We start from the raw sequence: 67,653 nt of genomic DNA, 5'->3' as shown, positions 1-67,653 counted from the left end.
TTAACACAGATGCCGCAGATATCTTTATAATCGCACGGTCTCTTTTTACACGGCAGTTCCCGGTTGAACTCGTAACACACTCCCGAATCTTCTTCTAGTTTTCTTCTTTAAATTTCGCCGGTTTACTTTTAACGACAGGGACAGTTTGCTTGTTACCCGCACAACAGGATTCAGTTTTTCGGCACAACCGGCATTTACGCGCAAAAACAACGGCTGTTCAGACATACATACACCGGGTTTATTGAATAATGTATCGCCGAATGAAAATAGCGACGTAAATATTGTAAGCGGCTTGTAGTCGTCAAGCCGTATTTCTAAATGAAACTACGAGTAGGCTTATTGAAAATAATTTAGCTGGTAGACCGACTATTCGTACCAGAATTAAGATCTTAATCTAAAAACGATTCTATTCTTCCGTGCTACGTATGACGCCGGTTCGACGTTGTAGCAAAGACTGAAATAGTGTCCATTAATGGACACAGTGTCCATCATTGAAAATAGTTTGTCCATCACTGCTGCCAAAGGTGTCCATTTTTGTAAAATTCAAATAAATTATAAAATTAAAATGGGGGTCTTTCAATTTTAAATTAAATTCCTCGATAATTTGGTTTTCTTTGTTCTAGCTGTTTAATCAGTTGAAATAATTTGTTCCATGCATATCTAAGCTCATACTCGTAAGTCGTAATACGATACTGTCAGATCACCTTGTCGTTGTTCGCTACCTTGCCCGTCAAGGTGTATTTCGGCAGCCAGCTAGCAGTCGATCGGCCTGTCTTCTCAAGTACTAAACACATAGAGTACAATTACATACCTATTTCTTCACGCAAAATCGCAACTGTTTAGTGGCCAACGTTTGCGGGAGTGAATGTAAGATAAAAAAAGCGGTGGGAATTGCGGTTATAGAAAGATATGATGGGAATGAGTAACAAATAAGGCGGGTGATAATTTAATATTTTTTGACCAGAAACACGCGAAACTGCACCATTTAAGCACCAAAAAATTAATCTTTGCGCGCTCCGCGCGATTTTAAAACAGCATTATGTCGGTTTTAATAAAACCCGGAAACTGGGTTTGCCCAATGCGCTATCTTGTACGCGTAAAGGTTGGCCGGCTACAGTCCTCATGCAGATCAAGACATTTGCGTCCATCATTAAGCCCGTTAGCTTGCACAACTGTTAACTTGCACAAACTAGCGGTGAGTTTCAAAAATAGGGTAAGAATGAGACCGCAGAGGTGAGATGGGCTGAAGATTAAACTAGGTAGCTGGGATTACAGCCAGTGTTGTATTTACTATTGCCCCAAAACCTTACTTACTTTTTACTTTTCGTCTGGCTATTGACTTTACTATTTACTTTACTATTTACTTTTCATAATCTTTCTTCCTTACTTTTACTTACTTTTTACTTTTTTTATCGTAACCTTACTTACTTTTACTAACTTAGTCATCACTAGTAAACTAGTATTTACTATTCGTGTTTTGCGAAAAATCGCAGTACGCAACAAAAGTTTTCAATTTTGCCACAATTATTCATTTCTTAAGCATATTAAGTATCTAAAACAAAAATAACTGCTTGTACAGGTTGTACTATGCGACAGTGTGCACACCGATTACTTTCAGTTTGTGCTCAGAAATTTGTTTCAATAAAGAATTCGGTTCTGTGTAAAATTACAGTACTTATTTTTTTAACCAAAATTATCAAAAGTCATTACATCGTATCCGTTGCAGTGAAGCAGCACTAGCTAATACGCCTGGCAGTCACGTAAGTCGCCCACCTTAACCGCTGAAGGCGTCTGCAGTGCAGAAATTTTAGCGCTTCAGAAGAAAACCTGTACTGCCAAACGTAACTTCTATGGAAAAAAGCATGTTCAGCAGAATTCTGATGATGCCCGTCACTTTTATCTGTTGCGGACGTTTAGTAAAAAGACTACTTTACTAATTAAACTATTTCCGTTTCGCGCCTCTTTCTTTTACTTACTATTTACTTCTGAAGCCTCGGCTGCTCTTACTTTTACTTTTCCGTTTTGCTGCTTACTTACTTTTTACTTAATTAGTAAAAGGCAAAAACGGCTTACTAAGTATGGTTTACTATTTACTTTTACTAAGTAAAGCAACACTGATTACAGCGTGATTTGTAGATACACCTACTTCTTTTTACCGGCTTCTTTCCTTATCTCCAGCCAGCTCCCAGCTTCCCTATACCACAGCTTGCAAAAAAGAGATATCTATAGCATTTTTTATCGAATTTCTAGCAGTTAGCCCCGTCAGTCTGTCCGCTGGCTTCGCGCTTCGCGCGAATGGATTCCCGGTGGAATTTAACAGTTGTGTATAAAGATGTCGTTTCCTCAAACAACTTCTACAAAACGTCCCCTCGAAGCAGCCATTCAGAAATCCATCAAAATTTAAGTATTTTAATTCGTACAAAAGGTCAAACATGTTTAGACTTCCCCCCCCCCCGGGGGGGGGGGTTCGCAAAGCGTCCCCCCAGGGGGCGTCCATTATTGATTTTTCGCTATTTCAGTCCCTGCGTTGTAGGCTGCAGTCGTCCCATGTGTAGCTGATGATATGCCCGTTAATGTGCGCCCGCAGTGATCCTTGTCTTGCCTCCTGGACGTTTCGGCATATATACGCTGTAGATATATATGGTTTTATCCTTTACAAAACTTTAGTCTGGCAGGCTGGCACTAATGTTCAGGAAAACTGCAGACAGTTTTATTACCGGATTGTTAAGTTTTATTGATTGCAAGAACCAGGTATAAAGGTGTAAACTACTGAATTTAACAGCGACATTTCGTGAAACCTCGGCCAATGCAATCTTCAGCTGATTATAGACAATACATCTTACGAATGCCGGTAAAGGGTTTCTTACAAGGCAACCACGGTTTCTTACTTGCGCATCACAACTTCATGTTGTTATCCACCACCCTAACCAGAAACTGAATGGATTGTAAAACTTGAATTATGATTTTACGTCCTGCCGTCCTGGTACTAACTTGTACAATTAAAGTACGTCTTGCGCTGACACGGTGTAGCGCGGCTCATAATATTGTTATGAGCTCCTTATAAAATCAGACTGTACGTGATATCTATTACTGCAGTGGCTTCGTCTGGGCGGTAAAATTAGCTCATTTAAGCATAATTAGTTCGTTGTTAGTTAATATTGTATCCCATGATTCGGCGAAATACTTTTTCATCTTTGCTGTTGACTGTAGCGTAGTGATTATGTTGTTAGTGGTTTTGGTTCTACTACCGTTTGCGTTTGGCCAAACGTCCGACGATAACGGCAAAACTGCAGACCATATCAAAGCTGTCAATCCTCTTGGAAATCCCTATCCAAATGATACGAGACTCCACCTACTCAGCAGGGATCCGTGTACGTATTCTCCAAACTTTCTAAGTGTAAAATACCACTACTTAGTGATTTTCAACTGAATCCGGCTGAGAACCAATCGTTTCTGCAGGGGAGAACGAAACATTTGACGGGTCAATGAGCCTCTGCTCCAATTGGTCAAGTGATGAGCTATTTAACTTTACCGTCGCCGCCGGTAACGGCACTGTTCTACAAAAGTACCAGATGCCGCGCCGTGTGCAGATTGCAGCTCTACGCGGCTACAAAAATTTATTGTTCTATGCACGCGCTAAGGACTTTACCATTCTGAACTTCAAGAACTTCCTGGAGTTTCCAAAATTTATGGGCGTTCACCGTATCGCACTGCCGCAAACCAACCGCAGCGCCACTGAACTAGAAGATGCTCTGGCGTATGCATGGGCGCCCAGTTTTGGTACTCCCGTGTGAAATACAATTATTTTCGATAATGTTTCCCATTTCGCACATTTTCGCAATACCGAATTCGCCTACCGGGCACCAGACACACGGTATTCTCCGCGTCGCTCCCCATGACAAAATATTTTAAAAATTGATTTAGATAGTTATCGCTTATATATTTGTATAACCTTGTACACGATATTTATAAAACATCATCAGATTTTCTAATGCGGAACACCACAACCCCTTCCCTGGTGAACGGTACGCGAATCCACATTGTGAAAATGTGTCGAAGTTTGCTATAATGCAGCGAATTAACTGGCATTTCTCGAATTCGCAGCTTTTCATTATTTTTAACTGGAGCTAACCATTATCATTTGCATACTAGAGGACATGTGTTAGTTAAAAATTGAAAATACTACTTAAAAACGAAAAATACTCTTTTCCTAGAAAATCGTTCCATGAGTCCGAGGCGTGTTCAGATCGTCAGGCTGGGACAAACCTGGGACTGGTTTTCCAGTAAAGGGTAAATTAATATTAACTCGATCTTGATCATGAAGCAATACCGTTCGTTATCCCACGAAGGTCACCTCTAGTATCGATTGTCTACATTCTACCGTTGGACGAGCTGTCTACACCCCGGAACTGTACGCGGTCATGTATGCCGGCTCGGACCATATCATTCCGCGAGCTGCCAAAACTCGCTCCGCCTTCCGCTGAAATTTTCTGGCAGCGACTGGGAGAAAAGGGCTTTATACAACCCCCTGGAAATATCTTTGGTAGTGCTGCACCGCAAAGTGACTTTTACTCGTCCTACTATCTGGCAGAAAATCAGTTCTCGCCTGGTTCTTTCGATACCGACCAGTTACCGTCCGATCTATTGGCTACGATTCTGGAAGACCGAAAGTGGAAAAATTGTAGCGAGGACGGAACAGCCAATGTAAAAATTCACTTGGCGGCTTTCGAGCCGGCTGTGGTCACTAACAGAGCTAATGGTTCCTTTTCCGGGTAAGTACTAAGTATTGGTCGGTTAGTGCGCTTAGTCTTTTTTAATTTTCTTAGAAACTCATTTTTATGAGTAATTATTATTCTCGGGCTGTTCTCAGAATGACCGTTCTACCGTTTTCCTTCGTGCCGACCATCAAGGAGAAAGTTTACGTAAGAAAATTGGCCTTGCCCGGACTGCGAAATGTCTCAGGACGCTATTATAAATATGACCCGCGCTTCCGCGATATCTTTGGAGAAGAAACTGGTATTAAGTCGCTGCGATCGCGTCCGCTGAATCGGGCTTATTCCTTTCGTATGTACCTGGACCGACCGATGTCCATACAGCTCATGCCGGAACTGGAAAGGCTAATGCAAAAGCGTCTTAATGCCAATACAACAGAGAACAGCACAAGTATATTCATTCAGTTAATTTATTTGTCTAAAGATTGTACGTGGCAAAATGTAGAACGGTCTAAAAAAGTTGACATTGTTCGCTGATTTCCCGCAGGTCCGTCCGTCTGTGGAACTTGGACCCGGACGGACTGAGTATCAGTTTTTTCGTCTATTTTAATCGCTTTGTATGGGATGCTGTGGCTCAACTCGATGGTCGATTATCATACGCGCAAGCTATTTATAATAAACTCAACGGGCTCACTTTGGATATGAGACGATCTGATGCCGATTAAGTGATGAATGTCTTCACGCTGGGCCGAGAAGCTCCGCTGGATCGTGCGCAGCTGAAAGCGTCTATTCTGCGTGCTTGCCAAGAAGCGTCCTCTATGATTCCGCCATCACACTGTCCCGTAACAGAAGCATTTGTTTTGTATGTTCAGTCGACGATGGAAGATGTCATGCGTGTCCGACTGCTAGCCGAAGATGATGGATATTCCGAAAAAACTTTGGTAAGTTCTGTCAATGTTCCAGTTAGAAAAATTAATGTAGTTAACATTAATGGAGTTCTGAACTAGTTCGGAATAGTAAAAGATGAATTACCGAATTTGGCTTTTACATGCAGAATTCCAACCAAATAGTAGACGCGGTACAACAGGCGTTTGCAGAAGCCAATCCCATAACGATGGATAATATTACACTGACCATTACTTTAAGTGGACGCGATGACGACATGCAGACAGTTGATGGGTGAGTCAAGCTGCAGCCGACCGTTTTACCTGAAGCTATAAATTCTCGCTCTACGCTGCACTCGTGTGTTATCGTTTCAGGAACGACGTGTCCAAATTCAATTTCTCCTTGTCGTACCCCAAAATGGACACCGCGATTTACTGGAAATTGTGGCGCTATCCGACCAAGGATGTCATCAACAAGTTCCTTCAGACAGCCGATGCTAGGATCGCTGAGACGTGGACAGTGCCGATGCCTGTCAATTACTTTTGAGAATATTTATTTACTGTAGCTTTAGAAGGATAGTTGCGCTAAATAAATCTGCCAAACCTTAAATGCAACGTTAGCCTATCCTAACGATGCAGCTGCTTTTTTTAATAACAAAGGAGGTAAAGTTGTCAAGGGACAAGGGACAATCCCTTTATGGGCAACAATAAATCTTATAATTTCACCCTGGCGACAAACAAGCAAGTAGGCAAGCAGGTTCGGATATTAATGATAAAGTATTTAAAATGTGTAATCTGATGTTGATCGAATTTGGACTACTGTTAAAGTCGGCTAGGTTGACAATCAATAACGCTTCACGCATTTTTCCGTGTTTACGAAAGCCTTCTTAAAAATGTTCTATAGAACATCTGTAAGCATAAATCAAAAAGTTTAAATATTACGCTAATACCGAAGGAAAAAACCGCGCTTGATAAGAATTTACCGCTCGTCTGTTAAAGAGAAAAAGCAAAAAATAGTTTGATTGTTATTGTCAGTATCGGCGGTGCTGCAGAGCCGTGTGCAACTGGCCACAGATGCCGCACAGATGTTTATAAGCACAAGGACTCCTTTTACACGGCAGTTCCCTGTTGAACTCATAGCACACTCCCGGAATATTCTTCCAGTTCTCTTCTTTCGGTTTTGCCGGTTTACTTTTAACGACCGGGACAGTTTTCTTGTTGCATGTGGGCTCCGCATGATTCAGTTTCCCACACAGCCGGCATTTATGCGCAAATTGACAGCTGCTGTTTAGACATCCTCCGAGTCCATTGAAATACTTGCAGGGTGCATCGGCGCCTTGACTGATGGCTGTGGTGGAGGTTCCCGGTTTCGACGGCGTTCCAAGGGAGCGGTTCGCTGTTGTTTGTGGCACTCGATCGCGGCACTGCAGGGCGTTATGGTTGTCCCTTGCGCAATAACCGCAAATGTGTGGAAACTTGCAGTCTGTAGCTCGGCAGCCGCTCGGGCGGTTGTGGTATCGACAGGCACCCGGAAGCAGCTGTAAAGCGTGCGAAGCCGCAACTGCAGCTGACTGCATAGCGCGGCACTGTAGCGCCGTGTGGTTGCTTTGGCCGCAGTTGGAGCAAATATGCTCAAAATAGCAGTTCTTAAACGCACATCCAGAAGGATGATTGTGATGTCTGCATGCGAGTTGGCTTAATTTAGTGCTGCCGATGGAGAATCGGGAACTGGCGTTCAAAGTGGCAGGGTCTGGTTGCGCATACCGCATCCCACCTTCGCTGCGATTTAAGCTGTAGCTTCTACCTTGGCGCCCTGTGTTGTTGTTATACTGGCCGTGGCCGGCACGTGATTGTGCTAAACCTACAAAAAAAAGGTTTGAAAAGCACTGAATTATGCGTCCCCGGGACCTCAAACGAGTTTTCATAGGACACCGTTTTGCTCATACCAGAATCAAAGTCCTCATAATAACCGTCGCAATCCTGTTGACTGTGGTGCCGATTCGAAGTAGCTGGTTGCAGTCGTCGCACAACGTCTTCGATAGCCCGAATCATCTTATCCGCTTCCTGGCGCGCTTTCACGGACCGTAAAGTCCGGGCATTTTGCTGCAACGCCACCAGCACCGCGTTCATCTCATCCGCGAAATTGAATGCACTACAGATGCGCTGCAGCTCCCAACAGCAGCTTTCGATCTGCGCCTGTTTCTCCAGCAGCGTTTGCTCCAGCAGCTTAAGGTCATCCCTTAACTTGGTCACTTTATCGTGGGATTCGCGAAAGCGTACCGCAGCGTTATCATGCTGGCGTTTTACATCGTCTAGGATCTTCTCAACGGTTTTCTTTCCCCGAGCCAGTTTCTTGCGAGCGTGATAGTGCGTCTCATGCCCACACTGACATTCTTGACAGCGCACACCCCCGTTCATGCAGGCGCACTTTACATGGACGCCGGTGTTGGTTTGTGGCGTTTCCGGTAATCGACAATGATCATGGCAGACACGGTCAGTACTGTGGATTATACACATGGTGCTGTAGTAGTCGGCATCCACCAAGTATGAGTACTCCACTTCCTGGGTCTGCTTGAAGTTACTGTACCGGTTGGAGTCTTGCATGGCCGCCTGACGCTGATTCTGTGCGTTCTCCAGCTCGTCCTGAGTTTGCTGTAGCTTATTGATTTCCAGTAGGATTTTGTGCATTTCTTCTTTGATTTTTTCTCGATTGTCGCGCAGGTCTTTGAAGACACCTGTTGACTTTTCATCCAGATCTGTGATGCGGTAGACCATCTTCTGGATCTCATCCATGGACGTGTTCCAAGCCTTCTGTATCCCTACAACGTGCATGACAGTTATAAGATTTCGTGGTCATTAATTTGTCCAGTTCAGTCTTTTTTTTTAATGTTTTATATTTGTTACCGTTCATGAGATGTGAATTACGTTGCCAATCTGATGGATCGCGGCTGAGAGCCGAATTGTCCATGATAAACACATTCTGAGATTTGATCTTCCAAGGCAGAAGCGATTTAAAATCGAAGTTGTAAGTCCCGAGAGCGCAATTGGTTAGCACCACAATTAAATTGTCTATCAGTACATCCGGCAGATTTCCCCGTAGTCTTGCCATGGTGTTGGACAAGTTGACGGTCGCTCTGGACACGGTGCCGTTGATGATGAGGATCACGGCCGTTAACGCGCCGGCTTTCTCAGCGGCCTCCAGAATACAGGCCACATTCTGATCGTCTTGCTGTACTCCGCCTGTGTCGCTTAATCCCGGCGAATCGATGAAACGGAAGTCCTTGCCTTCCAGATTGAATTCATACGTGGAGCTATAAATTAAAGATAAATCAATACACCTGCGGAAAGTACAGCTTTTAACAATCAAAAATATGGTCGAGTTCGCGTAGCAATTAAAATCACATTCAAAAATTATTAATCGCCATGCGATAACGACAATTAAGGGAAAGAAGCCAGCTACAGTATTAGTCACAAAGTAAACAGGTTTACCATTTGGCCGTTTTGCTTTTGCTTTGATCCCCGATGGACTTCTCGCTGTGAGTATAGGCTTCCGTAGAACGATAATAGCGGTTCGGTACGGCTATTTTCGGCTGTAATAAATCGCCGCCTTGAAAAAAATTAGTGAGGTAGTTTATTAATGTCGACTTTCCCGATCCGGTTTCGCCTAGTAACAGCACAATATACGGTTGGTGGTGGCGATGATGACTGCGCCGCGGCACAAATTTGTACCAGATGGACGCCATTGTACGCTGCTTGGACGGAATTACGGCTTCGGTATTATTTCTGGATGAATCTTAACTTCAACTATCAGAAGCAAAGCAAAGGTTTTTAATACGAGACGTAGCCACTATTGCCGTAAATGCGCACTGTGCTTTGCTGAACCGTTTGATTGTTGACAAATGAATCGGCTGTTAGCGACAGGTCAGCGAATATTAGTGAACTGCATAGTGCATACCGAGACTCTTCATCCTAACAGCTTCGCGCCTCGTCAAAACAGCGGCAACTATTATCACAATGCCAGTGGCAGGCGAAATTGAACACCCGTTCAACGACACGTTCAGCCTACCTGTGTGGATATTCAGCCGTCATAAGCAAAAAACTAGTTCACTTCACTCAAGCTGCATCTAACAACTGTACAGCCTGTACTGGGTTGCACATACAATGTACGACAAAAAGAGGTTGAACCGATCAGTCGGTCCGCGGTTCAAAATAACCTCGCAACGACACGCCACCACTAAAACTTGGACGCTTACTCACTACTTTCGTGCGCTCGCGCTCCGTGAATATCAAAGTGCAGCTATACTAGTTGCATATCAAAAGGTGTAGAAAAAAATTTTAAACTTTTTGATACTAAACCTGTGGCTGTTTATGGCGAAAAACACAAATTCTAGCCATTTTGCTTTTCCATAGACTTAAGCATTGATTGCAAGCCAAACGGTTATGCGCACAGATCCTATGCTGTGCCTACGAGAAAGCAAAATGGCTAGAATTTGTGTTTTTCGCCATAAACAGCCACAGGTTTAGTATCAAAAAGTTTAAAATTTTTTTCTACACCTTTTGATATGCAACTAGTATAGCTGCACTTTGATATTCACGGAGCGCGAGCGCACGAAAGTAGTGAGTAAGCGTCCAAGTTTTAGTGGTGGCGTGTCGTTGCGAGGTTATTTTGAACCGCGGACCGACTGATCGGTTCAACCTCTTTTTGTCGTACATTGTAAAACGGCGGAAGCTGCGCGGGACGTGCATTCACTTAGTCAATGTTTGCAGAGGGAAGTGTTGTTGGCCAAGCGTGCCAATGACCTAGAAAAAGAGAGCTTAATCAATAATCAATATAATAAAATGGAAGCTACCTAGCAGTTTCCTGATTATCGATCACAACGCAACATTTGTATTCCTTCTTGGTACGGAAGATATGACGCAATAATAGGCTGCATCCCAGATAATGTAGTATGTAGTTTCATTGATTTGGATAATTACAAAATCATACCACATTGTGACCGCGCACAAGTGTATACGCATTAATCGGTCAAAGCGACGGACGGATTTCCTTAATGCATTTTTTCAATTTCATGCCAGCCTTGCCGGACGTAAGGATTGCTGTGGTACGGACGCTTTGTCGGTTACATTGGTTGAGTTTCCTGACGAATAGCTATTCAATTAGCTCGAATTTAATTTTTCGGTCACACACCAACTTGCTATGCATTCACGTTTTTCACTTTCCTTCCCGACTCGAGGTAATCCAGAGTTTCGAACCCATGCAACGGAGCGCTTGTGCGGATATCTGCTTTCGACACTTTATTGTTCTTGTCTGTTGCTGCGGGTTAGATAAGGAGAACGTCTTCTGGCAGCTGATGCGCCAGTCCGAAGTCGGTCATCTTGACCACACCGCCGTGGCAGACGAGGATGTTGCGGGCGGTCAAATCGCGATGGACTGTTGAAGAAAGCGGGTTCCGCGGCTAATTTGGAAAGATAAGCGGATCAGGTCCCGCACCGACAGCACTATCCGGTCGATGACGTCTGCTTTGGCGGTAGCCGGCGGCAATGTGTCAGCCGCTTGTTGTAGATGGCTGTCGTAAGACGTCTCGCAGTGTTACCGGATGCACTTGAGCAGAGATCCGAGTTAGGTGTATCCCATCACCAAATACGTTTCGCTTTCGAATGAATATTGTAAGATAATTCCATATTTGGCTTGTCAAAACATCACTTATTTCCTAGTGATGTTTTCACAGATAACAATGGCAGGCGAAACTGAATATTTTTATCAAGAAAATCAATCTGCGTAAGGGTAAGTGGGTTCAGATTTTACAAGCAGAAAGGAAGAGCGCGCTTACGGTCCATGCAGTTTACAACTGTGTAGGAACTGCAGACGCTGTACGGAGAGGTATTTTCTGACGGAGGAGTACGTAACATTACTGGCATGAACCATCTGCTGCTCATTGACCCAGATTGTAATCACTGTATCCTTGAATAAGTTCAGCTCCCCATTTCATTCCTGGTTACTGATCATAACTCAGCTCAGTGTTCTTTCTTTGTGGAGCACAAACGATTATAAAGCTGTAAGCCTGATTAGTTTCACCTGGTCTGCAAATCTGCTAATCACACCCGGCGCTGGTGACCTAATTTTTCACGCACTTTATCTGGCTAGATGGTTTATAGTGAAACATTTCCAGCCAATTTTCTGCCGTTATGCTAGACGCAGATCGCTATTTGTTTCGTAGTACTAAGTCGTGCATCTTATAACAGCATTGCAAACCAGATGAAACAAACCAGATGAAACTGTTTTAATGCAGACAGCAGCTGAAAGAATAGAAACGGTGGAAATAAAAAATGCAAACATACGTAGAAACGAGGTATAACAAAATAAAAATACTCGAACGTGAATTATCGATTCGAAACCATGTATCTATACTCGTAAAAATCCAGCAGTAAAGCCAAAAATTACAGATACAATCATAAAAGTTGGCAAGGTTATATCGTCATATACGGCTGGGGCGATTTCTGGTTATTTTAAAAAATAAACATATAGACGCGCGCGTTGAAATATTTGGATATTTTAATTTTCTGCTTTTTGGCGCTCTTTCGCTACACAAATATCAATTATATTGTTGGCGGCTTCCTCCATCTTTGTGAGCACCGCGGCTAGTGTCCGCCATGTTAAAGCGAAGGAAAGTGGAGGCGCAATACATGATCCAATAAGAGGAAAGAATTTAAGCACTTCTTCCGCTGCTTGGCCAACCATCAGCGGACGGGCGACGGTCGTCAAGAGACCCAACAGGAACTCTTTGGTAAGTACCAGCGGCATGTATTTTGTTAACGCTTCTTGTAAATCTTCCAACTTTACAGCATGGGCATTGGCAGCTGCTTGCAGAGAAATTGGATCCAGACCGAGTTGGCGCATGTAAAAGATGCTCTGGGTTAAAATCAACGCGATATCAGCCACAATGGACACTCCTGCAGTCGAACAAGAAACAAACTTATATTATAATACCGTATATCGCTACAGATTTGCAGTTAGTTTTCGGTTTATGGGAAATATGGAATGAATTCAGATTTTTTTTTAACCTCAAATGTAAATAATTAGCTTTAAAGGTTTTGTAATAAAAAGTAATTCGAGTATATTGTCTCTTGCACATGACTAACCTGGTACTGGAATTATAGCAACGGCACCAGAAATAAGACCAGTCTTCCATGTGTAGCCTCGAAGAGCCTCCACCTTCTCCTTGAGAATTGTTTTGCTCAGTGTCCCCATGACATTTAGAGAGAACAAATATGCTTCCCGCTTGAGTTTCGGTAAGGAATTCAAGATTTTTCGCTGCAATTCAACAAAGTCCAATTTATCCACCTCGTAACTATTAATCAGGAACACGTTACATTGCTCTTCTGGGCTTAATCCAAGCTTGTGTATAATGTCATTTCTGACAAGGTCAAGAATTTCTTTAACAGGTTTCTCCGCCCAGGTTCTGGGGTAGGCCTTGCGGTGCTTTTCCACATCAATGTCGCTTTGAGTGCGCACGTAAAAGAAATTTTTCTTAGCGTCCCGTATTGTTTTTGCTAACCACTGATCGTCCGCAGTAAACCGATTCGCAGATAACAGCAAATAAAAGTCATATCGTTCAAATTCAATCTTTTTGAGGTAATCATCATGATTAGCAAAGCCCGGCGTTCCACATCCAGGCAGATCCCAGTAGATTATCAAGCCATTTTCCGGATGAGCGTATGGTTTAGGTTCGGTGGTAGTCTCCACTATGCCAACTGCCGCTCCACCTTCGTCCTCTGCAGTGATGCTACGCGATGCGTTGATAAAACAGGATTTTCCCGTGCCGCTTGCACCGATAACAGCAATATTAAGGGGAACGTTTTTCCACGACTCGTTTTTTTCCTGGAGAACTCCTGCAAGCCCTCCAGGGCCACCTTTCCGGACCGCTTCCTCAATCTCTTTTTTGACGTTCTCCGCGCCAAGATTAGCTTTGGCAAATCTTATGAAATCATCATCCTCTTCCATGGTGTAGGATCAGTTTATCAAACTCTTAATCCTTAGAAATACCGCTCACCGTAGAGTGTTTATCAACCGGCAATACGCAATTCGTAAGTGGGGCCGTACCTGATAGATAAGGCCGATGCTGCGCATCTGCTAGGGTAAGCTTGAAGCAGCCCCACATTAGTTTTTATACAGGCATGGTTTGTATCAATTGTATGTGTGGCGGTTGTTTGAATTTGTGTCCACCAAAGCCTTATTGTGAGTTATGTTGTTGCGTGTTTACCATGCAACTTGCTCACATTAGTTTAGGCAGTGTAATTCAAACAACACTTTGAAATGCAAGCACGGTCACACTTCACTTCTCTGTATTATAACGTCATTATTTATACTGCAAACGTACTTTGTCGCAGAACAAATGCTATCTGTTTAGTAAACGTGTTTGCGCGCGTGATTAAGTATTTGTCAGTTACAACGTACAGGAAAGGTGACTATTTGCACGGCGTTAGGTATTTGACACTCATCTTTATACAGGAAAAGCAACTATTTGCACCATTTATCGGATATTTTGCAGTATTAACGCGACTGACAACTCGCAGGTAGAAAGGGATCCTGGCGTGGCAACGAATCTAATATTGACTGTATTGCATTAAGAGAATAAGACAAGGCTCCCCAGTGTGATTTCGTGAATAGGTATGCATAGCGTTCCACAGTATACACATTGCGTTCCACAGTACACACACTTCTGACATCACGGCGTGATGTCAGAAGTTTGCATAGTAACCAACAGGCACAAGCAGCAGTGCACGGCTCCCAGCTTATTAGCTCTTTGCTGAAGTTCTCGTCATGAGCCATGCCTTTCCGGTACTGCAGCCCAGCTGCGCTGGCTGTGTACGTATATGATTACTGTAGACGATCTGAACTCCGTCGACTGGATACTGTATGCGATACCGCCAAAGAGTTCCAAACTTCCGTCAGTTCCGTGTTATGCGATCGTAGTCCCGTTACTCCCGTAGAGTGCTGCTGCTGCCACATATATACGGAAATTAATTTTTTTATTTCAGTCTAAGCTGGGAAAGTTCATGGTCGCACTGCAGGACCGGTTTGTGCTATTAGCGTTTTCGATTCATCGCCACAATTTTCAGCAGCCAACTCCAAGGGCATAAAATTAGCTTTATTTAAATCTTATGACCGTGCCATTGATCGACTGTTAAAATGAATTCCACGGGCAACACTGTGCGGAAACTTGGCTTCAGTGCGGATAATGTGAAACAGATAGAAGAAGCGTACCGCTTGGGTGGAACAGCAGAATTTTCGCGCATTTTACAAGAAGAAGTGGATGGTTGGAAAGCTGTCCCGCTAAATATAGCGGTTATCGGGAAGACTGGATCAGGAAAGTCCAGTTATATTAACTGTGCTCGCCACGTCACTGCGGAAGACCCAGAAGGAGCGTTAGTCGGTATTACGGAAACTACGAAAATTATCAAATCATATCCCCATCCAGAAAATAATATGCTGCTCTACTGGGATCTTCCTGGCGTTGGAACGGAAAATTTTCCGCGCGAAACCTACCTTGATGACATCGAATTCAAGAGTTATGATTTTTATCTAATTTTGTCATGCATGCGTTTTACTGTCCACGACTTGTGGTTGGCCGAAGTAATTAAGAATGAAGGCAAGAAATTTTTCTATGTCCGTACTCATAGCGATAGTGACGTTCAAAACCAAAAGAAATCCCATCCTAAGGCATCTGCCGGCAAATCTGATGAGGAAATACTTCAAGAAGTGCGGAAGGACATTATCAAAAGGTTGCAACTTAACGAAGCCGATCAAGACAATGTGTTTCTCATCGACTGCCACGAACCATCAAAATTTGACTATGAAAAGCTGCAGGAAAGACTACTAAAATCCTTACCCGAATTGAAACGAGAAGTTTACTTGAACTCGCTTAATCCAATTAGGATGCTTAGCAAGAAAATTCTTCAGGAAAAACTGGATGCCTTGCGGGGTCGCGCTTTAATAACGGCAATGCTCTCCGGTCTGTGTGGTCTAGTATCAACACCAGGTGAATAATTACACTACGTACGACGGTGGAGTTACCGAGCACCCGCATATTTCTGAAGAAAAGTTGTACTTGCACGTTGTATCTACATATTGAATTGTCTACCGGACTATAATTTTTCTCATAAAAACTAAATGCTTCTCACTTAAACGAAAATAAGGATTACCTGTGATTTGGCAAATATTGTAACTTTTAACGTGAACACTTACTACGATGATTGAAAATTTTACAGAAGTTTCCGCGGCGGCTGACCTTCATCTGGCGATTCGTACAAGCACTTTTTATCTAGAACAGCTTGGGCTGGATCAAAAATCGTTGGCGGCAACCGCCGCAGCTCATGGCATAGATGTGGATTGCCTTGACAAACATGTTGGATTGCGCATTGAAGACCTGTCAACCAGCGATTGTATCACCTCCTTATATGAACAACTGGGCCATCAAACGCCTGCCCGGAGCATAGAGGAACTAAAATCATTCATACCGATTTTTGGATTTTTGCTTAATGGGCCCCTTTCTTCATTAAATACTTCTAATGCACTGCTCGCTATTTTGCAGCAGATGGAATCTGTTGCTCATAAAGTCATTGATGTTTGTGTGGATAAGGTGCATCAGAAAGTTTTAAATGAATCCGGATAAGCTGAAGAAGAGTTGAAGACTACCAATTCGACATTAAAGGTGCGAGATACAGTACATATAGACTTGTCACAGGATTTGCACGATACGGCTCACCAACCACAATTAATGGAGTCACCACAGAATGCACCACCAATTCTCCAGTAACACCGCCGCCGTTCAGATCAGCTTGTATAGGTACGAGTCCCGAGACATGTCCTGTTTCATGTCCATCGACGTTCCGGGCCCGCTTCTACAATAACCCAGATGACGATCACACACAGATGACGATCACACCTGGCCGCGAACATCGATGACGCTGAGGGAGACCGGCCGTCATGTAGACGACATTAGACGTGGAAGTTGTCCCGGAAGGCTGCTATCAGATAGTTATTTTCTTCGTCGCCAATGCTTGTGGTGATCAAAATGGCAAGGGCGCCAACCCATAGCAGTATTTTCAAAGGCAGCAATTCTATCATTAGTCCGGTGCAAGTCGCATATCCGCCAAGCTGCTGCATCGGCGTCGTGCTTTTGTGGAGCGATGATACAGCAGTCATTATCCGATGGAGACACGCACCCGCATTTACTTAATAGTGACATCCGCTACACAAAAGGACGTAGATGACACCCGACGAAACGCTTCGCCATACTATGAGACGGTCGAAGCTGTTCAAGCTGACGTCACACTACGGTTGTGCCGCTACGAAAATCAAAACTTAATTTCTGCAAATCTACCTGGACGATAGGTCGAACACAACTTCATTATTCATTGTAAATTTGTACATACAAATATTCTAAAATACTCGTATATTTTATAATACTCGTATATTCTGTTAGGTAGCACTTTGCGTATAGATGATTTTATATAGCATTACTTAGTTTTGTGCCATAATGGACCATGCAACTTACAAGCAGCGGCGCTTCCACCTCTTCTTGTTTTACTCTTGATTTGTCGTATTCGGGAACAAAATAATGCCGTAACTGTACAGCATTGAACAGGCAATTTACACAAATAAGTACAGTAGTTGTGGTACAATGCAAAAATCCAGGCATTGTGACGACGGTGCAAGGTGAACTTGCTAAACCGTTGCTTTGGATGCACAGACTCGGTTTTCGTTATTATGACATCTTGTCGTTGCACTTAGCTCGGGTGTGTTCTACGGCAGCACTGCATGGTGTGTCCTGTGTTAGGCGCGATTCAAGTATTACGTAAGGGAAATTTTCCACTTTTTGGACCACCCCCCCCACCCTTTTGTGACCTTTGTCCATGTATTACTTACTTCTATGCTTTCGAATGATAGCAGAAAAGAATAAAACAAGCAACATGCCGATGCAAAATTATATATACAACCACGCATAGTAACTGCGAAAAAATCCAGGCATAAATTAGTGTGACGATTGCGGCGCATGTGTTTATCATTTTCATCGCCCTGGATGACTCAGCTTTCTTTTTCCAAAAGACCATCTTCAGTTTTCTGCCAAGTCCTGCTTAGCGGCTGAATGAATCCACGAAACTGCCACCGACACCTCCGCCTCCACGGGAACTACTGCTTCGGCTTTCGGTTGGCACGTTTCTGGCAAACGAGCTGAGCGAAAGTCAGAGTAGTTGTTCGTATTTGGGTTTCCGCTACATCTGATTTTCGATGAAATTCATTCAGCTTGCTGGCCACTTGATCTGTTTGAGCGTCTCAACTTGCCAAAACACTAAGCGGCAGCACTCCAGCAAGTTCTGTATAGGCTTGGTTATGATGGTTGACTGGTTTTGCTCTACGATTCCGTCATTCATAATCTCCGTCGCCATAACGTTGCATGGTGGCCATTGCCCACGACAAGCGTAGTGTACATGACGACCGACTATCCTTAACGATGTAACTTTGGAAAAGGCCATCTCGTTGAGGGCGTCGGCCATCATGCACACTTCCCGAATCCTGGGCGTCTGCTGTTGCCGCTGGCTAAATAGTCGCCCAGTCTGCCCCGAGTTCAGCTTCGAACTGAGCAATGCTGTGTTGTTAAAGTCCAAGCCGAACACGCGCTCGGTGAATATCTGTACTGTGAAACTGTGCAAAACCTCCCGAATATGCACCGATAACCTTTAAATTAATTAGTTGTGCCGATACATCGCAGGACTCTCTATTACAGCCGCTGCATCGAAAGCCAAAAGTTGACGGCTGCGCAGCGTATGACATCCATTGGCTGACGTTTTCTTGCTTGCTCGAAGCGAATCCTAGAAAAATAAACGAGATGACATCATTAAAAAGGCCGTCGATGACAAAGCGACTGAAAAAAGAAATACGCCTTATAAGCACGTCAGTCGCTTACGGGCACACATTTTCGGCATCGCCCTCACCCAACTAATTTGAGCGATAATACATCGAGCGTTTGTGGGTTCGGTCGTCACTAAATGCCTAACATCTGTACCGAGCCGTTTGGTAACAACAAGACAATTAATCATTAAAGTACTCCGATACGTACTGCATTTATGGACTAAATTGGGCCGTAGCTGTACAGTGTGCCTCTACTGCAACATACACACTAGAACTGTGCCTTGCCGGCCCAGTTGTTGTTACCGGAGTACATAGGACGGAACAGCTATGTATTTCTATCCCTAATTTCCCATAAACAAGGTTGCTCAGATGCCACCGCGTGATTCTATTTGCGCCCCTGGGCAGCTGTTTCACACCGAAGCCGCCAGTATACCACATTTTCACCAGGTTTACAGTCGAACACCGCCACTTAAACGCCCGTTGCCACCGCTAATTTTCACGGAAACAGAAAGACATCAGCTAAGAACCGGTAAACAAAGTTAAACTGCGACCTACGGCGGAAATGGCAGGACATAATAATCAATCTAATATCAGATAATCGTTCACTGGAAGCACATCGGCACAACGAATGTCATGGGAAAGGCGCAAGTGTAGACTCTGGTCATAAACATCTTACATTAGGTAGGACCATACCCGGCTATAATCTGTATGGCTATTCCGGTATTAAACACTTCTAAACATGGTACAAAATTTGTAATATTCTTGCTGAGCTTTGACAAGAACTATAAAAGTTAATAATAATTAGGTATATAGTTATAATAGTTAATATAAATACTTCATTATACTTCAGCAGCATACTGGAGAATCCCGCTCCCACGAATTTCTGCGACAACGATTATCTCTAGAAATTCAGAGAGGGAACGCGGCATCTGTATTGGAAACCGTGGGCGAAGCGGATAAATTTAACGAGATTTACGATTAAGATTTCCTTAGAGAAATCTCTTTATAATGAAGGCGGAGTTATCCGCTGACCACCGCGCGCGCATTGGTCAGTTGTTCCTCCCCTGGCCAGGGAAAAGCAAACGCTCTCCCATTCCTGGCCACCTGGACTCGCCTATATAAAGATGCCGACCACCAGTCGGCAGCCATTAGTTCGCCCGTTTCGCCTGCAGAAGATTTTTCCTTCGCCTGTAGAAGATTTTTCGCTTTTGATTAACGTTTTAACGTTACCGAGCCTCGACGCTTACAATGTTTTCTCGCGAGCAACTAGAGGCTATGTCTAAGCCAGCACTGCGTGACCTCGTAGCACAGAACGAGTTACCAGTGTCCGTCAACAAGACAGCCCTGGTTAATCGTCTTCTGGCCTTCTACAACCCTCCACCACCGGTCGTGGAAGTGCAACGCGACCCGGATGTCATGTCCATCCATGCCGATCACGACGAATCTGACGACGATGAGGACGGTTTGGATGATTTACCGCCTGCCCCGTCACCACCGCCTCCGTGCCCCTTTGTGACGTACGGCTTGTCAGCAGCCACCAGCGAGCGCCTGCGTGATAATGGTTTTCAAGATCTGCAAGATCTTAAGCTTATCCCAGCGCATCTGCTGCCCACTGTGGTTTGCAGCCTCCGCGACGAACTTGTTCTCCGTCAGTACCTGTATCCTCAACCCGCCGCTAGCACCAGTACACTGAGCGTGTCCAACGTTGCCAACCACATGCGCACCGTGACCGTCGACGATGGTGCCCGCGCCACAGCTCGATCCCAGCATAAAAGGTCACGTTCTCGTTCCACCTCTTCTTCCTCCAGCTCATCATCCTCGTCTTCGTCCTCCTCAAGTAAGTCTGGCTGTTGCCTTGACGATGCAGCCAAGTTACCAACACTGGCACGCAAACGGCCCCGCCCGCATAAGTTTGTCTTCGCCCGCGCGCGCATTTCCGCCACCGGCCGCACTAAATCCAAAGTTGACCCACTGGACCTGCATCTTGACGAGTTCATGAGCGGCAGTCTGTCGCTGGCCAAACTCCTTGCCGGATCTCCGAAGCATGCCAGTGCTCTCGCTGAGTATCTGGATTACTGAGAATACTTGGCAGTTAAACGGCAGGACTACTACGCTAAAGCAGTACTGCAGTTTGATAACGACTTCCGCCGCAAAGCCGCCTTTGAAGGTTGCCGTTTAGATAACGCCACAGCCCGCAATGCAATTGGTGGTAAATACTTTCACGCTAAACATTTGTTTGCCGCCACTCACTTAGACTTCAACCGCACCGGCACCAACAACAATGCCGGTCGTTTTCGCACCTACGGCAATCCTAACGCCATCAACAACCGCCCCAACCCACCACCATTCTGCATCCGTTTCAACGAAAGCCGCTGCCCGCCGAATTCTAACTGCCTCTTCATCCACCGCTGCGACCGTTGCAATCGCACCGATAATGGCCGTCTGCAGTGCCCCATTATTGCCAATACTTAGCACTTCATCGCGAGAAGGAGACGAAAGCGCAGTTAATTCTTTGTTTTCGGAATCTGGTTGTTTTTGCTCTTCTTCTAACTACAGTTATTCTCCTTCTCACAATCTTGATAATATGTTATGCCTGTCTATTAATGAGTGCGGCACGCTGGCGCAAGAAAATGCTCTCTCTGTTGACAGTAATAAAAGTCTGGCTTTGTCTTGCGATGTTGATCTCTTGCAACGCTGTAAACTGACACAAAAGCATACAGTATGGCAGGCTGAATTAATTAATGACCCAGATGCAGAATTCTTATTGCAGGACATAACAAAAGGCTTTTACATAGTAGACACTAATCAAACGCTCAGTAACTCTGATACCGCTAATAACAAATCCGCATTGTCTCCACAGGCCAAAGCGTTTCTTGATAAAGTTCTCAGCGAAGAGTTAGCAGCAGGTTAATCTGTGTTCAAACACAACAACCCATGCGTATACAGGCTATCGGTGCGGTGCCTAAGAAAGATACCAATAAATTGCGCCCGATTACTGACTGCAGTCGTCCAGCAAATGATCCCCTAAATGCTTACACTGCACCTGTGCCCTTTACTTTCGAATCTATTGACGACGCGATCGCCATCAGCAGCCACAACACTTTCTACGCTATTGTTGATTTGAAAGCCGCTTACCGCTCGGTACCTGTATTCCCACCACATAGGCAGTATCAGGGTTTTAGATGGCAGTTGCCGGGCGCGCCAGTACAGATTTTTGTTGATAACTTTTTTAGCTTCGGTTTGGCGTGTGCCCCATCAATCTTTAATAGAATTTCTACGGCTATTGCGCGGATGATGCGCCGGCGCGGCTATAAAATTGTTGCATACCTTGATGATTTCTTACTTATAGCTGACACTTATGCAGAGTGTACAGCTGCAAAGGAATCGCTAATTGCGCTGCTTATAACGCTTGGCTTTAGTGTAAACTGGGAAAAGCTAATATTCCCAACCAACCGCGTAAAATTTTTGGGCCTCATTAGTGACTCTTGTTTGCAACGCGTTGAACTCCCACAAGACAAAATGTCAGCCTTAATGGCTATGTGCGACCATTTCCAAACGCAAAGTAACATTACAAAATTGGAATTACAACAATTGGTGGGTCACATGAATTTTGCAGCACGAGCAGTCTATGGCGCACGAACTTTCACTAGAATTTTCATCGACGCTATTGATGAAGCTTTCTGCCCCTTCCCATCGGTTACGTTTATCAAAACTGCTAAAAATCGAACTTCATTGGTGGGTGCGCCTTGCCATTCAACTGAATGGCTTAGCCCCATCCGCCTTCGGGCTACAACACTGTGTGCGCTATGTCACTACAGACGCTTCCTTCTCCGGGTTCGGAGCTACCTGGGGCCGGCAATATATTGCAGGTAGTTGGGATACAGGCACCTCACCTCCGCACGCTTGCTTACGTAACTGGGTGGCGTCTCCCATACTCGATGCATCAGTATCGGACAACATTAATTATCTTGAACTGATAGCCGCTTGTATTCCCCTATTGATTTGGGCGCCAAAACTGTCCCGTAGCAGAGTTTGCATTCTGTCTGATAATACACAAACCGTGGCATTCCTAAACCGTGACTTTCGTTTTTACGCTCAACATATTTTTCGGGAAAGCTTAATACCGCAGCTGACCGACTTAGCCGTTTGAATACACAGCCGTCGTCCTTACTTACAATAAAAAAGTACTGCTCTCTTGGTGACCCAGATAATGACGTGGATTACATTTATAGATACCCCAATCAGGAAACTGGATGCTCAGTTGCAGACATTGAGACACGCTTCCTTGAGCAGTGCTTCCCTTCGCACTCGTAAATCTCAATGGGAAAACTTTCGTACTTTCTGAGCCCTCTTTGATTTGACCCCTATGCCAGCTTCCACTCGCACGCTCTGCCGCTACATTGCTTACTTATCAACTAAATTTCAGTACTCATCCATTTCAAACTATTTGTCCGCGATTTGTACCTGGCACAATCTCATGGACTACGCTAGTCCTAATTTGCAACATTTTGCTATTAAACAAGCTCTTGCTAGTGTAAAACGCTCCCGTTGCGAATACCCTAACAGGAAACCGGGAATTTCCGCACTCGATTTACCCCAAATCTACGCTAACTTGCACACTATTCGACAGCCCGTTCGAACAGCCTTTTGGTCTGCATGTGTGGTGGCCTTTCACCCGCGCAGTAATTTGTTCAAAAGTAAAGCTAACACTCGCTACCTCCGAAAGAAAGATGTTTACATCAAAGATAACACGCTTGTCATACGCTTTTCCGAGTTAAAAACTAACCGCTTTATCGCACAACAACAAACGTTACGCTTGCACGCTATCGCCGGTAATCCCTTATGTCCCATTACCGCGGTCACGGCCTTACTGAAGAGGTTACGTAATCAACTTTCAAAATGCCCCTTATTTTCTTATTTTGATTCTGATGGCACCTTACACTACATGTCCGCGCATCTGTTTAACCTGCTGTTAAAACAAGTCGCAAAAGTAAGCGGGTTCGCACCCGCTGCCTTTTCTACCCATTCTTTCCGGCGAGGCGGTGCCACATTTGCTCATAAGTGTGGCGTACCTGATGCGGCTATCCAAGCTCAGGGCAACTGGCGGAGTGACTGCTTCCGGATATATACTTCTCGCGTCGACGATCTTCGCAAGTCGTTTTCAGATCTAGTCGCCGCTCGCATTTTGGATGATTTTGGCTGTTAGGGCACTACGTGCCTCTTTTATGATGTTATATATATACGTGTCCGTATTGCTCTTTGCTTGGTATCCGCTTGATGCCCGGAAGTAAAGTCCATACCCCATGCACCTTGTTGCTTGCCGTTAAACTCACACACTCCACATAACGACAACAGTTCTCATTATTTGCTATAATTACGAATATGTTTACTCATATTATGTGAACAAAAGTGTAATGGTGCAGTATACTCAATAAAGCATGTGACAGTTAATATAAAATGCTGGTATACATTTTTCGCTCGGTGTTAAGCAATGATGAGATTACCTTGAATACCTTCTGATTCATTCATTCATTCATATCAAGTGCAGCCAACTCGGTTAACGGGACTTCAACGTCTGGTCGGTAAAAAACAGCTAAAGTTTAACAGCAAAAAGAGATTATTATTCGAGCAGATCGACCGTTTTCAGAGCGAACTTAAAGAAGCCAACACCGCTAACACTGAGTATCTCCATATTGGTTTTCTGAATCCGCTCATACACGTTCATCAGAAGCATGGCCAACGTACTTTCTCCGATTTTCTTCTTTGCTCTGGCGTGGATTCGCTTCGCTTTCCGGAGATTATACCGCGATCCTTGAAGTTGACCATTTCAACCAAGTAGGGCGGTGGGTGGTACACTTCATGGTTGTAGATCTTGTACAACCAGACGGCTTCGGGCTGCTTCCAACGGTCGAACAACGGCAGGATGCGTAATCGCTGATACAGCTCGGGGGTTACCCGCTCTTTGTAATCAGTAATGACCTGCAATGCTTTCCGTTGGGCTCTGGATAGTTTGCCGCGTAAAGTCGAAGATGCCGGTGACCACGTGTCCGTGTCTTAATAACGCTAATCTTGGGCCCAAGCGGAACCACAGTCCACAGTATGGTGTACGGATGCATTGTAAATTTTCAGGCTCGGTGTAGAGTATAAAAATGGGCCGCATGGCGGCATGGGTAATTTTTGGCAGGGGAAATGCATCAACCGGCAGGAAAAATGTCCGCTGCCAGAATACTATCAAGCCCGTCTGGGAGTTTATAGTCTGGCTACTTTTTCAGAAACAAGGAACCTTCTCTGCTGTTCGAGGCTATGAGTATCCTTGAAAATTTCCACCAAACCAGGTGTGCCCAAACCATGTGTGCCGTACGGCGCCGTCGGTTCGGCAGAAAATATGCTTAGCAAATATGATGATGTACACATGTTATTTATTGTGTACATCATCATTAGGTAGGGCTTGAGAATATATAAGTCATTACGGGAAAAATGCAACAATTCAGTGTTGTCACTGTTGCTATCTTATCTCCGTTGAACTGTACACCGCGCTGTGTGCAAATATGAGCCGGCAATTCGGCTATGATTCGGTAACAGATGCTGTATATTGATTCGGTAACAGATATACTTCTACCGGTTCCGTATAGAGTTATCGGGACATAAAGGATCGGACAGGGATGGCTAGTGGCTACGAAGCTGATGCGCTGAAGTTGCTGAACCCGTATTATTTGAAAGTAAAAACAAAAATGCAGTAAAAGAGCGACAGTATCGTGTGCGTAATGGTAGATTCAATTTCCTCTCTCGGTATTCAAATGAAATAAAGTCATAGTATAGTTTTTTCAAGGTAACTGAGACCGGTTTTGTGAAAAAAGATTAAACCACAGGGCAGCAAAAACCATTATAATTTTAGGCAAAGGATGCGAGCAGCTGAGTTACGTAGTTAACTTTGTCCTCCGCTTTGGTTAACTTTGGTTTCGAAATGTTACCCTGACAAAAATGTGAATGTGAATCATGACCCGGAATGTGAATTATTACCCTGACAAAAATGTTGCGCGATGCAATGTGATGTCGGGAACGGTCCGGTTGTGCAATGTTATATAGCCCATATCTTAGGGACTGTATTCATTGGCGCCATTTCCCATATCCCTCACACGGTAGCTTGATGATTTACTGAAGTTTTAAATAATTACTCATAGATGAGAATAATGATTGTCCGTGAACTCTCTTACGTAGTTTTCGATAAACATGGATGCGTTGGTCTTGTATAAAAGGCTTCGTAACACTTATTGCAGGATCAAATGCTATTGTGCGCACGCGGGTAACCTAAAATCAATGTGTCTGCCATGGCGAGAATTTTCAGTCTGATACTTGTCCTTTGCTTAATCGCAATGTCATTTGTCTGTGAGGAAAATGTCGAGCCGCCTCGGATCAGATCGCGCATTGCACGAGGTAATCATTGTATCCTAGAATTTATTGCTGGCCAAACTGCCAACTCGAAATGCTGTTTCTTTGACTGATTTACTGTTTCTTTGACTGAAGCTGTTTCTTTGGCTGATTTACTTCGCGTTCATTTGATAATTCGTGAAACAAATTAATTGCACGTTTTGATAAAACTAACTTTATTTTTAGCCGCGTTAGCGCCAAACAAAGCCGGGACCGGGTGGAGCGACGTTCTAGTCAGTCCTAACGCCTTTTTGTCGGCAACGTACCAGGGCTTCCGGATAAGCATCTACAAGACGGCCAACGCGGATACCAATTTGTCGGTGCCAACGCAGTACTTCTATCCACCGGCGTTGTTTATCGACCCAACTAGCGCCAAGAGTTACCTAAATTCTCTCCAGGAAAACCGGCCGGAAATGAGCTTTACGGTTCTCATGTGGGATGACGAGTATGAAGAGTTTATTCGCGAAGCGGTTAGTAAAAGACTGGGACAGAAGATACCGCGAGAAAGCATCCGCGTGCTGCCGATCGAACAAATTCGCATTGACGCCCTCGGTAAGCTATGACGATACACGTGATTACACGTGTATTGTATTTGACGATAGACAACAACGAGTCAACATTGTGTATCGCGCTACTCAAACACTTATGAATCTTCCTAGGTTTTGCGCCAAGCAAGTACGAAATAGTCAACAACTGGGTGTCCTATGCTTCACAACCGTCGACCTTTGATTTCCGCTTCAGTTGCATTAATAAAGCAACGTGTGATGACCTAGCTCAACATGTCAAAGAAAATCCACAGTTATTCGTGTACGACCTGGAGGTTTCGTACAGCCTGATTAATGTTCGCAGTGCGCGCCGAATTATCCAAGTCAAAGCAGAACATGTGCAGGCGGGAAAACTGTTCAGCCAGCTGCAACAGCAAGTGCCCAATACTAGTGTTTTGTACATGAAAGCGGACGATGTCACACAAATGACCTTGGAGATTGCCAACAACGTTATGGCGACGGAAGTGGTGGATGATGAGTTTATAGGACAAGATCAATCACTGACTATCATCAAAATTCTGGAAAGTCTGCTGCAAATGAAGCCAGAATCGTCGGCAGTGTTTCAGGTAAGGCTTTCGGCTTTCAAATTTAAAATTCTTCCTTTTTACGTATGAAAATAATTACATACGAAGTATCAAACAGGTCATCATGCCCAAAGGTCAAGGTCATAATGACCAAAGCAGCTATATTTAATGTGGTAGCCAGGACCACCAAAACATCCGATCTTAGGCTAGAATTTTTAGACGCACAGATCGTTCCGACGATTACGCGCGTATACATAAAAAGGAAGGTAGAAAAATGAATCATCCGCTTCCGGTAATTTTGCAAATTGCAAAGGATTGTGAACAAGTATCTCAGCATGGTAACCGACCAGACCACAAATACTTCTCTTTGCGTACTTTCAGGAGCAAATGTGGAACTCGGTTTTCTGGCAAGACGAGACCACCCGGCCCGACCGGGTGACCAGCACGCTGAACGAATATTACAAGAAAGCAGACGACAAGATGCAAGAGAAAATTAGGGACGAACTAGCCAAAAGCCAAAGCACTAGTTCCAACGTCGGCGGAGCGGTCGAGGTGGGCTTCTTGGGTGCCAGTATCAAAGCCTCAATGGAAACGGCCTTCGCCAGTTCCAATTCGTTTGCCAGTGAACACGAAAAAGAGCAGTTTATTGCCACTATGGCCGAAGCCAGCAGCAAGAGCCAGTGGAGCGGGGAGCGGTTTATCGTTAAACCGACGCAATTGATCCGCACTAACATCGCGCGCCTTCAAAGTTCCGCCACAGTCACCAGTGTTCAAGTCCGTGTGGCCAGGGCAGAAGCGCAGCTGACCAGTCGCATCAACCTGCTGGCACAACCACAGCTGTCTAATGATACCGCAACGAGCGATATTCCGACAGGATCGGTTCAGATGTTTTACGGGGTGGTGTTACCGTTAGGCTGGCTGCCTTGCGACGGTTCCGCTGTTGACTGCAGCAAATACCGACGCTTGTGTGGTATCCTGAGAGGTGTCAATGCCACCGACATTCGTACGCCTGATCTTCGCGGGCGGACAGCAATCGGGGCCGGTAACGTCCTGCTTCCGCACACTATTGGCAATCCCACTAATTACTCTTTTTCCATCGGTGACGCGGGTGGCGAAGTAAATCACAGACTGAAACTAAACGAAATGCCATTACATAGCCATTCCTACACCGCTCTTCATCCGCCTATGGTCCGATATTTGTCGACACATATATTTTTTGGTAACCAAACGCATACTTTGTACTATTCAAAGGAGTCTGTTAAAAACTATGAAAGCACAAATTTTCAAGAATCACGAACAACCGGGAGTAGCGGCACCGGCTCTGCACATAATAACATGCAGCCCTATCTTGCTTTGAATTTCATTATCAAGACGTGAAACGTATGTCTTTTTTACCATATTGTCGCTATGCCTTTGAACTTTGATTGCTCTGTGCTTAAAACAGAGTGTTGCAAATAAATAGCATCTCTTTATGTTGCTGCATAGATGCAACATTGCAGACGCTTTTCCGATTTTGATGTCTGTGGGCTGAACTATAATTATTACGGTTTACTAAATGGTTTTACTCTTTACTAAACGGTTTTACTCTTCGCAAATAGTAATTTGAAACCTTGGAATCGTAAAGGCTGCACGGATGCATCCTTGCGCTTGGAATAACCACATTGTGCCCAAGGTACAAAGGTTCAAAGATACTGAAACTGCCGTTGAAAACTCCGGGACGACTGTTGTCAAACGTTAGCCCATTACTGGAGCTGTGGCAATCATTTGTGCCTGTACGAACTGCGAAGAAACTGCACGGTCGAAGTCAGTACGGAACACCGGTCAAGCTAACACATTTTCTATATCAAAAAGATTTAACCAACGTTGGCCAATTTGCTGGCTGACCAGACGTGACATAACACAGTCGCTTTTCCCAGATTAATTGTACTGCAGTTGGATTCCACCGAATTTCCGCAACACGACATTTTTTGATTGTGTTGAGCGCCGTATCGGTTGAGGCCGTATACATTGTTGTGCTACAGATAGTGTTGTTTAATGATTATGTAAACACAAAAACATCTTAATATAGTTTCATCTCGGTAGCAGTGGTAGTATCATCTTCAGCTGTATGTGGATGTCTTTCAGTCTAACTATGATAAAAATCGAATCAAGTGCAGCTTGCAGCATGAATATGATGGCCGCGAACCTTGTAGATCGCCCAATCCCTGTATCCCGTCATTAAACTCATTCTGAAGAAGACAAGATTGGCTGTCCAGCCCAGCACACGAGAGCCGTGATGGCTAATGTCGCATAGATAATGTAGCCACTAGCCACTAGATCGCTTCTTACGGGGAGCCGTAACCTCACTGCCGACAGCACCGCCAGCTCGGGCGGAATCCCTGTTCTGAGTTTGGCTGACGGCTGTAACGTCATGGCCAGTGGTTTTCTCCCTAGCGGCTTTGAGCTTGTGTCGCTTGTACATTACGTAAAGAAAAGCGCCAAAAATAATGCCAGCCGGTAGAACATAGCACCAGAACTCGGTAAATACGATGAGTGAATATTGGAAGTCCGCAGTCCACAGTCAGGATGATGACGATTGCTGGTGGCGATACCTGTAAATAAGGGAATCAACTTGTACTATTTGCATAGTTGGTACTTCAACAGTTGGCCGCTGTAAATGATCGTTTTGCAGCCGACTAGTCGGCAGTGTAATTTTAAAATGCTTATGGCTACATAGCGTTGAAAAAAGATTTTTTCAAGTGAGTGACGTGCTTTGACATTATTAAGGAGGGCGCTGTCGGGAGCCTCGAAAGCGTTAATTTCTTAGACAGCGTTGAATTTTAGCGGTATATATAGTTAGAGGAAATGAAGCAGGGGTAATGTGTGGTTCTACAACACGACCAGGGAAGCGAGTTAAACTCGATTAAATGAATACGTTCGCGACTCCAAATACGTGCCTCCTCGTACGTACCATAGTGCATCGAAGATGATCTCTGGAAGCATGAGAATGTGGATCTACATCCAGTTGCCCAAGCCTAGCTCACAGCTGTGGCTCTGGTATGCCGATGATTGTAGCTAAAGGGAAAGGTCACCGCCCAGACGCGATCTATCTATGGCAATTATCGCGTGGGCATGGTATATTCCGGAGCTGGAGATGAAACGGGCGTATACCCTAACCCTGCACTTGAAGGAAATGTGTACAGTGCAGCCACACGCACTTGTACGACCGCATTCACCATTCACATACAGTATACGGCTTGCAGCTAGTGCATGTTAGAACGTGAATTGGCTGAACGTTTATCCGGCTATACAGCACCGTGCCGCTCATAGCGTACAAATTTCCTCAAGTGCAGGGTTAGGGTACAGTAGCAGGTGCAGGCGGAATAGGACAGATTCTATCCGCTTACCACCGTCGAAATTACGTCGAAAGGCTTAACCAGTAGAACGTGTAGGAGATTGGCAGCCACCAGATTAACCAAATAAATGTTAAACGGGATGAGGAACGCGTTGGCTCGGAAGAAGGTTAGGAGAACCAGCATGTTCAAGATGGCGGTGATGACGGCGATGAACACCATAACGATCGCAAAGTTATTCCGTTGTAGAGGCACTTCGAAAAAGGATATCATCCCGTAAGTGGGCGAATTGCTGGTTTCGTTCATGCTTTTGGTTACGAACTATTCCAATGTGCAATTGAATCACGCTAGTAACTTGAAAGTATTTGCAGTACAAGTCGAATAAAATTCTCCGTGCCAGTATTTTTTTCTCGCACCAGTACCTAGTGACATGTGTCCCGGGAGTCTGTTCTCCGATCCATAGCGACGGGTAAGAGAAAAGCAAGCAGGAATGGTCTCCCTTTGGGAGCGGTATCGGTTTACCGACTTCGTACCCGTATTTGCACAAGTCATTAAATTCTAGGTTACGCGACAGATATTGTTAATTTGTCCAAACATTTTTGTTGTCCGTGCTGACACCGAATTTTCTTAAGACCACCATAGACTGACCGAATGGCGACAGCGTCAATATTGCCAGCCAACGGTGGCCATGTGGTTAGTAATTCTTTACCACGGGGTCAATTCGACTTATAAGCCTTTGACTCGTTTTCTTTGAAACTGCTGCAAAAGCTTGTTCAGCCACAGCTACTCGTATTTTGGATTTTAAACCAGTAAAATACGTCATCAGTAAAAATGCAGTTCAAGTTCTAAATGCTAGGGTCCAAAAACACTTCCACACAAGTAATGCTACTTATTTTTTTTTGTTGATATGGAGTAATATGCAATCCCTTGGTTATCATGCCGTTATACTGTACATTTTAGTTGGCGAAAGGGATTTACCAGTTCTCTTGTTTACTGAGCCTGTTGAAGATTAATCACATCTTGCCTAAAGGGAAGCCTGCTTGTCTTTACCTTTGGTGACTATGCCTCATCTAGCAGTTTGATCCGTATCCCCAGGCCTATCCTGCTTAGTTCAGTACCCTGTGTACAGAGTTAACCGGTTGCGCATCCTGCATTTCAGTTACAGCTGAACGAGTGCTTTAATAATTTTTAAACCGTGTTTTGATCCAACACAACGATATGATGGATGCGATGTTTAGTTACTAGAACAGGTTTTTGTGGCGAATCTGGCGATTTTCCATCTGACTCTCTGTTACCAGTCAAAAGTCTAAAGAATTGCCCAAGCGATATTAAGGCACCCCACTTGCAGGAAGCGATCAGTGATGTTCAGTTATTTCCAGCACCGTCATTTGGAATTTACGGATGTAGCCTGCAGCTTTCCAAAAATATACCGGCAGTTCATCGTTGTTCATCGCATCACACTGATCACAGATATTTAACACAGCTAACTGCAATCACATTCTACACTAATTGTCATGAATACCCCTAAACACGATGTTTACACTTTTCAAACTAATGCCGCATCGCAAAAGTGATTCTCTTCTTGGCACTAGCAAGTAGCATTCTGCATTTGTAAGCCCAGCAATGCATCTTTGGCGTCAACGCGTCCTAGCATTTGCGCTGCTTTTGGCTGCTGCCCGTGTCACTGCGCTGAATTATGTGATTTTCGCACCAAATAGCATTCGGTCCAATAGTACATTTCCCGTATCGATTCTCGTGCACAACGCCACTTCGGGTGTGCAGATGGATGTGGCGCTGATTGGAAAACCATTCTCTTCGTACTCTAATAATTACGACAACCCTTTTGTCACGCTCGAATATGTGGAGCAAAGCGATAAAGATATTTCGGTGTTCAGGAGGTCGATTGTTATCCAGGCTGGTAAACTGACTGTGCTGCAAATCGATGTATGTAGAACAGTTCTGTTTTAACAGAAAACAAACCTCGATGAAAAAACTTTGTTATTATCGAGTTTTCAACGCTATCATCGTGACAATGATCCCGCATTTATTAACTGGGTTTCCCACAATTAAATGCGTCTAGTCAAGCAAAATATTTAATATTTTCGTCACAAGTTCTTCTGCAGGTCGGCAACCTTGCGAGTCTAACAAGCGGAACAGCGGCACTCGTTGTTAATGGATCAGACTCGTCGGATTCGTTCCGTACCAGTTATGGACCGTTGACCATAAACACGACTACGGCAACGGAAACCGAAAACCCGGAAGACACCGGTGAAACGCTTGTGTTCATACAGACCGATCAGCCGGTATACCGACCGAAAGACACCGTGCGCTTCCGCGTCGTGTCAGTGAAAAGAGTGGAACACAAACTGCACCCTGTTTTTGTTCCGTTTCATGTCCAGATTTTGGTGAGCCATTTTTTTCACCTGTGCGCCTCGCATAATAGAGATTTTTCCAATTTTTGTAGGATCACAAGTGCAATGTTGTGCAGCAGTTCAGCAACGCTAACGACACGCAAGGTTGACCGAACACTGTGCGCACGCTGCTGTTTGTATGCATGTTTTAACGGTGGACTTTGCTTGGTTTGGTTCCAGTGGTCGGATATTTCTCGGGAGAAGTGCCGTTATCCGCATATCTGCAGAACGCAGGTTGGTGGATTCGCGTGGTGGGCCGTTCCACGGATGCCGACAACTACAGTCTCAAAAATCCAGTACGTCTCTAACTCAAAAGGAGAAGTTATCTTATAATGCAGATTAAAAGCTGCATGGCTTCGCGATATTTATTTAGGCAGTCGAATCGATAACCGAAAGACCAAGAAAATGGCCCAAACCAATCAGCACAGTGTGTGTGTATGCACCTCTTTAGACAGTGTGTATGTTGTTCCATTTTGTAATTTGTGCGTTTTCAAACAGAATAAGATATCTTAGAAACGTAAAGTTTCTCCGGTTAACGTTTTTATATCGCACGCTTTATTCAGGCCAGAGACCATATTTCCGATTTTTACTGCCACGACAGCGACAAAACCTGCGATCCGGTTTTAGCCATGAAAGACTTCATGATCCTGAATGATCGTATGTGTAATGATTAACTTCACTTAACTAACTGTTGTCGTAATTCATACTTTCCTCACAGCTGAACCAAGATTTTCTGTCCGAATTGTGACACCGAAGACATACTATGTCCCATCAATAGACGGGGAATTCGGTTTCCAAGTCTTTGCAGAGTAGGTTTCAATCACTAATACGCCAACTGCGATTTTTGCTGCAAAGATCGGATTATTTAATTAGGTACACTCCTGGAGAAACCGTCATGGGAACATTCGACGTAACGGTGATTAGACCGCGATCCAAAGACGGCGTCTACAGTACTGTATGGAATCAGACTATTTCTGCGGTAAGAAAGCAATTTAGAAAAAGAACTGGACGTCTGTTTATGTCGACAACCAAATGCTGTATTGCAGGAACAATCCTGGTCGGTTTCCTTGCCGGCACAAATCGTGATAAACGGCACAGAAGAGTTCCAGCCTAAAATACTTATCCAAGTTAGTTTCACCGAGGCAGCTACAGGTCAACAAGAGACAGCTAACGCTGTTGTTGCTCTACAAACCGAAGCGTATGTGGTCAAGATCAACACCGAAACGAAGACCTTTAAGCCGGGATATCCGTATACGCTGACGGCTATGATCACCGACTGGGACGGTCGTCCGCCACTTCCCAGTACCAAGAAAGCGCAAGTGGATATATTTTATTACGTTTATGATTCCCTTGGCCAGTCGAAAGCGGTTTCGTTCAGCGGCGCCGTGAACTGCGTGGGTCATAACTTTCCGTCTTCATATGACGGTGGCAGTTACGGCGGTGGCGGTGGCGGTTACGGTGGTGGCGGTTACAACGGTTGTAACGCTCTTCCCGATACCCGATTCATGGAAGTGCACGTTGATGGATCAATCGACGTCAGCGTTCCGACTCCGAAGGATGCCAGTGAGATCGTAATCACCGCTGTGTATGATGGGAAATTCGATGTTATTAGTGTCCTGGCCAAGCAGTCTCCCAGCGGAAGTTTTTAGAATCAGTCAGACCTGGAAGGAATTGCTCGCCGGGAAAAGGAGAAGGGCAGGATTTAGTATCAAGACCACGACGCGAACTAGGGAACCTATCCATTTGGTGGTACGCTTTTAAAGCGAATTAGCTGCTGCAATCCAATTAAACTTTAAGATGATTTTTAGGTACTGTCCAGTTCAAATTCGAGTTTTGTGTGGACCGATTCAGTCTTGACAGGCGGTCGTTACGTGACAGCATTTATACCTATTGCGGAAGCAATGGGTTCCGCGGGACGCCTTATCGCATATTATATAGCAAGCGATGGTGAACTTGTTGGGAACATAATGGCGCTGTCCGTTGCCGATCCACAAGTATGCCTGTTGCAATCTCTGAGTTACTGATACAACACCTTTGGAACGATTTTATTTTGCTGTGCGTATAGGTCAAGGTTGAGGTATATAGCAATAGCTGCCCGCGGTATGTTGAGCCACGCAAAGACTTGAGCGTTTACGCCAGCACAGATCCGTCGGCATTTGTGGCGTTTCTTGCGATGGACGACAACCTGACGCGTTTGCGGTTATCCCACGATATAACGTTTGATATTGTGAGTATATTACTACAGTAACAATCACACGTAAATTTTGTAGAACATAGACATTTCAGATGATTACTTTGACGAAATAATTTTCAGCTAAAGGCCACAAAAAAACCGTCACAGCCAAGACTCAACTACACGCCGTATAACGCAATGCTGTCTGTCGAGGACTACTTTACGGTACAATCGTCTTTTCCATAATAAAGAACCCTTTCCAGGCATAAATATTTCACGCCTACTCACTTGTCAGCTAAATTTGCCTGCAGAAGCCAGTCGATTTCGGTCCGGTACAGCAGTTTCTTCTAACCAATACCACACTACCATCAGCGGTGCATCGATTGGGGTCATTTTATTGGTTACCCAAACAGCGATACCGGCTCGAATGACGAGGGCGGCTCCTCAGCATCCAAGCGATATTCGCCAGTGTCGTACGCCAATGACGGTTACTTTGGCGATGATCCCGAGCGCATATTTGGATCTAACTATGATGTGAGATTTCAAAAAGCTCGTCCCGACAGCCACCGTTACCAGCAGAGCGTCTTGTTTGAAACCGCAACGGCAGAGTAAGCTTTCTTTTCTACCACAGTTTCTAATTATTTTTATTATTATTATTACGGCACAAGAGCAGACAACCCCCGAAGCTTCAAGTCTAGTCGAACCAGGAAACAATTATGCGCTAACATAAAAACTTAAGACAGATCAGTAGATTTGGATAGAAATTTAAAACAGGTACAGAACTGGCATCCAAAACTTTAGGGTAACAAGCAAGAATTTTATCAAGAAGACTATGCGATTACATTGATGAAAAATAACTGTCGTTTGTAGTGACAATGGCTATGTTTCTTTGGAGCGAAAATTTCCCGACGCCGTGACATCATGGTACATGTTCGCGTTTAGCATAAGCAACATCAGCGGACTAAAAGCATTTCCGTAACCAGTTAGAGTACGTTACGTTCTGCTAAAACTGTCAAAGTTGTCACGTGTGTTTCTGATGTAGTTAAAGATGTTCCGGCCGTTTTTCGTCATGTTGAACCTGCCGTTCAGCGTGGTCCGCTTGGAGAACCTCACTGCGGAAGCGGTCATCTTCAATTACAAATCGCGGTTATTTCACAGAATGTCACCGTTGTCCTGGCGATTCGACAACCCGACAACAACACCGTGAACTAAACAAGAAAAGTGCTGTCCATGCCGAACGAACCGATGATCGTGCCGTTTACCATCATTCCTGAACAAATCGGTGAGCTGGTTCTTCAGGTCACCGCTCAGTCCGAGAGAGCATCTGATCGAGTAGAGAAGCGTCTGATCGTCAAGCGGGAAGGTGTCACACAGTTTCACTCTCAAAACCGTTCTAATCGATCTGCGCAACGCGACCACGTTTGATACGGTTCTGTCGCTGCCGGTTGATCCACCTGGGAAGGTCGTCGGATCCGATAAAGTAACGATAAACGTTGTTGGTGACATTCTCGGTGTGGCGATGCGCAATCTGGACAAACTCATCCAACTGCCGCTCGGGTGCGGTGAAAATAATTTGGCACTGATGGCGCCCAGTGTGACAGTGTGGAAATATCTGCAAAAGGTCGGTAAACTATCCACTTTGAAACGCGAAGAGTTGACGAAAAATATTCGGATGGGGCACCAACGAGCTCTGATCTATCAGCATCCGGATTCTTCCTTCGGCGCCTGGGCCAGAACGCAGCCAAACGGCTCATTCTATGCCTGGTCAGCTTCCGATGAAAACGGCTCGACATGGCTAACGGCGCATCTTGCCAGAGTTTTTGCGGAGGCGTCCGCATTGGTTCCTGATGTCGATGAAACGGTGATGCACAAGATGGTCGCTGACCTTATTGGTCAGCAGAGAGACGATGGCTCTTTCGAGGAGACCGCACAAATTTTAGATAAACGCGTTCAGGATGGAGAGTTTAAAGATGTCTCGTTGACGGGATTATGTGTTCTCGCGTTCTTACAGTATAACAGTACAGGGAAAGCTAACTTGGACAACCTGGACGAAGCCATGCGAAAAGCCGTTACGTATCTAGAATCGCAGCTGGATAAGTTGGGAAACGATTCGTTTGCGTTGGTACTGGCAGCGTATGCATTGGCTAAGGCGAACAGTCCGAGGAAGCTGGATGCACTGGCTCTGCTGAGTGAACACATGGTGGCAGAGACTTCGACCATTAACTGGACAACCGGAAGCAGTGGAGATCTGGATGCGGGAACAACTGAAGCAAAAGATGTGGAAGCTTCATCGTACGCTCTGCTGGCATTCATCGCCAATGGAAAGCTCAATACCGCGGCGAAAATTGCGGCTTGGTTGGTATCACAACAAAATGCACAGGGCGGATTTACCACCACGGCGGTGAGTTTGGCTAGCACGTTCCTTAAAAAATGTTGACCTTTGGATGACCTTACCGATTTTCAGGATACCGTGGTGGCGCTGCAAGCTTTAGCGGAGTTTGCGGTAACAGTCACTACTAAATCATCGGTGTAGATCGATATCAGCGGTGGACCCAAGCAAAGCGGTTTCGCGATTACGCCGGAAACAGCACTTGACATACAACCTGCTTTGTTTGCGATTAAACCAGGGAGTATTAAGATTCAAGCCAGAGGAAGCGGAATCGCGGTTGCTTCACTCAGCTGGATTTACAATCTTATTCAGCCCAAAGAGGTTGTTGCGTTTGACCTTACTGCCACCTACAGTATTGTTTCGGGAAAGGAACTTAGCCTGGACATTTGTGCAACGTAGGCAAATATTGCTGGAAAGGATAAATCACCTTATAAATTTGTTCAAAATTCTCGACTACAGGTATCTGTTGGGTGATGCCAGCAGTATGGCGGCGTCGAGATCGACACGCTATCCGGTTATCAGTTTGATGCACGAGAAGTTTATGAGCTTCCGAAAACCGTAGAGCAGCTGCGTAAGGCTGAGCTGAAAAACAAGGACAGCAAGCTGAATTGGTACTTCGACGAGGTAAATAACGCTTGCGTTTTTGACCACGTCATTATCACATAACAAAAGGTCAATAAGCGCGTGCAAGATGAATGGGGTGTTTTTTACTTGAAGATAACCATGCCAGGCAAGTGCTTCCGCCTGACAATGTACCGAATTCACAAAGTGGACAACCTCCAGAATCAGGCCGTTGGGGTGTATGATTATTACAACCCAAAAGATTGACGTAAAGTTTATTATGCCGCGCCATCGTACGACGCTTTAGACTGAAACTGTCATAACTTCATTGTTCTAAAGTTCATTGTATGGTAAAAAAAAGCATAACTTAAATTTCGCATTACTGACGCAAACCATTATACTGGGTTATGCTTTAGCCAAGCTAACTGTTACAATACGTCATACTGATAGGTATTTGGGACACAAACATAAAATTAATATGCAAACCAAGAAAAGCACTTTTGTCGGCGCCATAATCACCTCACTCTATGCAGACAGTGCGGTGCGCATTGAAGCGTGACAAAGATATGCAGAACTGGCATATCCCGTCCAGGATAACCAAAATAAAGAAACTACTCCTAAGTAGTTTCTTTTCTAAATAGCCAAATCAAAAAAATAAATGGCTTGTTTACTCATACAACATCACGTATGTGCACGCACTAAGCGCGTAGCGTGCGTGCTCTTCTAAAACTAATTTTATGCTTTAATTACTTTTGTGTTGAAGTTTTCTGTTTTCGTAACAATTCTGCTTGCCTCACAATAGTATTGATTCAGGTTACCCGCCAGCCGCTAATACGGACGAAGGCCTTGTCAAGAGCCAGTCGCAATCAAGTCGTTTTGTCTGCTGTTTTTCTCTTCCCCCAATCGTTATTCCTATTTTCACTCATTCGTTCTGCATAGATGCCTGTTCATGTGCCATTAGACGCAGCAAGACGGCCAGTGACACCGTGGCAGGAGTTCATTCAGCACATAATCTGTTGTTTTTTCAAAATTTTAATGCCGACCGTATCTGGAGTTTCGCCAATCTCTTTGAAAGATTTTTTTTTGTTTTTACTGTCTGCTGTTTTCCATCTCAAACGATGCCAGTTACAATTAAAAGCCATTCAAGGTCATATAAACTGCCGCTCTGCGATTTACGTTCTCAAATCGCAAGTATATTCCGTCAAAACATCCGGCACATGTGTCGTTAATACATGTTTCATCCGCATTTATAATAAAGGCACTAAATCGTTCTAAAATCCCACATTGTACATTGCACTTAGTCTAGCACTAACATATTTCTACTGGATCTAAGCGGGAGGGAAATCCGGTGGGCTAGCTACATAATCTGCAAGGGACCGCTGCCGGCTGCAACGTTTCTAAAACGTTGTTTATAAAACGGTTATAAAATAATTGCCAGTTCAATACGTACTTTTTTTTCTGCTTAGTCCACAGTCCATCCGCGAAAACTTTACATTTTTGTATCTTTTTCTTTCCGTAACCGCAATAGGAAAATCAGATTTGTTTTTAAGATTTTACAATTATGGAACACAAATATAAATATGCCAACTAAGATAAGTACTTCTCTTCACCTGTGACGTCACAGCCTAAGTTGTGTCACACGGAGGCACCCAATAAACACTAGCCTATCTTGCAGGACCAAGCTTTTAACTTTGGGAGCCCCTTAAGATCAAAATAATTTATTTATCACGTTTTCCTTCTGCAAAGCAAAAAAAAACCACAAATGTTTCAAAATATTGCAATGATCACGTCTTAATTATGAAATTCAAAGCAAGGTAAGGCTGCATGTTATTATGTACAGAGCTGGAGCCGCTGCTTTCGGTTGTTTGCGAGGCTTCAAAGGCGGTATTTTTTTCACGGAACAGAAACTCCCAGCTGTTTGTACCATCATCCTTTTTATACTTAATAGGATAATAATGGGGTATGCGAGGTGTGGTGTAAGAATGTGAATGGGTTGGCATTTCGCTGAGTGAAAGTTTGTGGTTTACTTCCCCACCGGTGGCGCCGACAGAAAAATAGTAACCAACGGGATCGTTGATAGTATGTGGAAGCTGAGCGTTACCAGCTCCGATGGCCGTGCGTCCGCGTAAATCGGGCGTGCGAATGTTGGCTGCATTAACGCCTCTCAGAACACGACACAAGTTTTGGTAAATGCTGCAGTTGACCGCTGCCCCGTCACAAAGAAGCCAGCCCACTGGGATTTCCACTCCGTAGAACATCTGAATCGATCCAGGCGGAATATCGCTCGTTGCTGTGTTGTTAGATGATTGTGATGTGTTATTTGATAACTGCGTGTTATTACATGACAGTTCAGTGTTATTGCTGAATTGTGCTGTGTTGTTAGATGGTGACTGCACCAAGAGGTTGATTCGACTGGTAAGTTGTGCCGCCGACCGTGCCACACGCACCTGGACGCTGGTCACCGTGGCGGAGTTCTGGAGGCGGGCGATGTTGGTGCGGACTAGTTGCATCGGCTTAACGATGAAACGTTCCCCGCTCCATTGGCTCTTGCCGCTAGCTTCGGTCATGGTAGCTATGAACTGCTCTTGTTCGTAATCACTGGCGAACGAACTGGAGTCATTGAAAGCCATTTGCATGGATGCCTGTACACTGACGCCCAGAACGCCAAGGGTCGTACTCCCGCCACCGCTGGAACTGCTGGTTTGACTTTGAGCTAGCACCTCCTTCATCCTGTCTTTCCTTTCGTCATCGGACTTCTCATAGAATTCGTTCAGCGTGCTGGTCACACGGTCGGGTCGGGTGTTTTCGTCTTTCCAGAAAACAGAGTCCCACATTTGCGCCTAAAACGATCATATTCTTAGCAGGTTTACGCAGAATGGCTTTTCGATAGCCTTCAATATCACCGACTGAGCAGACGTTGAAGGTAATGGATCATATGTTGGTTCTTTGAATTTCTTTAAGTGCCTTAAACCTCGAACCACTGATTCGGACAATCTATTTACCGGTGGTACCATCTGAACATTTTGAGGGCATGACAACTTCGAAGTGACAACTGCTAACAGCATAACCCCAAAGCGACGAATATGTACTATATAATATGACTTTGGTGTGAAACTGTGAATTGCTGACCGCAATTCAAACAACACCAAAGTCGGACGTATGGCACTGCTAAGTTTTGTGGTGTCTTTTGTGCCAATTTTCCAATTATGTTACGAATTTATTTGTACGTACGGTAAGCCGTTGTCGGCTGATTTCGCTGGAACGGTTACCTGGAAAGATGCCGATGATTCTGGTTTCATCTGCAGCAAGCTTTCCAAAATATTGGTGATGGTTATAGACTGGTCTTGCCCTATGAACTCATCATCCACCACTTCCGTCGCCATAACATTTGTGGCGATTTCCAAGGTCATCTGGGTGAGGTCATCGGCTTTCATGTACACCACACTAGTGTTGGGCACTTGCTGTTGCAGCTGACTGAATAGCCTTCCGGCTTGCACGTGCTCCGCTTTGACCTGAACAATGCGGCGTGCGGCGCGAACAGTAATTAAACTATAGGAGACCTCCAGGTCATAAACGAATAACTGTGGATTTTTCTTGACTTGCTGCGCTAAGATCTCACAGACTTCCATATTGATGCAGCTAAAGCGGAAATCAAAGGTGGACGGCTGTGCAGCATAGGACACCCAGTTGTTGACTATTTCGTAATTGCTAGGCGCGAACCCTAGACAAACCCAACAAATTACATTATATTATAACATGAAAAAAAGCAGTTCAACATAGAAATTCATTTATATATTGCACCTCCGGCTGACCTAGAGCGTCAATTCGGATTTGCTCAATCGGCAGCACGCGTATGCTTTCCTTAGGCACCCGCTGTCCCAGCCGTCTACTAACCGCTTCTCGTACAAACTCCTCATATTCCTCATCCCACATCAGAACTGTAAAGCTCATCTCCGGCCGGTCTTCTTGCAGCGTATTCAGATAGGTCTTGGCACTGGCCGGGTCAATAAACAACGCTGGTGGATAGAAGTACTGCACTGACCCCAGTAAGTTGGTGTCGTTGGCCGTTTTGTAGATGTTGATGCGGAAGCCACGATACATAGCCGACAAAAAGGCGTTAGGATTGACTAACACGTCGCCCCAGCCGGTCACAGCTTTATTGGCGGTCAGCGCAGCTGGGAAACATAATTCATGTTCGGTACAGACATACCGGTGGTAGACAACCATCCACCAAAAAGCTAGCCCACTGACTGTGGTCTGTTCAAACAGAAATCGCCGAAGCATTTTGGTGGGTTCGCTTTTAAGGACCAGTTTACAATTTACACTCACTTTACAGAATACAAATAGTTTTGAACTTACCTCGTGCAACACTGGATCTTATGCGAGGAGGTTCAACATCTTCCGTGCCGGTGGACCACCCAGTGATTAGGCAGGCTAAGACCGCAATATACAGCCTCGCCATTGCGATTTGTTTGTTGCTACCTAATTTTATTATTATTGTTTCAAGTACTACTACAATGTAATAACTACTACAGTTATAATAAAAAATTATCAGCCGGTAACGAGATGTCGATTCGGTACAAAATGGCAGGCATGCGGAGAGAAAGATTTTCGACAAATCTAAAGTGAGGTCTGTGTTGTCGCGGTAATGACTTTCCTGTTTTGATTAAAGAGGCTTTTTATACAAAATCAACAAGCTGATCTACAAAAGAAAGGTTCGTGAAGTGTAAATAATGTTATCTACCAGCTATAGTCATAAATCAAAATGCCCTAATTCAAGTACAAAGCACATTACGGATCGCACGAAATGTATACGAGTCCAGCGGTGACCCTATCTCGGCCAGACAATACGCCGGCTAGCTCTTATCGCATTCGTCAAGGTAAACAACTACTAGTTAGCTGTATTACTAGTCAGCTGTTAGCTGCTGTCAGCTGTAGCCTGTAGTTACCTGAAACTGCAGCAATTTTACCATGGAAGCGCAGCTACTACAGAGTGTAGAATGGTCTATGCATAGCGCACGATGCCCGGCGACTATCAGTTTTGTTAGCTTGCTATGTAGGCTGTGTGCACGCATCCGGGCATTACGGTGGCCCTACTTGAATAAATACAACAGGCACTTCAGCACTGTAAACGGCGACTCAATGATATTTTTAACAATGACGAGGATAGTACTTCCGCCTTGATATCAGTGTTTTTATTTATCAACAAGATGCAGTTGTTCGCCATTATAACAGTCACAACCAAGCAAATAAATTGATGTTATAGCCTGTCTCAATGTGGACGTAATATGATGTCAGAGCCACTCAGAGGCAATTTTAGCATTTATCTCTCCCTAAGCCTTTGCAACTTTGCGGTGCTTGGTTAATAGGAAATCGTTTATTAGGCCCCAAAACTTTTCGCTTAAGACAATTAGAAACGTAGGACATTTGGTCGCAGACATTTCGCCGAAAATTCGTTTCGGCGCGGGACATTATGCTCCGAGGCGCCGCAAGACCGTTTTGACGCCGAGACATTTCGTCTTTAACACCAACAATTTAATGGGCTTATTCAAACAGTCTTGAAAACTGAATTAAAAACTAGACAACCTTAGAATCAGAAAAAAATACATATAGAAGCGCGTTCTACTGCGTTCTTAAGCAACGTTTTAGTCTTGCTGTTGCTTTTTTTAATGTTTAAAAATTTGAACTATGTATTAAGTAGTGCACCAGCGCTTGAATGTTATGTGGGAATCTATTGCCATTAAAGCGTACCAGAAACATGAAGCAGAAAAACTAAAAAAGCTCGGGAAATCTATAAAACAGAGTTAAGAAAAAGCGACTAAGAAAACCAAAAAAATCATTAGAATCATCAAGCTGTGGTTGGACACCAAAATTAAATCAACCAAACTGGGATTTATCCTGCAAGCCGCCTGCATGCTGCCGGTGCCGGTTAGCCGGATGTGCGCGTGTGTGGTGGCGCGTGCCAGCCAGACGCCGCAACAGGATGGCGCCAGTCGCGTGGATCACTGATTCCCACCATTCCTAGCTTACCTAATTCACAGCTGCTTATGCGCGGTCATGTTTGCATGTTCTTGATGAGAACTGTTACAATGGTGCATATATGGAATGTGGCGATGGCTGTTCTCGTAGGCTATTACAGCGAGCGTTTACTGTACGCTGTTTATGTTAGTCTACAAGTATGTTCGTCAGTAGTATGTGCACTGGTCCGGCAGCATCTCTGATTGGTCGAAACCGAGACTGAGGCTGAGACAGGGCCGCTAGTCTGGCTGTCTGCTCTGATTGGTCGAAACCGAGACTGAGGCTGAGACAGGGCCGCTAGTCTGGCTGCCTACTCTGCTTGCCTGACTCCACCTCCAACACCGAGACTGAGCCCGAAACAGGACCGCTAGTCTGGCTGCTTGCTCTTAAGCCGAGACTGAGACCGAGGCAGGACCGCTAGTCTGTCTGCTTGCTCTTAAACCGAGACTGAGGCCGAGACAGGACCGCTGATATGGCAGCCCACCGTGAAGATTACTTGGTCGGCGGTTACCTAACCCGTGCACCATTGAATCAGACCAATTAGACCAATTATCACAGTAATCGCATTGTTTGTTATTCAAATAACCACAGGCAAACTTCATCCAGCAGTTTTCCAATGGTACCGAAAAGTTCGCGTAAGCGTCAAATATACAAAACTAGTTTTTGAATAACGGCTTATCAAGACGACAAATGCATAGGCCATGTTGGTCAATACTCACAACCACACCAACATGAACACAGAGTTTCTTGCTGGTGAGTTGCAAGGATTGGGCTTCCTTAGCCTCTTTTTGTAGCAGCCGCGAATGCTCCAATAATAAAGTTGAATGTGAATAAAACAATTTGTTTATTGCTTAGTACCGAAAGGTAGCGTTCTGAAATCGGGAAGCAACATACGCTTGTCATAAACCATTCTTAACTTCTTAAACAAACAAACAGTATTAATTTCTTGTGTTTTGCCGTTCCGCTTGATGAATTCAGGATAAATGATTTGAACATGGGATTCTGTCCCGTCCAACAGACGCTTCAGTTTGTCGAAGTCCAAGGTCTGTCCAGTACGGTCGAAGGACTTGGTGACTTCATTAAAATCCAAAATATCCTCTGTGTACCCGTTTTGTGTAAGGCCTTTCGCCTAAGAACAATAAATATTATAGATACTGTACATACATATTTACTGCACGTCTACGTACCTTTAATTCGATCCGACCAGTGTCAGTCTCGTAGCTGTAAACCTTTGGGCCGCACGACACAAACTTCACAATGTGGCTCTCACCCGCCTGTAACTGGTTGTCCCAGTCGCCCAGGATGCTGCCCGTCTCCGGCACCCAGTCTCCGGGGCGGGTGAGAAAGACGACTGAATCAGTATCATAGTACATGAGGCGATCGCCCAGCTTTTCCATCATATCCAGTAGGATTAGGCGAGCATTGGCGGTGGTGAACGCGGCCAGGGCAACGTTTGTAGCGTTACTACCCTCGTTGTAGTCTTCTCCCTTAGAATATGTCACCATGAGATAGTCCTCGTTGATGGCAAAGACATCATGAATTTCAACGGCCTTGGAACGGATCATGTCCAAATAATCCTTGGTTTTGTAGACGAACTTGGTCATAGTCATATCATCTCGCTGTCCCTGCTTGCCCCACAGGTAGTTAAGACAGTTTTTGGCCACGTTACGTCGGCCGGCATCGTAGAACATAGCGGCTGGGTCGAGATCGATTCCTTCACGTTCCTTGACCTGACGAAAGTATTCATCCTTTTGCAGCTGTGTCTTACACCAGCTTGGCCATCCGCTAGCCTCCATCTTTATTTTCAGGAACTTGTTAATGTACCCAGCATAAACGCCAGCCTCCACGGTTTCCCAGTGCCATACCTCATACACTTCTTGCACGGTGTGTCCTCTGGTGATGGCGTGGTGGAGCTCCGGGGTTGTCCACACCCCCTCGAGGCAGCGGTCGGCATCGCTGTGCTTGCAGAATTCATTGTTCTTAATATCCGCACACGTTCGGCAAAGCGTGAATACCAACTTTTTGTTTATCGTGGCTGGAAGAACAGGGTACAAGCACTGTGCTGGTGGTAACACTTTGCAGGATATCAGTCCGTAATAGTCTTTGACATCCGCAAAGTCCGACAGGATGATTTTTGGCTGTCCAATGGGATAAGTCTTTGTCTTGTTGACAAAAGGGTACAGGCTGACGACGTCGAAATGCATAATCATTTCTCCTGGTCTTACTGCGTAGTACAAGCGACTGGCATTGGTACGACCGCCTTTGGAGGCGTCCCGCGGATTTAGTGGTTCCCGCAGTCTTTGTCCAGAGAGAAAATCAGCGGTATCCGTTTCTTGGCGCTCTTTTATCCATTCACACTCCCACTTTGTAACTACTTCATACTTCTCATCCTCTAGGTAACGTACACGATCCAGGTATTCCTCGTACACTTCGCTCATCTTTTTACGAGAGAAAGGAGACCGATCATCTTGTTCAGTGCATTCGGGGTGCCCGTGGAATACACAGCCGTTGTACTCGTAAACTGTACGAGTACTAGCATCAAAACCATCCACAAAGTACGGTCCGATGTGGACTTCCTTGCCGTTTCGTCCGTGCTGAATGCGCCCACCAAGGTCTCGATTCAGCAACTCCATCCATTGCGTGGCTTGAACGCTGGTGCGTCGGTTGCGGTGGGGGCCATGATCTGACAACACAGCTAACTTTTCAGGTTCCAGATGGAACGTGCGGTAATACTTATTGCAGGCGGATGACATAGTGATACTGTCCAGCGGGTTCAGATTAGTGAGAGCGATGAAATCCTCTACAAACTTGAGGGCACAGCATCGGAGAACGGTGACGTCATTCGAGCAGTACGACATGATTTCTGCACGAAAGTCGAACTGTCCCCCCGCAGCGGCTTTAGTTTCGGCATGCCACTTTAGGAAATCTTCTTTATCGTTCTTCTTTAGACCGTCAAAAACGTACATTTCCGGTTCAGGCCACGGCAGCACTTTATCCCAGTTCTCAGGTCGATTAAAGTGATGCGGAAAATCACCCTTCTTTACTTCCACCTCCAGACCAACTGCTTTGGGCAAACTGCTGAGTTTCATAGGCATAAAATTCAGTGTGTCACGGGAACACATATTTAACGAACGGTAGCGCAGCTCCAGAAGCTGGGTTTCCCTCTTGATGACTTCCACACCGCGTAGTTTATTGTCCAAAAGGTGCTTTAGGAGAAAGTGCCCGTCATATCCCCGGAAGTTATGCGCAATGATGGTATGATGGTTGTGCTGCTCTGAAAACAGCCATTCTCCAAACTTCTGTCTGACATCCTTGGTCATTGGTTGACCATCCGCCGGAAATCGGAATTCCGTACCGTCTTCGTACTGGGCCACAACACAACTTGGAGCATGTCCATTGACCGGATCATTGTACGTCTCATAATCGAAGAAAATGTATCGCTTCGGCGGCTCTGGTTTATCTGGTAAAGTCGGTAAAGGCTTTGGAAGGACTTTTATGAAACACCTATGCGTGGCTTGAGGAACCCACTCACGGCAAACTGTGCAAAACATCTCCCCACACTGGTGGTTACCATTTGGACGACGTGTCAAGTTCACAAAGCGGCGGCAGTCTTTACAGTAAAACATCTGGGAACAATAGGTTTTTCCGTTACGGCGAACAGCTTTGTGGATGGTGAAGCATTCCTGGTTGTTGAACGTACGGCGGCAGTCGCCACAGCGAACAACCACCCCTTTCACACATTCACTAACTGATCGATAACAAAAGCGACAGTTCCCACCGCATCGATGCTGCTCCTTGTGACTGTACGGCTTGTCACACTCTGAGCAGAAGTATGACGAGTTGAAAATACCGGTCGCCGTAGTCACGCTGTCAAAGTGATTCTTCTCCAACAAGACAAAGATTTCCTTCATATCCTTTGTTTTCTTTTCCGGCACACGGGCGATAATGGTATTGCCGTGATCCGCCGAAATAACTTTAACCTGGAATTCGAAAAGCATTCTTCCTGGATGGCACTCAGGTCGTTAAGGTTGTAGCACCGTCCCAACGGTAAATCAGACAGCTGGATAATTTCTCGGGCATGGCCTGTCAGCTTGTTAATTCCTTTCTCACTGTAGAGGTGCTTCCACTGGCTTTTGTACGTTCCTTGAACATCATGCGTCAAGCGGTACTTGCCCAAGTACAGCGCTGCTGGTAGACAATAGTTATTGTGCACACGGACAGTAACAATGGACGTGCTGAAACGTTTGGCGTCGCGCGCTACGTGACGATGTAAAAACCTCCACCACTCGGCATAATAGTGCGAAAAATCCGGATTGAAAAGGTATCGTCCAGCACCATCCGCCCGGAGTTGGCCTTGGTACATACAGCAACAAGGTCGTCGACACTGAAGTCTGACAATTTCCGCATAGACAAGTAAATTGGGAATTCCAGCGACGCACAGCTAATGGAAATGGTAACACGGTCAGATGGTTGAAACTGAGCCACGCAGAGATTCAATATGGATTCCAGCAGTAAAGGCAGAAGCAAGACTGTTTCTTCCTGAGAATAAATACGCGGCAGGGCGGCGATTTCCACACGGTACTCGTACTCGGTGCTGTTGAATTTCTTGAACTGACGCTCTTTGTTTTTAGTCAGGCTGAAGAGTGCTGAGAAATCCGGAATATCACTAATTTCTTCAAGCGTCTGCAGATATATTAGAATAAGAATGCTTTGAAGATTATGAAAATAATAAAAAAACAAAATTAGAGTGTAACTGCATCTAGAGTAGATTTCCTTGTAATCAGTTTACAAAACCGACTTGTTGGTTTTGCGAAAAACTAACTATAGCAAATTCAATTTTCGGTTTTATTGAGAAAATTTATTCTTATTTTATTAATTCGTTAGCTTACTAGTGGGTTTTGCGAAGCTGCATCTGGAATGTCAATGTCCATGGCACCGTCCGCCGGTTCCCCCGCGCCTTCTTGATTAACACCCATTCCCACCTAGATCGTTAAAATTCGGTAAGTTCGCTGTATCTAATAACAAATAATGCCACCTCAAAACACAAAATATGGTATGTGTTGTTGCCTGTACTGTAGTCTGCTCACTTTCAAAGGTCACAGATCTGCATATAATACCGACCCAAATAAACTGATCATTGCGTAAAGTATGCAAAAAGTACAATGTCATCGAAAGCTATTGTTCTAACTGGGACAAATCCGTATTATCAAGGTGGTGTACGTCAAAACAGTATTGTTCTAAGTGGGTCAGATACGTATTAATAGTTGGTTTTCATCAAAACAACCTTTGTTCTAAGTGGATCACAAGGCTGACTCAGCTATTGTTCTAAGCAGGACAAATCCGTATAAATAGTTAGTGTTCATCAAAACAACTTTTGTTCTAAGTGGGTCAAACCCGGATTAACAAGCTGGCGCTCATCAAAACAACTTTTATTCTAAATAGGTCAGGCTGACTCAGCTATTGTTCTAACCAGGACAAATCCGTATTAATAGTTAGTGTTCATCAAAAGAACCTTTGTTCTAAGTGGGTCAAAAGGCTGACTCAGCTATTGTTCTAAGCAGGACAAATCCGTATTAATAGTTAGTGCTCATCAAAACAACTTTTGTTCTAAGTGGGTCAAACCCGGATTAACAAGCTGGCGCTCATCAAAACAACTTTTATTCTAAATAGGTCAGGCTGACTCGGCTATTGTTCTAACCAGGACAAATCCGTATTAACAGTTAGTGTTCATCAAAACAAACTATCGGCAGCATTGCTCTAAGTATGTCAAACAATTAACTCGCATCATCAGTAAAATTAAAATTGCAATCCCATAAAAATTTATCAATTTTTTTGTAATGTTTAGGCGTATTTTAACAGACGCTTTATTATATATAAATTAATAAAAATCAGCAACACTCATTTACCAAAGAGCATTGAAATATAACATATTTACAAAGAATAACTTAACGTTTTAACGATGCAGTTAACGACGTGCTATAACAATACACAGTTCTGATTTAGATGACTTTGAAAACAAGACAGATTTCGGAATTTTAGTGCTTACAACGAACATAATTTTAAATAAGTTAAAAATTATATAAAATTTATCACGTTTTGATTAATTTAACGAAAGGTCACTCACCCTCGCATCATCCTCTGGATCCCATTGTCCTTCTGTCAGTATGGCCTCCATGTCCTGGCGAGTCGCATCAGTAGAGTGATATGAAGCAGAATCCCACTGACCTTCGGCAAAGATGGCGTCCGCATCCATACGATCAGCATCGGAAATAAGGTAAGGCGGAGATGGAAGAGCAGTCCAGTCACCCTCAGCCCAAATGGCATCCGCATCAACACGGTCCGCATCGGTGATAATGTACTCGTCCATGGTTCGTTATCCAAATCAAAAAGTTGCAACTGGAAGTCAGATGCACTAACGCGCCCTTTTTAAAGGCAGTGATCGCCAACTCACACTGGTGATGACCCAATTTCAGACTGGCGATGAACGCCCACCTCGGATCTGATTGGTCACTTTCCCCCTTTCTTTTGTTAATTTTTCCCACCCCTTTCTCTTTATTAGTAGTTTCATAACGTACAGCATTTAACAAATAAAAATTGTATTCCACTCCCAGACACGAGCCCGACAAATAGGACAATGATACATACGCATAGAACACGCCTCACAGCAAGCTGCGTGACCACAAGGTTGAAAAGCACACTTTATATCGGCATTCAAACAAATAGTACACTGCGGTTTTTGTGAAGTCTCTTTACGCTCAGCGTAGACGGCAGCCGCCGCGGTGGCCACTTGCTCCGATTTGGCAACGGCTTTGGCGATGATTTCCTCCGCATATTGTAATCCTTTCTCCTGTTTCACAAAGCTGCAGCTGTACAGCCCAACACCATGACGCGCGTGTTCCTCCCACGGAATATCCTCCACCTGCCAGTTTTCCAGATAAATGTTACAGGAAAAACACTGGACACGATCCTTTGGTCCGGTAAAAAAGAATCCCGCTTCGGCCATTTCTCGAAGGTGTTGTTTATATGCCCAGTTATAAAATGTAGCGAATCTCGTTTTAACATCAGCCATCGGTGAATGTAACAACGATCCAACTCTGGAACAACCCACTGATTCTATGTCGTGTCGCAGTACAAGGTTTTCATCCCCTTCCCAGTCGCGCGCAGTCCAAGCGCAATAAGCACAACCGACTTCATCCGGAAACTTCTTGAAAAACAGACCGACAAGTACCAATCTGGATGGAGGGGTCAAAGGCCATGGCCAACTGACAAAAAACCGAACACGGTTTTCAACAATTGTCATATCCGGTCTCTCCATTTTTGCAGCATTAAATTTCTTACCATCTACATCGGCTTTATATAGCATCGTTTTCGCCAGTTTGAACTGGCGACGTGACTGGCGCTGAGTCATCACTCATCATTATGTCTAGTACATTCTTTGTAAGCTGGGTGGATTCCGCTATCCGGGTTACGTTGGGTTTAGCGAATTGGCCACATATTTCTAAAATATTAAAAATCCGTAATAAAATGGTGATGAGAATTCCAAAAATAATAGAAATTATCTCTTTGATTGTAGGTTTATCCATGATTTATTAGCGATTTTATGAATTCGTTGTCTCTTAGTTTTGTGCTTATACGGAAGAATTTATTGATAAATTTGCATACGAATTTATCGTTCACCCCTTTATGCTTGGAGAATGCCGACATTAGATCTTTATACGAAAAACCGTAGCATCGTAATAATACATAAAACATACAGTACTGACCGCATACGGTGCTGTCGGTGTTTTTTCTTGTAGTATTGGACATAATGACGTAATCATCACCCATCCATTCTGCAATATCCGACGAATATTCCGCAGGATTACGACCATACGAATCAAACGCTTCTAACATGTTTTGACGAACGCAGAAGAAGGCCACCCAGTGCTCACCGGGACTCCCCGTTTTTTGTGTGTTTACGATATATGCACCGGGGTATTGTTTTTCTGGTATAGTGTTACTAGAAAAAACACCAAAAAAAATATCGCGAATTTTAGGATCTGAAAAAAGGGATTTTTCGATTTCTAAATTATTCATGGCGCAAAATCAAAAAGTACTTGTCTATTATTGTTTATTTCAATAATATTATCGTAAACTAGCATGGCGATACATACAGCTGCTTCTGGTAATGGTTTGGCAAAACGCATGCTCATATTTAAATTACCTTGTCGAATGAGCGATAAAGCACCACGTCCTGTATGTCCTCTCGTAAAATCAAAGCCATAAATACAAAATCCACCTAAATTATAATCAGATCTGTCAAAGGGCAGCTCTCCGAAACCTTCGTGAAGGCGCTCCAGCGTATCAAAAAGTCCTTCGTACGGCTCCAAACTAGCCCCGTTTTCAAAATCCATATTATATCCCCGAGTTGGAAATATTTGCCCGTCTATTTCTGCATGCAAGTAAGCCAAACTGAAATGATTAAAAGCATACGGCGTCGAAGTATATTCCCCATTGAATGCCCTACTCGGTACCATGGCGAACAACATAACCTTGGGTAACTGCCCGATAACAAGATTGGGCCAAATATGTTGCTGTTGTCCGGCAAACAGAGTAGTTTGCCGCATAGCAACACGTTCAATGTGGTACTTCGCATTTGTTGTAACTAATTGCTTACTTAAAGCCCCTAGAAAATCGGGCGATGGCTCGTATTTTCTAATTTTTAAACGTGGGTTTTTGATAATTACAGATTTTGGTTTTGATAAATCGCTGTCCATCATAAAGACCAGACTGTTTTTATTACGCACTAATTTTATGCTCAACTCGACACCTGGTATCAGTGGTTTGTCCTGTTGGAACAAATCACAATGCAGCTTTCCTGATAATTGCAATGGGCGGCACGCTCGAAGCCACATTCGTCTTAACTCTGCTCCTTTGCTAAAAAAGATCTTTTCATTGTTAACTTTGGCTTCGTAATATGGATCTTGCTTCCACAGTAATGTGTCCATGGCAAACCCAGACAGTTGTAATTGTGAAGCCTGCGCTTGCTTAGTGTAGCCTAGAAGATTTTCAATGTACCCCCGCATATGGTACATATGGCTGCTGTCAGAAATATTACGACCACCCAGAGTGACAATTACCTGTTCAAATAAACTATCGAGAATATTATTTACGGTTGTCAAGCAGGCATCATCCGTAGGCATATCCCCTTTAGAGTCAGTTACATACAAATCACAAGAAAATCGGACATCTGCCAAACTAATAAGTTCAGTTTGACACGGAGCAATGGTAAAAACATAATCGTTGGATGTGTCCGACGGGGCTTGTGTTGGCCCGATATCATAATCGCGGGTATTCCACCTTTCGGTAAGAGTCGCCGGAAGATAAAATAAATGGCTCTCTAGGAGCATAGAAGGTTCGGAACCGCTTTCAATAAGTGCCATTATAGTTTGTCTTTAAGTGCGTCAATTGCGAGTTGTCGCTTTGTAAGGACTACTTTGCGTCGTTTTCGGCCCTTAATACCCGATCCTTGCTGTTGTTTCAGTTTGTCACTAACATGTTCTACACCTTTGTCGATTGCTGATTCCACAGCTTTATGTGCCATGTTTTTCATATGCGGTTGGGCTTTTGTTATTAAATTGCTTATATGGGGCGCGGCTTTGCTTAAAATACCTTTAGCAAAACCGATAACTTTCCCCCAGAAGCCAGCACCGGACATGGGGGCACCGCGGTAAACCGGCATCCCAAACCCATGTTGCCGGCTAAAGGCTTGTAAATAACGATTTTCATCAAACTTGTGCTCTTGAAGTACCATTTTTTCAGCGTTTCTTGGGTCGAAAATGTAGCTTTATTATCGTGGTACCGGGATGAAACGATACTTCTGTCCCTAAATCATCTGCGAGTTTCAATTCAATGGTCTGAAAGGTGTGTTTGGCAAGTGGCACATAATGCGGATTTTCTTAAATTAATGTAGTCTCGGTGTGAGAACTGGCGACAGTTGCGATTGTTCGTAGCAACGGTACCATTGCATCGCCGACGAACCCGTGCTCAATAATGTCGCAATAAACATGCACAACACGACTCTGTTTGCCCGGTCGTAAGTGGTACGTTTGACCACCGGCACCGGCGTAAAAGTGCTCTTGCAATAGACCCAGCGCCCTCGTATACTCTGATCCCTGAAACGTGAGCTCGGCATCAGGATTTACCACCAGCTGTGCGGAGCTACCAGTCACGTCAATGTGTCCAAAGATGGTGTCTTTGTCACGCAGTAGAAGGTTTATTTTCCGAATTAGTTGATTCTCGTCATTGTATGACTCTTTATTTAAATACCGACTGTGTCTCGGCGTAGTCGTGGTTTTAACTAGCACTGCCAAACCCTCAGTAAACCTGAAACGCATCGGTGGTAAAATAATTTCGGAAAGACCGACTTCCCAGTTTCCATCAAGATCAATACCTTTGGCTAGCAAAGTTGTGAATTTTCCACAACGATTTATTATTATTATTATTATTATTACGGCACAAGAGCAGACAACCCCGAAGGGACTTCACGTCTGGTCGAACAAAAACAATTTTCTGCTAAAAAAAACATTTAGGAGAGATTAACAGATCTGAGTAGAAATTTGAAAGAAGGTACAGAACTGGCTTCGAGAATTTTAGGATTAACAGCAAGAATTTTATCAAGAAGCCGCTTTAGGCGCATTTCCATAGTCCACCCTCCGATAACTTTCTTTGCCCGCGTAACATCGATCCGGGCCGGCTTCCGCAAGTTGTAGCGCGTGGTATTATCTTTTACTTGGATCATGTCCAGGAGGTAGGCCGGAAGCGGGAACTGATCTTTATTCCAGAACTTGAACAACCACACCGCATCGCTCTGACGCCATCGGTCGAATATGTGAGGGATACCCAACTTCTGATACAGTTCCGGAGTAACCGGCATCTTGTAATCAGTGATGGTTTTCAGAGCTTTACGTTGTAGTCCGACTAGCTTGTCGCGCTCAGTCGAAGACGCTGCAGACCATACCGGCGACTGGTGTGTGATATGGCAACCGAAGCAGGCGTGATAAAGACCTTTGCGCTGTGACATGCTGAGCCCTTGTTGTGCCCGTTTAATCATGGCAATGCCAAAATTCCCTTTCCGTTGTACCTTTCTGAACTGCTCATTCCACTTCAGGTGATTATCGATTTCAACACCAAGATACCGTACACATTTCGCAATGTTAATTACCGACCCATTAATGACGACTTCCGGATCCGGTTCTGTATTTCGGTCAGAACATAAATACATCGCTTGGCATTTCTTTGGGTTTACTTGCAATAAATTTTCTTCCAGTGCTCGGCCGACGCGCACTAGTCCACTGTTCAGTTTCGCGGCCGCAATGCTTTTCGTTCGTCCAGTCGCATGAGCGATCGTATCATCTGCAAAGCAGTCGACATCGCAATCGCCTGCTCCCAACATCAGCACGTCATTAATGTATATGGTGAAAAGAATCGGTCCCAGCACAGTCCCTTGTGGTACACCCGATGTTAACGGTAGCCAGTCAGACACTCGTTGACCATCTCGCACCCGCTGTACTCTTCCGGTGAGGTAACTGTGCAGCCACTTCACTACGATATCCCCGGCTCCTATTCGCTTCATCTTTTCTAACAACCGTGAATGGCTTACACTGTCGAATGCTTTCTTGAGATCTAAAAAACACACTGCCGTCACATTGCTACTGTCCAGTGTCTTTTTCCACTTTTCCGTTGTTTTTAGTAAAAGAGTTTCACAGGAATGGCCGTCTCGGAATCCAGACTGATTCGGGGATAGGATGTTATGCTCTTTCAGAAAGCGCACTAGTTGAAGTTGTACACATTTCTCGAAAACTTTCGAGAAATTACAGAGCAGCGAAATCGGACGAAAATCGTCAACACACTGCGGGGAACTGCTTTTAGGTAAAGGGAAAACTTCGGCTTTTTTAAAGACGGAAGGAAACACTCCGTCATCTAGCGACCGATTAACCATCTGCGTTAGGACTGGGGCAATTAACGGCGCGATCTTTTTCAGCAGTTTTGGTGGCATCCCATTTGGCCCAGGGCTTTTCTTTTTGGAAGCCATTTGATGCAGTATCCCGGCCACCACTGCTGTATCAACATGCGCGAACCTAGAAAACAAAGTATTACTTTCGTCCCCCGGCGGCGGTTGCCCTGGGGGATCATGTGGAATTCCGTGTTGGCCCATAGTTACAAAATGACGATTGATCTCGTTCAAATTAGCTGCAACTGCACGGGGACTCGCATCTTTTTTCAGTGTTCGGCCAATTTCCTTCCACACAACATCACTTCTGCGTTTATTTTCTTTGAAGAATTCTTCTTTAGCATTTAAAATAGCCGTAGCGACTTGCTGTTTTACACGCTTGTACTCCCGAGTTAGCTGATCATATATCGGTGTTCCACGCGCCTTGCATTTCTGCTCGTACATCTGGTCTTTCGTTTTTATCAGTTTTTTAATATCGTCATTCATCCACGGTGGAGATGCGCGTTTTATTCGCCGGGTGCGAGTAGGGAAACATTTGTCAACCACAGCTGAGAGATCATTCACAAAGTGCTCCACAACATCATTTAAATCACGCTGTTCGTCACAATGCTCGTAGTGTTTCACGACTTCACCGACTTCGTCCAAGAACTTACTGTCCTCCGTATGGCTCCACATTCGAAACTGAATGGTTTGGTGAATTGGAATTTTGGTTGTGTACTGTGCAACAGTACGACACAAGCGATGATCTGAAAAACTGACATCAGTCGCAGGCATGCTGGTATACAGGGAGGGGGGGGAACAGAGCATAATATCGATTTTACTGCAACTGATGGAATTCACGTTGTCTTTCTTCATTTTTCTATTAGCCACGCGAGTGTAGCCCAAAACTTTCTCGTCCAAGTTGAAATTTGTTAGCAAATCATGGTAATAGCGGTGGTACGGAGCGCTGCTGGTAGATGTATCAATATTTAAATCTCCCGTAAGCACGTAATCACAATCAGGGAACTGAGACAGGGTATTGTCAATATGCGCAAATAAATATTCCGTATCACGAGCGTTGGAATCCGGAGCGCGATAAATCAAGCCAAGCAATACTTTTCGCTTACCGATTTGTAACAAAACCCACAAGGTTTCACAATGAGCATACGTTTCCTTACATTCCACAAGCTTACAGATAATGTAATTAGGCACATACAATAGGAGACCCCCGCCGCGAACCTTGCTGTGGTCTTTACTGCGATCTTTCCGAAACAGCTTGTAACCAGGGACTTCATATAGCTGATCAGGATCCGAAGATGATAAGTGAGATTCCGAAATACAGAAAATTTTAGAAAGATTGTCGTCAGAAAGAAGGATACGTTCAACCAACTCATGCTTGGTTGAATTACGATTACTAATGCCCTGTATATTTAGATGGTAATAAGCCACTGATGACAAGCCACAGCGTTTTTTGGTCCCCATATCAAAAATACACAACTGATTTTAACAAGCCTACAGTCGAAAGATTTGCGGGATAAATATTGTGAGATGCGGAAGACGGTAGTGTCATATAAAAACTCATTTTAGATCTTCTTTGTTTTCCCAAGAGTCATAAGCGGGACCGTAACCGTACCAACGTATAAGGTATTGCTGTTTTCCCTTGTACATTCTCTCCCTTAATATACGTGATATACGATGAAACGGTCGCTCGGTCATAATAAATTTTGACAGTTCGCTGGCATAAAAATCTCCATCAATTTTTTCACCTCCTAGATCCTCCAAAGCGTAAATGTAATGATTCTGCCGTTTTTTAACTTGTACAATTTTAAAAATTTCTTCAGTGTAATTGGTTTCGTATCCCTTTTCAAACGTCTGCTTGCGTTTTGCTATACGCACGTGATCCCCTACCTGAAAAATATGATTTTTTGCCTGTGGCTCTTCTATCATATCTTGACGTATAATGCGCGCTTCATCTACATCCACTTGACTGGGGGCAAACCCTGTACTAGAGTGAACAGAATTATTATATGATTTTAAAATCTCAGGTAAAATATCGAGATACTTGTAAGTATTATTCTCTGTCATGTACACGTAAAGACGTTCCTTAATTGTTCGGTTAAAACGTTCTACCATAGCGCATTTAACATCGTCGTTTTTTGTTGTAAAAAATCTTATGTTATAATCAGTAAGAAATTGTTTCAGTTGTTTATTCACAAATTCTTTACCGTTATCGCTTTGGCAGCGCAGTGGTCGTTCAGATTCTTTATAAATATTACACAGAGCACGAATAATTTCTTCGGGTTTCTTGGATTTGACGGGCTCGGCCCAGCCGTAGCGAGAAAAACAATCGACACAAGTCAGTAAATACTTAACGTCTTTATTGTCATTCGCAAATTTTTGCATATCTGCCAAGTCAATTTGGTGCTGGTCACCAATATTAAATGATAAAATCTTCCGACGTTTAAATTTCGACCGAAAAGGTTTATGTTGAGTATAAGCGTCTTTACTTTGCAAAAAATCTTCTACTTGCTGACGAGAAAATCCATGATTTTGCGCTTCCCGGTCCAAACGCTCGATGCCTCCCAGACTACCAGGATTAGAAGCATCTAGATAAATATCGTCCAGTGTTGCCATTATGCGTAGCTGAGCCAACCAACCTTCTGTGTCTTTTGCTACTTTTTAGGTGGACCAGTAGATTTTGTGGTTTTACGCCTTAATAAGTCATCATAGCGCTTTTCAACGCCATTCTTCAGGGGGCGTGTTTCCGTTGGTTCTCTATACGTCAATGCTTTGGGTGTTGGAGCTGCTGGTAAGGACTTTGAAATTGATGGGGCGGGCAAAGCTTTTAAATTTTCCGGTACAGGTAAGGCCTGTGAAGTCGAATGGGCCGGTAAAGCCTCCAACTGCGGTACCCTGAATGTAATCGCTTTTCTGTCGGGAACCTTATACGGAGCCGCTTTTTTGCTGCGTGTAATTGGACCAGAGCTTCGCGGTGCAACCACAACGTCAATCCGGTCTGTAGGCAGCGACACGGGAAGTCGCTCGTATTCGGGAGGTACATACTCTAATGACCCATCATCAGGAAACTCTACGATGGGTGAGGATGGTAGCTTCTTTTTTGGTTTTTGCCCTTTGGATATTGGCTTGGGGCGTGGACTTTTATACACATGTTTTACCAGTGTCTCTCTAGGTACATACTGTGGTACGTATTGAACAACTGGTTCACGTTCGATATACTGTACAACGGGATCGCGCTCGATATACTGAACAATAGGTTCACTTTGGATATATACCGGCTCACTTGGTAGATACTGAATAACCGGAGGTTCGGTCGCTTGTGTTGATCCATCAGTAAGAAGAGGCGCAGCTTGAGTACCATAGTTCCTTTGCGAAGGTACGTTTGGTTTGTGTTCGTTAACTTCAGATTTTATAACGCGTGGTTCATAGTCTGCAGACTTAGTCCGATACGCGGCACGAGCCAGCAAATCATGAGTCATGGCACTACGAATTTCTTCAGCCTTTTTCCATGATGTGGCTTTGGTCTTGCCGGGTGCAGAAAATTCGGACTCAGGTACAAGAACGTAGGTCTTCATTTTGTTATAAATGATGCAACAAGTGTTCCTAGAATTAGAAGGAGAGCAGCTAAGAATCCTCCTTTTTGCGCTAAAATTGTTCGTTTTTTAACGTGTGAAAGTTTTCTGTCGGCTAAACGCTTAATTATCGGTGCAAAACGTCGTGCTCTGGCTAAATCAACTTTACTCAAAACCGTTGGTTGCTTCACTAAATTTAAACAAGCTTCTTCAATTGCTAAAATTTGTTTTTTAGAAGCAACCTGTAAAAAATATCTACGATGTCGTGGATTCATAATTTCCAAAGCGCGTAGTATACTGAGAACGTCTTCTGGATTCATTTTTCCACGTATATTTTTCGGTAGTCAAATATGTTTGACTGTAGCCTCAGCTTGTCAGGTGTATCAGGACGGAGATTTATTACCAAATAACCAAAAGGTTCCTTTATAGCCTTTTTGTATGCATCACACAAATGCGGCATACCTAGCTGGCGAGAAAGTAGTTTAATCTGTTGTACATCACGTACAGATTTAAATAAAATTAAATATTGTGAGTTAAGAGAGATATCTCTCATGCTTTTGCCTTGTTTGTATAAATTTTGCGATATAAAGATAACGGAAACATTTTTATGATGCACATCTCTAGTAAATATTGTCGAGCACTTTGCGTTTTTTGATATTTCTTCCATGAGATCATCAAGAATAAGTAGCGTAGGCGTAATTCTATCAAAAAAATTTCATCTTCCAAGATTTTATCCATTCCTGGCACCAGCTCGATGGACTTATCAAAATTGCTGAATGCCTCTTGCCATGTACCGTACGCATATACTATACGTATGGGCGCGGGTGTGAAATTATTGGGAATACTCCGTAAAAGTTGCATCGTAAAGGTAGATTATCCGGACATAGTTGGACCAGAAATATAAAGCGAACAAGGAGTTTTAAATCTGAAATCAAAAGTCACCTTTTCCATTTTAAAAAACTCCGTTTTCAAACCGCTATTTGTATGCTTTATCTATGAGAAATTTTTTTCAAGAAACTCCAGATTTTGACTTTGAAATATTCCGTTATTGATTTAGATTCTGGAGTTTTCAGTTGAAGAATCTAGGAGTTTTATTAAAAACTCAAAAACTTCTCGAATTTGCTCCGAAGAAGTACAACCAAGGACTACACAGCTACCAGTATGGAAAATATGAATGGTAGCGTACGAAAGCCTTAATTTTAGTGCTGGAAACAGCTCTGGCTCTAGTAGACGTTGCACGGAGAAGTTTTTTGCTTTTTCGTAAAGCTTCGCCAAGTTAACGTTGTGTGTATGCTTGTACGTACAAACGGTATTTGCGACACTGCTGTCCTTAATGTTTAACTCTATGCCTTGAGTATAAAGCATCATTTGATAACATTTTAGGAGTGAATACGACCCTGTAATACTTTTAGCACCGTTTATTATAGCCTTACCATTAGGAAATAATTGACAGAACGTTTTGTTTTGTAAACTTAAAGTGACAGCATTATAAATCCTTTAACGGACTTTGTATTAAGTGGAAATGATTTCCAAACTTTCTCCAAACAAATCGTTTTGTCGAATTGGACGGAAAGAATGACGTTACGGATATCCATGGCTACGAGCATTAATTGCGACAGTGTCAACTTGGAACCTTTATATACCTTTCAAGTTAAGACTGTCACAAATAATGGCTTCTAAGCCTTTTTTCTTTTCACAACAAACAGAACAGAGTAAATGCTAAGTAAGATATGCTAATAAAAATTGAAGCATCCAGTCAGACAACAATATCCCGTCCCCAGTGCTGGATGTAGATTTCCTCCATGAGATTGATGAATCCCTGATATGGTAGTTGAATGGTGCGCCGAGGTTGAGAGAAACGAATCATACGTCCGTATTTCGGGTGGATGCTGACAGTAACATCCACACAGCCCTGACCCGGTAGAGAAAACTTTTCAGCGCTCTTGTCAACGATGGCTCGGTCCATGTAGTCCTGGAGCGCCCCGTTACGAATCATCCCTAACATGCTGTTGATATCGGCATAAGCCAGGCGAACTCCTTTGTCCATGGCCTTCTTCAACCCAGAACCGTCCGGTTTGGCATCGAACACTAAGAAGAAGCAAACGTCTTTGGGGTTCCAAAACATACTAACTACAGCGTTGATTTTGTAGATAGTAAAATCTTCATGCACCCCCAAAACTTCCAAAGCCCGTACTAAAGCCATGTTGATGTCAACAGTAGAGCAGTAAACGCAAAACTAAAATTACTACAGACAAACGTTGCTCTTATAGACTTACAACAGTAAAATTCCACTGGCGAAAAAACTCCAGTGGCGATGGTGCGCCAGTGACGTCATAGGCGTCGTACTTGGACAGTATATCCATATATTGTGTTTCAAGACGATACAGTAAAGTTTCGTCGTGCGCAATTCTCCACACGTCACCATTTGTCATGTCGTTTGCTAGCGAAACAATAGCTGAAGCACATTCGAGATGAAATTCCGCTGGTAACGGTTGAATATTGAAGTTTTGAATGAAGGCCAACGAACGTCGCAAATCACCCCATTTTATGGAATGCAGCCGTTTGATTCCTTTTCTGGGAATTCTCGCGCGGCCGCAAGAGATCTCACCAATGAATCGATCGATTTGGATGACGGTGACCCCGTTTACAACAACGCGCTTCGCCATCAAACCGTCGCTAAAATCTTTAGCGTCTTCGCGGCTGTTCGCTTCACGTAGATAAACAAGGACCTGTAGAAATTCCGGAATCGAAAGTAACAAAGATTTCTTATAACATCGAAATCCAGTCATTTGGATTTTACCAGAATCCAAGAACTTCAGATGAAAAGATCCAGAAGAGTATTCCCGCTGCGCTGGGATAAAAAGTAAGTCTGAAAGGTCAAACGAATCCATGGCTGCAGAAGATGCAAATGAGCTTTCAACGACAAAGAATCGACTTATATATACGGAACAAACATGGTCAGAACGCGCTAGTACATGTTCGTACGTGAATGTCGCCACCAGTTGACTGCACCAGAGAGAGTCAGAGAGAAAGTAGGTCATCGCCAGTACCGTTTCATGGATAAAAACTGATTTCTTTGGCAACGAAAGCTCATTTGCAATTTCAAACGCCATGGATCAGTTCAAAGGCTGTTTATTAGGCGCACTCATCGGAGAATGTGTTGGAACACCCCTCAGGCGCCCCACGTCTTGCCACATGAACCTGGCGGGGGTGCGTAGTAAAATTTCGACTTACTCGGAAAAAATGCTACTGACTCACGCTTACGGAAGGTCAATACTGGATACCGGCTACTTTTCCATGGAAAATGCCGCTCGGGAATGCAGCAATGCTTTTTACCAGAACTACACTAAGCGGAAAGCCTTTGGCGAACTGACTGAGATTATTGCCAGCTGGAAACATTCGCCCCCAAAAGACTGGACCGCCGCAGCGCAGAGCGTCCGCAACCGGGGAACAGAGTGTAATCCCGCCGCTTGGATAACAGCGTTTCCCTTGTACTTTTACAATCGGACGGAGCAGATGAGTTACTCTGTAGACCGTGTAGCTCGACTTACCAACTCCTCCAATGACGCCGCCGCTGGAGCACAGTTGCAGGCCTACGCCATTAGTCTGGTTCTAAAGAATAAAAAGATGAAGGAGCTTGAGTTTCTCGCCGCTCTTGTTGAATACACTAGCAAGTCTCTCCCCGATTCTGTACGTCAGGAATTTTATACACGTATGATGATGGTGCTGGACTACGCGCAACGCGCTGAACCGAAAGAGAAATTGTTCAAAGCGATTGGCGTTGGCACCAGCCCTTTGGACGCAGTTCCCGTTGCCATTTACTGTGCTGCTATTGGCCGCCGCAGCGGATGCCCTTTTGAAGCCACTTTTCATGCGGCAATGTCAACTGGAGGATGCACTGATGCCATTGGGACCATGGCTTGTGCCATTGCAGGAGCCTGGTCTGGATTCTCAGGTATACCTGACGAAATGGTGGGCATGTGGGATGGCCAGGAGCAGATTTATGCCTTAGCAAAAGAGCTGTACACGTACGTTTCCACACTGCACGGTCCCGACGGACCACTCTCCACGTTCGAAAATTGGCCACACCTCCTACCTTCCGCTGGCGCCATGGCGAGGACGGCCCTGTACTACACCGGATCAAAAGATACTGTTAAATGTCATTACTGTCGGTTCACAATGAGCAACTGGACACCGGGAGATCCATACAGTGACCATCAGAGATTTAACGAAAATTGTATCTTTGTCACAAACTGTACTGCTACTCCTTCGTATGTTCGTGCGTCATGATTTGTTTTACTTTGTTCATTGTTATGTGAAAAGAAAATAAAAGAGGGTGGGGAAAATTGAAACAAAAGAAAGGGGGTAAACATGACCTAGAAACTAGATCCGGGTTTGGTCTCCGCTCTCAATCTGGACTGCAGTGAGCAGGCAGCCAGACTAGCGGTCCTGTTTCGGTGCCAGTCTTGGTAAACATGACCTAGAAACTAGATCCGGGTTTGGTCTCCGCTCTCAATCTGGACTGCAGTGAGCAGGCAGCCAGACTGGCCCAGGCGGCCCTGTCTCGGCCTCAGTCTCGGTTTCGACCAATCAGAGATGCTGCCAGACTAGCGGCCCTGTCTCGGCCTCAGTCTCGGTGTTGGAGGTGGAGTCAGCCAAGCAGAGAAGCAGCCAGACTAGCGGCCCTGTCTCAGCCTCAGTCTCGGTTTCGACCAATCAGAGATGCTGCCGGACTAGCGGCCCTGTCTCAGCCTCAGTCTCGGTTTCGACCAATCAGAGATGCTGCCGGACTAGCGGCCCTGTCTCGGCCTCAGTCTCGGTTTCGACCAATCAGAGATGCTGCCGGACTAGCGGCCCTGTCTCAGCCTCAGTCTCGGTTTCGACCAATCAGAGATGCTGCCGGACTAGCGGCCCTGTCTCGGCCTCAGTCTCGGTTTCGACCAATCAGAGATGCTGCCGGACCAGTGCACATACTACTTTCGTCTGATCTGTACGGAAGGATACGTGATTTCTGTCGATCATATTTAATCGCTTGTTAATGCTTACACATTATCATTATTCTACACCAGATCTGGAGTTTATTCTGTTATCCGTTAATCATTAAAACGTTAACAACCAGTTATTGCGCAGTGTACGGTTACGAGTCTATCATATGGTGCCGAAACCGTCTTAAAGGGCGTAGGAGTTTGGATTTATCCATTAACCTTTAAGCTGAACAGTGTGTGTCAGGACGACGAGTAAGTTCTACAGTGAATTTCCGACTTGTGTTCTGGCAGTTTTTGTGAGTGTACATCGTGCATTGTGCATTGTGATTTGAACGGATCTGTGGATTTATTTGTGAATTTCCGGATTATTTTTGCCGTTGTCCTATACTGTAAGTGCGTTATCGTGCAACTAGCAGCAGTTCAACAGCGTTGGATGTCGGATCAGTCAACGGAGACTACGTCATCAGTGACTACACCTTCATCGACGATGCCGGATCAAGTGTTGAATTCGCGAGAAGTGGCGGCGGAGCTGGACCATCTTCAAGGCGGCATGTCACGAAACTTGGTGAAGTTTTCTGGATACGCAAAGGAGGATGTGGTCGCTTGGTGCCGCCGTTTCGAAACCGTTGCGTTAGCGCAGGATTGGGACGACAAGCGGAGGATCGCGCAGGCATCAGTGTTGTTGGCATCATCGGCAGCAATCTGGTGGGATCGTGTTACCAAAGAAGGTACCGTGAAGCCATACGCTACATGGAGAGATTTTAAGCAGAATCTGACAGCGCGGTTCCAAACAGCGGACTTTAAGAACCAAGTGAAAATTCAGATCAGTAATTTAAAGCAACGACGTGATCAACCGCTGGAAGATTTTTATAACGAGATGGTTGATTTATGCTACCGTTATGACAGAGATATGGATGATGAAACAGTCATAAGTAAACTGCGTAATGGTTTATTGGCGGAATACGTGTCACGTGCAGCATTGTCCAAGGCAGCGACGCCGGTCGAATACCTGTCCGATCTTCAACGTGTGGGTGAGGCCATCCGTCTGGAGAAGAAGAACCGCTGGCAGGGAGGTCACGGCGGTCAAGGCGAGCAAGGCGGACACGATGCAGCGACAACCGGTTCCGGCAATACGCAGGAGAAGCACGATAAGAAGTTTAACAAGTGGGGGGAGCGCAACCGCAGCAGTCACGGTGGTGCCGAGCGAAGCAGCAGCGACGAGGACAGCACTGAGCAGGGAGGCTGAGGTAGCAGCAGTTCTGGAGGCGCTGGGCAAGGCGGCGGCAACCGGGGCGGTGGAAGCGGGAGCCGATCCAAAGGTGCCGGTAGGCGGTGTTACAACTGTGACAGTCCGGACCATTTAGTACGTAACTGTACAGTGAACAAAGATACAGTGCATACAAGCAGCGCGCAGGCTAATTCCATGATTGTGCGTGGCGCCGGTGAGAAGGAAGCTCAAGGTGCAGCAATGTATGGATGGAACGCGTTGCCGATGCGGGGTGATTCGTATAACCGGGCGATGATGAACACCATGGTGGATGTGTCGGATAGCCGGTCTGCGAAGACTGAAGAGAGGAGGAACACCGGAGTGGATACTGGTGATGTTGTTCACAGTATTAACCGGCGTGTTATTGTTGTTGCAGATGACGAACTGGAGGAGGCTGCGGCGGGAGGCCTGCGCCCACCAGTGACCGGCGAAGCTGGGCGCCGCGGGGCGGCTCGTCATCGGAACTCCATACATGAGAAACAGTTGGTGAGAAAATCGGCGGCAGAAGTGCAGGCAACGCGGCAGGTGTGCAGGCGGCTGGGCACTGAAGCGCCATTGCATCCAGATCGGTCTGGACATTTGCCGGTAAAGCAACTGCAGCATAAAAGCGTTGAGCGCTTGGAGGCATGCGGTAGCGCGCGTGAGCAACCAGACGGGACAGAGAAAGTAACGGGATGGGAGCGCAGCGTTGACCATGCGCAAAGCTTACCGGTAGTGGCAGCGGCAGCAGGCGTGCCATGTGAACCAGCAACGGAGCCAACGGAGCGGTGCGGTCCAGTGTCAGTGGTGCCAGTCCGTATTCAGAGCATGGCAGCCACGGCATTAGTGGATACTGGAAGTATCATTTCTTTTATTAATTCGAGTTCTATCCGTGGTCTGGGAGTGGACGTCACATCGGAAGTCGTGGAGGTCACGATGACTGATGGTACGGTGACGCATGCAGTTGGCCATGTATATTTGGAAGTGGAGCTGTGCGGTGCGAAAGGTCAGATGTTGTTTTATGTATCTGAGTCTAACATCAGTCGGTATGATTGTGTAATTGGATACGATGTATCGATGATTCCTGGAATCGTGGTGGATGTGGGCGACAATTGCTTCATGGGACCGGATAACTATATAATGGCAAAAAATCTGACTGCTAAAGAGCGACCGGAATCGCGCGTGCCGGCGTGCACGGAGATGCGGGCGAAGCGAGTGAAGGTATCCAACGGTGCTGAAGAGCAGTTTGAATTAACCTGCGCAAGCGCGATGAAAGCTGTACCAATGAGTGGATGTGACACAAGCAACGCAGTACCTGCAGCTGACGAGGAAAAGAACGTTTCTACAGTAGTAGTAGATGCTGGCAACGATGAATGGAGATTAACGATGCCGGTAAAGTTTTACATTGGTAGCAGTGATGACGAGGATAACTCCCGCGTTGATGAATACAATCACTCTGAAATACTGGATAACCAGCTAGGCGCTGAGAGCAAGTGTGACCTGCAGCGGCCGCATGGTGCAGTGGATAACACGCCGCATGGAGAATGCGACCGGTTATATGTCATTGTTTAACTTTTAGAAATGTAGTGCTACAGTTTATAATGTCAGTACAGCACGCATATTTTAATGTCAGTCTGTATGTCCTGACTGGTGTGCGCATGCGGTCGAGTTTAGCCCGTACATACATACATGCAAGACGCGTAAACGGCGCGGTTTTGCGGGCCTAGACTCAAACTCTGACTCTGAGTCTGATTCTGACCACTCAAACTCTGACTCTGACTATTCAAAGTCTGACTCTGACCGCTCAAAGTCTGACTCTGACTCTGAAGGTTCCTTAGGTTTCTTAATAGGTTTCTTAGATTTCTCAGGTTTCTTAGTTTTCTTAGGTTTCTTAGGTTTCTTAGGTTTTCTTAGGTTTCTTAGGTTTCTTAGGTTTCTTAGGTTTCTTAGGTTTCCTAAGTTATTCTTAGG

At 44.7% G+C, this 67,653-nt stretch overlaps 10 protein-coding genes across 12 annotated transcripts; 6 read left to right on the top strand and 4 right to left on the bottom strand.

Annotated features, from left to right (window-relative positions):
- The first annotated feature begins 4,277 nt into the window (after nucleotides 1-4,277).
- LOC129582063 (uncharacterized) lies at nucleotides 4,278-5,379 on the top strand. Of its 2 annotated transcripts, XM_055473457.1 has the most exons (4): nucleotides 4,278-4,290; nucleotides 4,361-4,772; nucleotides 4,871-5,163; nucleotides 5,260-5,379. In XM_055473457.1, exons 2-4 carry the CDS (start codon nucleotides 4,426-4,428, stop codon nucleotides 5,295-5,297), a joined length of 678 nt encoding a protein of 225 aa, XP_055329432.1. In that variant the 5' UTR covers nucleotides 4,278-4,290; nucleotides 4,361-4,425; the 3' UTR covers nucleotides 5,298-5,379. The 2 variants fall into 2 exon arrangements, with proteins under 2 accessions (XP_055329432.1, XP_055329433.1); XM_055473458.1 differs by having other exon boundaries at nucleotides 4,287-4,772.
- Nucleotides 5,380-5,580: 201 nt separating this feature from the next.
- On the top strand, nucleotides 5,581-6,388 carry LOC129581812 (uncharacterized). Its single transcript, XM_055473066.1, has 3 exons — nucleotides 5,581-5,653; nucleotides 5,767-5,891; nucleotides 5,972-6,388. The coding sequence occupies exons 1-3, from the start codon at nucleotides 5,591-5,593 to the stop codon at nucleotides 6,141-6,143; spliced, it is 360 nt and encodes a 119-aa protein (XP_055329041.1). The 5' UTR covers nucleotides 5,581-5,590; the 3' UTR covers nucleotides 6,144-6,388.
- On the bottom strand, nucleotides 6,302-9,583 carry LOC129581810 (uncharacterized). The gene is made up of 4 exons (XM_055473065.1): nucleotides 9,086-9,583; nucleotides 8,501-8,907; nucleotides 7,543-8,415; nucleotides 6,302-7,457 (listed from the first exon to the last, which is right to left on the bottom strand). The coding sequence occupies exons 1-4, from the start codon at nucleotides 9,337-9,339 to the stop codon at nucleotides 6,628-6,630; spliced, it is 2,364 nt and encodes a 787-aa protein (XP_055329040.1). The 5' UTR covers nucleotides 9,340-9,583; the 3' UTR covers nucleotides 6,302-6,627.
- A 2,290-nt stretch (nucleotides 9,584-11,873) lies between these two features.
- LOC129581861 (interferon-inducible GTPase 5-like) lies at nucleotides 11,874-13,757 on the bottom strand. Its single transcript, XM_055473132.1, has 2 exons — nucleotides 12,737-13,757; nucleotides 11,874-12,547 (listed from the first exon to the last, which is right to left on the bottom strand). Exons 1-2 carry the CDS (start codon nucleotides 13,596-13,598, stop codon nucleotides 12,150-12,152), a joined length of 1,260 nt encoding a protein of 419 aa, XP_055329107.1. The 5' UTR covers nucleotides 13,599-13,757; the 3' UTR covers nucleotides 11,874-12,149.
- Nucleotides 13,758-14,368: 611 nt separating this feature from the next.
- Nucleotides 14,369-16,484, top strand: LOC129581917 (interferon-inducible GTPase 5-like). Its single transcript, XM_055473217.1, has 2 exons — nucleotides 14,369-15,636; nucleotides 15,866-16,484. Exons 1-2 carry the CDS (start codon nucleotides 14,787-14,789, stop codon nucleotides 16,267-16,269), a joined length of 1,254 nt encoding a protein of 417 aa, XP_055329192.1. The 5' UTR covers nucleotides 14,369-14,786; the 3' UTR covers nucleotides 16,270-16,484.
- Nucleotides 16,485-25,808: 9,324 nt separating this feature from the next.
- On the top strand, nucleotides 25,809-28,429 carry LOC129581961 (uncharacterized). The gene is made up of 4 exons (XM_055473290.1): nucleotides 25,809-25,943; nucleotides 26,124-26,489; nucleotides 26,597-27,048; nucleotides 27,388-28,429. The coding sequence occupies exons 1-4, from the start codon at nucleotides 25,838-25,840 to the stop codon at nucleotides 28,381-28,383; spliced, it is 1,920 nt and encodes a 639-aa protein (XP_055329265.1). The 5' UTR covers nucleotides 25,809-25,837; the 3' UTR covers nucleotides 28,384-28,429.
- Nucleotides 28,430-31,860: 3,431 nt separating this feature from the next.
- LOC129581651 (uncharacterized) lies at nucleotides 31,861-39,097 on the top strand. Its single transcript, XM_055472854.1, has 18 exons — nucleotides 31,861-32,282; nucleotides 32,462-32,743; nucleotides 32,803-32,854; nucleotides 32,930-33,045; nucleotides 33,313-33,406; nucleotides 33,468-33,558; nucleotides 33,623-33,728; nucleotides 33,796-34,498; nucleotides 34,558-34,743; nucleotides 34,815-34,976; nucleotides 35,064-35,147; nucleotides 35,234-35,530; nucleotides 35,793-35,846; nucleotides 35,965-37,323; nucleotides 37,387-37,706; nucleotides 37,771-37,935; nucleotides 38,029-38,165; nucleotides 38,686-39,097. The coding sequence occupies exons 1-8, from the start codon at nucleotides 31,962-31,964 to the stop codon at nucleotides 34,396-34,398; spliced, it is 1,665 nt and encodes a 554-aa protein (XP_055328829.1). The 5' UTR covers nucleotides 31,861-31,961; the 3' UTR covers nucleotides 34,399-34,498; nucleotides 34,558-34,743; nucleotides 34,815-34,976; nucleotides 35,064-35,147; nucleotides 35,234-35,530; nucleotides 35,793-35,846; nucleotides 35,965-37,323; nucleotides 37,387-37,706; nucleotides 37,771-37,935; nucleotides 38,029-38,165; nucleotides 38,686-39,097.
- LOC129581742 (CD109 antigen-like) lies at nucleotides 34,717-38,139 on the top strand. The gene is made up of 7 exons (XM_055472961.1): nucleotides 34,717-34,743; nucleotides 34,815-34,976; nucleotides 35,965-36,068; nucleotides 36,297-37,323; nucleotides 37,387-37,425; nucleotides 37,795-37,935; nucleotides 38,029-38,139. Exons 1-7 carry the CDS (start codon nucleotides 34,717-34,719, stop codon nucleotides 38,137-38,139), a joined length of 1,611 nt encoding a protein of 536 aa, XP_055328936.1.
- A 477-nt stretch (nucleotides 39,098-39,574) lies between the features above and the next one.
- On the bottom strand, nucleotides 39,575-42,512 carry LOC129581650 (uncharacterized). Of its 2 annotated transcripts, none has more exons than XM_055472853.1 (4): nucleotides 42,232-42,512; nucleotides 41,685-42,129; nucleotides 41,142-41,593; nucleotides 39,575-40,712 (listed from the first exon to the last, which is right to left on the bottom strand). In XM_055472853.1, exons 2-4 carry the CDS (start codon nucleotides 42,097-42,099, stop codon nucleotides 39,657-39,659), a joined length of 1,923 nt encoding a protein of 640 aa, XP_055328828.1. In that variant the 5' UTR covers nucleotides 42,100-42,129; nucleotides 42,232-42,512; the 3' UTR covers nucleotides 39,575-39,656. The 2 variants fall into 2 exon arrangements, with proteins under 2 accessions (XP_055328828.1, XP_055328827.1); XM_055472852.1 differs by having other exon boundaries at nucleotides 41,685-42,047.
- Nucleotides 42,513-44,326: 1,814 nt separating this feature from the next.
- Nucleotides 44,327-47,888, bottom strand: LOC129581741 (uncharacterized). The gene is made up of 4 exons (XM_055472960.1): nucleotides 47,741-47,888; nucleotides 45,078-47,350; nucleotides 44,825-45,019; nucleotides 44,327-44,401 (listed from the first exon to the last, which is right to left on the bottom strand). The coding sequence occupies exons 1-4, from the start codon at nucleotides 47,886-47,888 to the stop codon at nucleotides 44,327-44,329; spliced, it is 2,691 nt and encodes an 896-aa protein (XP_055328935.1).
- Nucleotides 47,889-67,653: the final 19,765 nt, after the last annotated feature.

The sequence above is a fragment of the Paramacrobiotus metropolitanus genome, unplaced genomic scaffold (assembly GCF_019649055.1).
Source record: "Paramacrobiotus metropolitanus isolate TYO unplaced genomic scaffold, Prichtersi_v1.0 Parri_scaffold0000006, whole genome shotgun sequence".
Taxonomy (NCBI): domain Eukaryota; kingdom Metazoa; phylum Tardigrada; class Eutardigrada; order Parachela; family Macrobiotidae; genus Paramacrobiotus; species Paramacrobiotus metropolitanus.
This window is presented reverse-complemented; position numbering and strand designations above follow the sequence as displayed.

Coding starts and splice junctions, on each gene's coding strand:
- LOC129581651 (XM_055472854.1), top strand. CDS start 31,962: ATGCATCTTTGGCGTCAACGCGTCCTAGCATTTGCGCTGCTTTTGGCT. Junction 33,407..33,467: donor CTTCATGATCCTGAATGATC/GTATGTGTAATG, acceptor CTTTCCTCACAG/CTGAACCAAGATTTTCTGTC. Junction 33,559..33,622: donor GGTTTCCAAGTCTTTGCAGA/GTAGGTTTCAAT, acceptor TTATTTAATTAG/GTACACTCCTGGAGAAACCG.
- LOC129581812 (XM_055473066.1), top strand. CDS start 5,591: ATGGAAGATGTCATGCGTGTCCGACTGCTAGCCGAAGATGATGGATAT. Junction 5,654..5,766: donor GATATTCCGAAAAAACTTTG/GTAAGTTCTGTC, acceptor TTTTACATGCAG/AATTCCAACCAAATAGTAGA. Junction 5,892..5,971: donor GACATGCAGACAGTTGATGG/GTGAGTCAAGCT, acceptor TTATCGTTTCAG/GAACGACGTGTCCAAATTCA.
- LOC129581650 (XM_055472852.1), bottom strand. CDS start 42,334: ATGGCGAGGCTGTATATTGCGGTCTTAGCCTGCCTAATCACTGGGTGG. Junction 42,048..42,231: donor AAGATCCAGTGTTGCACGAG/GTAAGTTCAAAA, acceptor TATGTTTCCCAG/CTGCGCTGACCGCCAATAAA. Junction 40,713..41,141: donor AATCATCGGCATCTTTCCAG/GTAACCGTTCCA, acceptor TGATCGTTTTAG/GCGCAAATGTGGGACTCTGT.
- LOC129581917 (XM_055473217.1), top strand. CDS start 14,787: ATGAATTCCACGGGCAACACTGTGCGGAAACTTGGCTTCAGTGCGGAT. Junction 15,637..15,865: donor TGGTCTAGTATCAACACCAG/GTGAATAATTAC, acceptor AAAATTTTACAG/AAGTTTCCGCGGCGGCTGAC.
- LOC129581741 (XM_055472960.1), bottom strand. CDS start 47,888: ATGCTTTTCGAATTCCAGGTTAAAGTTATTTCGGCGGATCACGGCAAT. Junction 45,020..45,077: donor CTGGTCGGATCGAATTAAAG/GTACGTAGACGT, acceptor TATTGTTCTTAG/GCGAAAGGCCTTACACAAAA. Junction 44,402..44,824: donor AAACACAAGAAATTAATACT/GTTTGTTTGTTT, acceptor TGCACGGGTTAG/GTAACCGCCGACCAAGTAAT.
- LOC129582063 (XM_055473457.1), top strand. CDS start 4,426: ATGCCGGCTCGGACCATATCATTCCGCGAGCTGCCAAAACTCGCTCCG. Junction 4,773..4,870: donor GCTAATGGTTCCTTTTCCGG/GTAAGTACTAAG, acceptor GGCTGTTCTCAG/AATGACCGTTCTACCGTTTT. Junction 5,164..5,259: donor TACAACAGAGAACAGCACAA/GTATATTCATTC, acceptor GATTTCCCGCAG/GTCCGTCCGTCTGTGGAACT.
- LOC129581861 (XM_055473132.1), bottom strand. CDS start 13,598: ATGGAAGAGGATGATGATTTCATAAGATTTGCCAAAGCTAATCTTGGC. Junction 12,548..12,736: donor TGCTATAATTCCAGTACCAG/GTTAGTCATGTG, acceptor GTTCGACTGCAG/GAGTGTCCATTGTGGCTGAT.
- LOC129581742 (XM_055472961.1), top strand. CDS start 34,717: ATGGCGCTGTCCGTTGCCGATCCACAA. Junction 34,744..34,814: donor TGTCCGTTGCCGATCCACAA/GTATGCCTGTTG, acceptor CTGTGCGTATAG/GTCAAGGTTGAGGTATATAG. Junction 37,324..37,386: donor GCGGATTTACCACCACGGCG/GTGAGTTTGGCT, acceptor ACCGATTTTCAG/GATACCGTGGTGGCGCTGCA.
- LOC129581810 (XM_055473065.1), bottom strand. CDS start 9,339: ATGGCGTCCATCTGGTACAAATTTGTGCCGCGGCGCAGTCATCATCGC. Junction 8,908..9,085: donor AAAAGCAAAACGGCCAAATG/GTAAACCTGTTT, acceptor TTTAATTTATAG/CTCCACGTATGAATTCAATC. Junction 8,416..8,500: donor TAATTCACATCTCATGAACG/GTAACAAATATA, acceptor TGCACGTTGTAG/GGATACAGAAGGCTTGGAAC.
- LOC129581961 (XM_055473290.1), top strand. CDS start 25,838: ATGGCGAGAATTTTCAGTCTGATACTTGTCCTTTGCTTAATCGCAATG. Junction 26,490..26,596: donor AATTCGCATTGACGCCCTCG/GTAAGCTATGAC, acceptor GAATCTTCCTAG/GTTTTGCGCCAAGCAAGTAC. Junction 27,049..27,387: donor AATCGTCGGCAGTGTTTCAG/GTAAGGCTTTCG, acceptor GCGTACTTTCAG/GAGCAAATGTGGAACTCGGT.